The sequence below is a fragment of the Hibiscus syriacus genome, unplaced genomic scaffold (genome assembly GCF_006381635.1).
Source record: "Hibiscus syriacus cultivar Baekdansim isolate YM2019G1 unplaced genomic scaffold, ASM638163v2 tig00009942_pilon, whole genome shotgun sequence".
NCBI classification, from domain to species: Eukaryota; Viridiplantae; Streptophyta; class Magnoliopsida; order Malvales; family Malvaceae; genus Hibiscus; species Hibiscus syriacus.
Genome location: NW_024062205.1, coordinates 1,608,301 through 1,665,777, shown reverse-complemented (window position 1 = coordinate 1,665,777; position 57,477 = coordinate 1,608,301). Strand labels below are relative to the sequence as shown.

The following is a 57,477-nucleotide window of genomic DNA, read 5'->3' as shown; positions in this document are numbered from 1 at the left end:
TAATAATTTTTTAGATTCACCATTTAGATATAATTCAGTTACCTATCCAAGATTATTAATTTTTTGTTAAATTTTATTAACTTTATTATACATCTTACTAAAATATATAGAGGTCATAATTATTAAACTATTAAAACCTTTACTAACATAAGTAATATTATTTTTGTTCTTAGAGTCTATATGCATAGTATGCTTGTAATTTTTATCTTTAAACAAACTGTTTGTTTCTTCCATGATTTTAGCATCATTACCTAAAATCTTTCGTTATTTGTGAAAATCACAAGCTTTATAATAACAAAGCCTAAACTTCACTTTACCGGACTAAGAAAAAAGTAAAACAGAATAACATATATATGAATTTTAAGATAAAATAATAAAATAAACAGAGTATAAGATAAAGATATAATTTACAATAATACTTGTATATTGTTATTCCAAAGATCGAAAACACCAGGGTTGATACCAGTTAGAGGGATAAGGTACGGAAATGATTTTACACAAAATAGTAATTGGATGACTAAAATAAAACAAAAATGATAGTTGAGATACTAAACATATAGTTTACCCTAGTTTTAATAATATATAGGGTCTGACAACATTGCAAAAATCGGCCTTTTGTCAGAGAATTTGGAAGATTGTAACTAGAGGAAAAGACCGATTCCTCTTTCTCTGCCGCGGGAAAGAGAGATTGATAGAATGGCTGAAATTTCAAGGAGTAGATCGGTTCGTTTCCTACTGCTTTTCGCTTCCGTTTATCTACAATTCACTTCAGGTTTCTTTCTAGATTGCTTCTTTTTAACTCGCTTTTGTTTCTTTGCTGTTGTTTGAAAGAATTTTGTATTCTTTAATTGAAATATCATTCTATTTTGGTCCGCATTCGAATCATTGATTGCGTGAAAATCAAGTTTATTTGCATTGTCAATTCGTTCAGGTTACGTGTTCGAGAATCGAGATCGGAAGATTTTATGTATTGATTGCTTTTTAGTATTGCTTAGTATTATCTGTTTGGCTTCAAGGAAATTAACATAGAATGAACGTGAAAACTAAAGCATTTTGTACCCATCTTTTTGTTAGATTTGTGACAGGAAATTTTTATTTTAATTAAGTTTTACTTATTTATTTATTTATAAGAAAGGGAGGCATCGTAAAAAAAACCCTTAACCGTCGAAATACCAAAAAGTATCTCAATTTTTTGGTTGGTAATTTAATTAAGTTTTATAAATTGAGTTGTTATATTTTTTGAAATTTTGCTAGGAGAAATTTTACAAATAAAGTGTTGATTTTTTTTACTTCGAAGGTTGAATAGACACGTAATGTGATCCGAGTTCTTAACTGATTTTGTGAATCTCAAACTATATAATAAATCTGCTATGTAGCGGTTGTCGTAACCGGTTTTCGTCCGGGCACGAAATTTTAAATTTGGCGGGAAAATTGATGTGAATAAATAATTTTGAAAATAAATAATTTGGGAGTCGCCATCGGCCTTTTGGGTCAGGTAGGTCGAATACCTAAAAATTATTTTTTAAAAGAGTTTTAAGAAAACACTAATAAAAAATGAACTGATCTACGTTTTATAACCAAAAATTCATTCTTTTTAATAAAAAGGGATTCGTGGTCGGTTACGTTTAGGGAAGGATTAGCACCCCTACAACGCCCAAAATTGGTACTTTTTAATTATAAATTGTCTCTTATTATTAAAATTTAAAAATTCAAAAATATATTTAATTTATAATCTTATTATTTCAAAATTATATAAAAAAATATTTATTTATTTAAAAATATCAGAAAAGAACTTCTAGGTGCCTTAAGACAGCTCTTTTCTTTGATATTGATAAATAATATTGTTTTAATTTTTAATTTTAAAACATCAGAATAGGACATCCAGTTGTTTTGAGACTGTCCTTTTCTTCGATATTAAAATAAATATTTAAAAATTACTATTTATTATATATATATGAATATATAAAAATATTTATTCATATAATAAACATACTACTAAAACAATATATTTAAATAAAATAAATGCAAACATATAAAATAACTGACTAAATTACAGTAAAAATAAAATTAAAAATCTAATTCATAATTAACCAAAATTATAGAGATTAAATATGCTATTTTCTTATTTAATAATTTAGTGACTAAAATAAAATTATCTAAAATTCGGGTATTATAATAAAATAAATTAAAAATATAAACTAAGGATTAAAATATTATTTATTAAAATTGAGGGATTAAATCTGTTATTTATCCTAAATATATTATTTTAATAAAAAGGACTTAAATAAATAAAATTAAAATTCGAAGACTGAATTAAAATTATTATAAATTCAATTTAGTGACTAAAATGTAAAGTTTACAATTTCGGAGGACTGCGGACGGGGTTTAACTATTTTATAATTACGCGCATAGTCCTTCCCGAAACGACGTCGTTTGGGAAGGACTATATATGGTCCAAACCGGCTGGCCCGAAGGGCCAGCTATCTCATTTCTTTTTTTTCTTTTTTTCTTTCTCTCAAACAGAGAGAAGAATTCTCTGGCTTCTCTCTAAACTGAGAGAAGCCTTTCCGGTCAGCCACCGCTATCGGCTCTGACCACCGCTGCCGGCCACCGTTAATGGTGGCCGGAAATTACAAAAATCTACCAGAATATAGATCGGGACGGTCTAAAACCGTTTCCGGGGTTCTTTTTCCTTAAAAAGCTCCCAATCGGAGCAGATCTACAAATATACCTTCGGTTTTTGTTGTATCCGGCGACGGTTGGGGTTCTCCGATGATAGGGTAAGCTTCTTTCCTCTCTTCTCTCTTTTTTTTCTTGCTGCGTTGATGCTGACTGAGATCGTTGGTTTAGTTGTTTTTTTTTCTTTCTCTGTTTTTTTTCTTTCTCTCCGGTTCTGTGTGTCTTTTTTTTTTTCAGGTTGGGGTGGTGGTTTTTATAGCCACCACCGTTGTAGCCGTCAGACCGGTCCGAAGAATGCCCTTTGGTGAGTCACCGGACTCCCAGTGGTGACTCACCGTTTGGGGGAGACGTGTGCGGCTACGGCCGGCCTTCTGGATTCTTTGGTAGACGTGGTGGAGGCTGGAACGTTGGTGTGGCGGTGAAGGCTTCTGGAAGCAGCAGCGGCGGCGCTGGGACGTGTCCCTAGGGTATAGATACCCTAGGGTTTCCTCTGGCAAACTGTGGACCGTTGGATCAAACCAGATCCAACGGCTGGGATTGAAGATGGCGGCTGGTTTAGATTAGGGTTAGAAAACCCTAACTGGAAACCCAAATGTTTAGGGTTTCTGGTTTGATTTGGACCGGTTCTGGTTTGTTTGTAACTGGGCCGGTCCAGTTGTAATTGGTCTGTAATTATTATTTATATATATATGTTTAATATATATTTAATAATAATAATAATGATAATAATAATAATAATAATAATAATAATAATAATAATAATAATAATAATATGGGTAAAAAATTAGTATCTTCAGCTGCCCCTCTTTGTTCATTCTTGTGTTAACAAGAATAGAGCAAAGATGAAAAGATAATAAAATTTTTTATCCATTTGGCTTCACTTGATTATAATGGAAATATTGAATAAATTCTTCTCTCTCTCCAGATGAATTCTTCTCATTATGAACTTTCTGCTGGGGATGATGATGACCTCCTTTTTTCTGTGATAGAGTCATTCAAAAGGTTGAATAAGCTTTTGATGAGTTCTTCTCATTATGAACTTTCTCTTCTTTCTTCAGATGATTTCTTCTCATTATGAACTTTCTCTGAAAAAAATAACCCATCAAGTAATAGATTTGATCAAAAAGGTTGAACAAATTTTTCTCATTATGAACTTCTTCTTCCTTCTTCAGATGAGTTCTTCTCATTATGAACTTTCTCTGGCAAAAATAATCCATCAAGTGATGAATTCAGAAAAAAGGTTGAACAAATTCTTCTCATTATGAACTTCTTCATTCTTCAGATGATGAATTTAGACAAAAGGTTGAACAAATTCTTCTCATTATGAACTTCTTCTTCCTTCTTCAGATGAGTTCTTCTCATTATGAACTTTCTCTGGAAAAAATCATCCATCAAGTGATGAATTCAGACAAAAGGTTGAACAAATTCTTCTCATTATGAATTTCTTCTTCCTTCTTCAGATGATGAATTCAGACAAAAGGTTGAACAAATTCTTCTCATTATGAACTTCTTCTTCCTTCTTCAGATGAGTTCTTCTCATTATGAACTTTCTCTGGCAAAAATAATCCATCAAGTGATGAATTCAGACAAAAGGTTGAACAAATTCTTCTCATTATGAATTTCTTCTTCCTTCTTCAGATGATGAATTCAGACAAAAGGTTGAACAAATTCTTCTCATTATGAACTTCTTCTTCCTTCTTCAGATGAGTTCTTCTCATTATGAACCTTCTCTGGCAAAAATAATCCATCAAGTGATGAATTTAAACAAAAAGTTGAACAAGTTCTTCTCATTATGAACTTCTTCTTCCTTCTTCAGATGATGAATTCAGACAAAAGGTTGAACAAATTCTTCTCATTATGAACTTCTTCTTCCTTCTTCAGATGAGTTCTTCTCATTATGAACCTTCTCTGGCAAAAATAATCCATCAAGTGATGAATTCAAACAAAAAGTTGAACAAGTTCTTCTCATTATGAACTTCTTCTTCCTTCTTCAGATGAGTTCTTCTCATTATGAACTTCTCTGGCAATGTTGATCCATCAAATGATGAATTCAAACAAAAAGTTGAACAAGTTCTTCTCATTATGAACTTCTTCTTCCTTCTTCAGATGAGTTCTTCTCATTATGAACTTCTCTGGCAATGTTGATCCATCAAGTGATGGATTTGAATCTTTGCTAAAATCTTTGAAATTCCTGTTAAAAATTCAACATAGATGAAAATGAATGAAAATGCACCTATTTTTGTAAACACCTAAAATATGATGCATGAATGTTGAGTTATTTGATTTCAGATTGGTGAATTGAGTATTTCTTCAATTGTAAAAACCCAATAGATTTTTCTTCTTCAAATGAAAGAATCTATCATCTTTGACCAATGTAGATATAATGTCACAAAAATCTCTTGAGAATAAAACTCAATAGTATAGGCTCTTGAAAAGCTTGCATTCAGGCAACATGTTGATTCTGATAACAACTCATCTGATTATGAAGTGACCTTTCAAGATGATTTCACAGATATCGATAGTTCTTCTAATACCGAGAAATCTTGAATTCTGATTCTGATGAGGAGAATAAACTGTTATACTTGACAAAAATGGGATTCTCAGAGGCTGAAACTTCAAATAGACCTGGAGAAACGTGGTCCAGATTCATCAATTGCAGAATTGGCAAATTTTATATGTGCCGCTCAAATGACTAAGGCTGCTGATGCACTTCTTCTGGTAAAAAATAGGAAGTCATTATGCAATGATCCCAATTACAAGCAAAGGCAAAACTTGGGCTATGATTTTTGAAAAGGAAGAAGCAGAGGAAGCTTGAAAAGAAGCTTCTTAATGAAGATAATCATGCAGTTCATCTTTTAATTCCAACGATCGGTTCTGGTTCCTACTGAATCAGATCAGATAACTCAAAGAACACTTCCAGAAGATGCTATGAACACATTCATTTTCCGAATTCAATGATTGGTTCTGCCAAACCAGATCAGATAACTCAAAGAACACTTCCAGAAGATGCTATGAACACATCTATCTTCCAAATTCAATGATTGGTTCTGCCAAACCAGATCAGATAACTCAAAGAACACTTCCAGAAGATGCTATGAACACATTCATCTTCTAAATTCAATGATTGGTTCTGCCAAACCAGATCAGATAACTCAAAGAACACTTCCAGAAGATGCTATGAACACATTCATCTTCTAAATTCAATGATTGGTTCTGCCAAACCAGATCAGATAACTCAAAGAACACTTCCAGAAGATGCTATGAACACATTCATCTTCTAAATTCAATGATTGGTTCTGCCAAACCAGATCAGATAACTCAAAGAACACTTCCAGAAGATGCTATGAACACATTCATCTTCTAAATTCAATGCTTGATTCTGTCCAATCAGATCAGATAACTCAAAGAACACTTCCAGAAGATGCTATTGGCAAATTCATCTTCTAAACTCAATGATTGTTCTGCTAAACCAGGTCAGATAACTCAAAGAACACTTCCAGAAGATGCTATTGGCAAATTCATCTTCTAAACTCAATGCTTGATTCTGTCCAATCAGATCAGATAACTCAAAGAACACTTCCAGAAGATGCTATTGGCAAATTCATCTTCTAAACTCAATGATTGTTCTGTTAAACCAGGTCAGATAACTCAAAGAACACTTCCAGAAGATGCTATTGGCAAATTCATTTGTTCTATTTAATGTTTGGACTGGGATATCACAGTACTTATTCGATGTAAAGCCAGAATTTGTAGATTCAAAGCATTTCCATGCTGCTACACTAAAAAGGGCTATATTCTTAATTCTGCCAATTAAGAACAGATTTTCTCTTATTCTACTTCCTCCATGTGTTGATGCTTTTCCATTGACAAAGAAATGATGGCCTTCCTTTAAGTGTCCAGAAGTATTTTCTTGATGAGTGCTGAAAATGGAATCTAGTATGGGTTGGAAGGAATAAAGTTTCTCCACTTGAACCTAATGAGGTGGAAATGCTTCTATGTTTCCTTAAAAACTATACACAAGGATCTGTTTAGAGACATGTTTCCTAGTGATATCAATATCTTGTTTCTTTTTGCTATAATCAGTGCTGCAATGATCGCCTTCTACTGTCTTAGTATATATTTGAAAACAGATGTGCAAGAACTGAATGGTGATCGGTTGGAACAATTGATGAGTAAATTTGGCGAATTCGACCTTGTTGTTGGTAGCACCACTTGTAACAATCTTGATGTTCATGGCTTTAAGCTAGTGATGATTTGCCTACTTTGTATTCCATGTATTTAAAAGTATTAACATAAAGTGATATTCAGAAATCTTTAAATTATTTCAAAATTATGTTAATTCAATAGAAAAGAATAAATTGAATTTCCAAAAATAAATTGACTCTCAAATAAATTGAACTTGCAATAAATAGAATTGTATTCAAAATTTTGGCAAGCATAAGAATAATAAAAATTCAAATGTCTCAACAAATTATAAGCATAAGTATTTCTAAATTAATCAAGTTGATACAATTTAGAGAAATGATGTAAGCTTTTGTCTGGAAGATCTCAAACGTTGTCGAAATGCTTGTAGATGTGAAGTTTCTTCCAAACTGTCAAAATCTTAAGAGAGTTCAATTGCCAGATGCCTAATGTCAACCTGCATTTGAGCCGCCTTTTCAGGTTTTCAACTCAAATCCTTCCTTTGGTTACAAGATGCCCTTTGCGGGTTTTCACCTTGACCCCCTTTTTTTCTTTTTTTTTCTTTTTTTTTTCTTTTTTTTTCTCTTTTTTTTTTCTTTTCTCTTTTTTTTTCTTTTTCTTCAAGCATAATATTTCTTGACAGAATCCGAGTTTATTGGATTTCTCAGAATTTTTCCATCCATTTCTGCCAAGATCAACGCTCCTCCGGAAAAGGTCTTTTTTACAACATATGGCCCTTCCCAATTAGGCATCCATTTCCCACGGAAATCTTTATGTATAGGCAAGATCTTTTTTAGTACTAGATCACCCTCTTGGAATTCTCTTGGATGTACTTTTTTGTCATGAGACTTCATCATCCGTTTCTGATACATCTGTCCATGGCAAATAGCTTTCAATCTTTTCTCCTCAATAAGGTTCAATTGATCAACTCTAGCTTGGATCCATTCAGATTCATCCAATTTTGTTTCTCTCAATATTCGAAGCGATGGAATCTCAACTTCAATTGGTAAGACTTCTTCCATCCCGTAGACTAAAGAAAAAGGCGTTGCCCCAGTAGATGTTCGAACAGTAGTTCGGTATGCGTATAGAGCAAAAGGTAACTTCTCGTGCCAATCTTTGTAAGTTTCAGTGGTCTTTGTAATGATTCTCTTGATGTTCTTGTTTGCTGCTTCAACTGCCCCATTCATCTTTGGACGATATGCCACTGAATTTGAATGTTTGATCTTAAACTGTGCACAAAGTTCGGTCATCATTTTGTTGTTTAGGTTCAGAGCATTATCTGTAATGATCCTTTCTGGTAGGCCATACCGGCAAACTATCTCTTTCTTTATGAATTTACAGACTGTGGACCTCTTAATATTGGTATATGAAGCAGCTTCAACCCATTTGGTAAAATAATCAATTGCCACAAGGATGAAACAATGTCCATTCGATGCTTTTGGTGTGATTGCCCCAATGACATCTATTCCCCACATAGAAAATGGCCAGGGTGCTGTCATTACATGTAAAGGAGATGGGGGTACATGAATCTTGTCTGCATATATCTGGCATTTATGACATTTCCTTGCATAATCAATGCAATCTGTGTACATGGTAGCCCAATAGTATCCATATCTCATTATTTTTCTGGCCATGGAAAGACCATTTGCATGTGTTCCACATATTCCACTATGTACTTCTTCAATGACGTTTCGAGCTTCGCTGGTATTTAAACATCTCAATAGCATTTGATCATTGCTTCTTCTATACATAATCTCTCCATCAAGAAAATATCCAACATCCATTCTTCTCAAGGTTCTTTTATCAATTTCTGATGCATTTGGTGGGTAACTTTGATTTTTGATATATTGCAGAATATCATGATACCATGGTTTACCATCTACCTCTTCTTCCACACTATAACAATGTGCAGGAATTTCATATACTTGCATTTTGATTGGCATCATATCAACTTTCTGAGTTGCCTGAAACATAGCAGCTAATGTAGCCAAAGCATCTGCCATTTGATTTTCTTCTCGAGGGAGATAATTGAAGGTAACTCTCTCAAATTATTTCACTAATTCGAGGGTAAAATTTCGGTATTCCAACAATTTGGGATCTTTTGTTTCCCATTCTCCTCGTAATTGATACACCACCAAGGATGAATCTCCATATATCTTGAGAAATTTGATTTTTCTTTCTATAGCTGCTTTCAAGCCCATGACACAAGCTTCATATTCTGCCATGTTATTGGTGCAAAAGAACTCCAGTCTGCTCGTAAAGGGATAATAAATATTTTCTGGAGAAATTAACACTGCCCCAATTCCTCGTCCCAAAGCATTAGATGCTCCGTCAAAATAAAGCTTCCAAGTTGCAAATTCATCATTTGTTCTGACTTCTTCATTCATGGATATGCACAACAGATCTTCATCGGGAAAATTAAAGTTCAAAGGCTGATAATCATTTGATACACGACTGGCCAGAAAATCAGCTATGACACTTCCTTTTATCGCTTTTTGGTTGACATATACAATATCAAACTCAGATAATAACATCTGCCATCTAGCCATTCTGCCTGTCAAAGCTGGTGATTCCATTAAGAACTTTAAAGGATCAAGTTTGGATATCAACCAAGTAGTATGGTATAACATATATTGTCTGAGTCTTCGAGTAGTCCACACCAAGGCACAACATAATTTTTGTATTGGTGGATATCGAATTTCACAATCAGTAAATTTCTTGCTCAGATAATAAATAGCTTTTTCTTTTCTTCCAGATTCATCATGCTGTCCTAGTACACATCCCATCGAATTTTCGAAGACCGTCAAGTAGAGAATTAATGGTCTATCAGGCATTGGTGATACTAAAATGGGGGCATTGGATAAATATTTCTTAATAATATCCAAAGTTTCTTGACATTCTTCATTCCAGACTTCAGGATTGTTCTTTCGAAGTAATTTGAACACTGGATCACATTTGTCAGTTAATTGAGAAATGAACCGAGATATATAATTTAATCTTCCCAAAAAGCCTCGAACTTCTTTTTTTGTATTGGGTGGTGGAAGATCTTGAATTGCTTTGACTTTATCTGGATCAATCTCGATTCCTTTTTTGCTGACTACAAATCCCAAAAGTTTCCCAGAAGTTACCCCAAAAGTGCATTTAGCGGGGTTGAGCTTTAATTGATACTTCCTCAATCTCTGGAAAAGCTTCCTCAGATTTTGAATATGTTCTTCTTCAGTCATGGACTTAGCAATCATGTCATCTACATATACTTCAATCTCTTTGTGCATCATGTCATGAAACAAAGTTACCATGGCTCTTTGATATGTTGCCCCTGCATTTTTCAATCCAAATGGCATCACTTTATAACAGAATGTGCCCCACATGGTTATAAATGTTGTTTTTTCCATGTCTTCAGGATTCATTTTTATCTGATTATATCCTGAAAAACCATCCATAAATGAAAACCATGAATGTCATGTAGTATTGTCCACCAATGTGTCTATGTGGGGTAAGGGAAAACTATCTTTCGGACTAGCTTTGTTGAGATCTCTGTAATCCACACACATTCGAACTTTCCCATTTTTCTTTGGTACGGGAACAATGTTGGCTACCCATTCTGGATATTTAGATGCCTGTAGGAAACCTGCATTGATCTGTTTCATTACTTCTTCTTTGATTTGCAATAACATTTCTGGCCTCATTCTTCTGAGCTTTTGTTGGACCGGTTTATATTCTGGATTGATAGGAAGCTTATGTATCACTATATCTGTGCTTAAACCAGGCATATCTTGATAAGACCAGGCAAAGATATCTTTGAACTCTTGAAGGAGATTTATCAATTCTTACTTTATCTGGATGGTCAGAGTAGTACCAATTTTCACCTCTTTCATTTCTTCATCTGTTCCCAAATTCACAGTCTCAATCTCTTCTTTGTGGGGTAGAATTTGTTTATCTTCTTTTTCTACCAATCTTAATAGTTCAGTAGGAACATCACATTCCAGTTCATCCTCACAACCATTGATTTCTTCCAGACATATAGGTTGCTCTAAATTTATCACTGGATTAAATTTAGGAATACACATGCTATTAACACGGCGACACCTGCAAATTTAAGTCGGACATATTTCCGAAAGAATATAGTAAATTTATGAAATAAATAAATGTAAAAATGTAATAAAATGTAAAGAATGATTGCCATCTGAAAATTTTAAAGAAAATTTCTTATATTTAACATAATTTCTTTTACAAGATAACAAAAAGTTTTTCATATTTTTGAGCTAAACATAAAGATTAGTTCTGAATATTACTCTGCGTTAATATTAAAAACTATAGGAAGATCTTCAGTGGTCCAATTGGTAAGTGTTTCTCCAGGAAGACATGGGCGAATCTTATCCAAGTATTTGCCAATCTTGTTATCATTCATGATCATGTTGATAAATAATCCATTCATAGCTTCTTCAACTTTGTCTTGATCTTTCATCAACTTTTCTTCTTTAAAGGCTTCAACAAGCTGCTGTTCTACATTAATTGTTCCCCCTGATCTGAATATGGTCTTCAACTGTGGGAAAGACATGTGTTTCCAAAGGATTTCTCCCCCTTTCAATTTTGTCTTTCTGTCTTCACATCTTCTTTTCATCTCTTTGTTCTTTTGCTGAAGATTGGGCTTAAACCCTAGCCCAAAACGGTCTTTTTTCATCTTTATACAAATAGGAACTGAAATCCCTTGAAGATTCTTTCCTAGACCTCTCCCAGCTTTAGCTCCGATGCCTAAAGTTTGTTGTACCGTCATCTTGGTGCAATCAGACAATCTGGGATATGGAATTTTGCTTCCTTCTACAATAAAGGTTGTATTTACAAATTCAAGAGCTCGAAAAGAGCATTCAAGAGCCTCATCATTGGTGTCGATATATGGAACATCGCTTGTTACAGACGCAATGATTTCTTCTTCAGCACTGACGCATATTAGTTGTCCATCAACAACAAATTTCAATTTCTGATGTAATGAAGAAGGAACGGCTCCTGCTGAATGAATCCATGGCCTCCCTAATAGACAATTATATGTGGGGTGGATGTCCATCACCACAAAATCAATATTGTACACGACTGGGCCGATTAACAACGGTATTTCCATTTTCCCAAGCACTTCTTTTTGAGTACCATCAAATGCTCGTACCACATTATGATAACTCTTCATGTGTGATTGATCCAGAGGCATTCTTCGAAGTGTAACTAGAGGCATCAAGTTGAGAGCGGATCCATTGTCAATCAATACTCCTGGCAACACATGACCATGACAATGTGTCGTGATGTTCAAAGCTTTTACTGACCCCATTTCGCCTTCCGGTATTTCATCATCTGTGAACGTTATGTAATTGTCAGCGGCTATATGTCCCACAATTCTGTCAAGTTTATTGAGGGATATATCTTCGGGGATAAATGTTTGATTGAGGATTTTCATCAAAGCATTTCTATGTGCTTCTGAATTCATCAAGAGATCAAGAATAGAAATTCTCGCTTGTTGTTTGTGTAGTTGTTCAACCACACTATACTCACTATGTTTCAAGAATTTCAAAAATTCTTGAGCTTGTTTTTCTGTCACAGGCTCATTAAATGCTGGAAGGGATTCATCCTCAAATACCTTCTGAGGTATTGCCATGGCTTTTCCTTTTACTTTCACTTGTTCTGAAGTATTGGATGTTTCGGGAGAGTAACATCTCCCACTTCTCGTAAAGAAACCGACTTCGCTTATTGCTTCAGACGTCGATGTTGTACCCAAACTCTATTTTTTCTCTTCTGTTTTTTCTAGAGAAACAGATCCTCCTACCATTGAAACATTGGTAGTATAATTCCAAGGTACCCTGCGGGTATCTTTGTATGGAAATGGTAGAGGAGCGGTGATAACTACTTTCGGCTTTATTGGTGCAGGAATCATCGTAGATGATTTCACATTAATGATCACAGGATCATTTATTCTTTGACTCGGTTTAGAATCCTCTGATGAGCAAACATCATTTTCTTTTTTCCCTGGTTCTTCTTCAAAGAATTCTATTTCTCTGTTGTTCATCAATTTTTGCACCAAATCCCTAAATTCAGGACATAGTTGAATTTTATGCCCTTTCTCCTGATGATATTCACAATAATTCTTGCCTTCATTATGCTTTGGCCTGAATTGTTGTGGAATTATACCGGCTAAAGAGAGTTGTTGGAATACCCAAACAAACAGAGATTTAATTTCAGAAATGTCAGTTTTTGCTTTCTTTCTGTTCTCTTCCTGAATTGCATTCACGTTTTTGTCTCCATGATTTGGTAATGGATGATTTGATGCAGATGGTGTATTGAATTCCAACTTCCCAGTGTTGATCAAATTTTGAACCACCCTTTTGAATGCCAAACAGTTTTCAATAGAATGACCCGTGATTCCTTCATGATAAACACAGTGTGCCTTTGTATCATACCAAGGAGGGAATGGTGGTTGCATGGGAACCAAAGGATAGGGCCGTATGACATCTGCTTTTAACAGTGAATCATAGATCTCAGCATATGGTACTGGTAAAGGTGTAAAAGACAACCTTTCATTTTCCTTTCGAGATCCTCTGGAATCTGCTCGATTAGTGTTTGTTTCCTCTTTCTTAACCCTTGGCTGGGTTATTGTAACACTTTTCGATGAATCTTTGTTGTAAGAATTTGCATTGTTGACTTCATTCTCCCTTTTTCGGTACGTAGGTCTTTTGGAACTAGACCCATCATTTGATTCAATCTTGCCACTTTTTAAGACATTTTCAATGAGTTCTCCAGAAATGACCAAATCTGCAAAATTTCTGGTTGCATTTCCCATTAGATGGTTTAAATAAGGAGCCTTTAATGTATGGACAAACATTACTGTGGCCTCTTTTTCTGACAAAGGTGGTTGAACTTGGGCCGCAGTGTCACGCCATCTCTGGGCATACTGTCTGAATGTTTCATTATTCTTTTTCTCCAAATTTTGGAGAGTCCATCTATCAGGAACCATGTCTGTTACATGGCGATACTGCTCTAAAAATGCTTTAGCCAAATCTTTCCAGGATCTAATGTTAGCTTTGGTCAATTGAGTATACCATTTTAAAGCCGGTCCTGTCAAACTATCCTGGAAGCAGTGAATTAACAATTTCTCGTCCTTCACATATCCTGCCATTCTTCGACAAAACATAGTAATGTGGGATGAAGGGCATGTAGTACCATCATATTTATCAAATTCAGGAGCTTTGAACTTGATGGGAAGGATTAAGTCTGGAACCAAACTCAACTCACTAGCATCAAACCCATAGAACGATTCAGTTATTTCCACGGATTTCATTCGTTCTTCTAAGCTCTTGATCTGTCTGGTCAGTTCTTCATTTACTTTTTGTTTCTCATTCAGCTCATTCAAATCTGGGATCAAATGCTCAGTATTAAGATCCCCTATTTTCACATCGGATATAAGCGGATTTTTGCTTGAAGATGCAGGATCCACTTGTTGATCCTCATGTGGTTTGACTTCTTGTAACGCAGATGTACGAGCATTGATTTGTATAGGTGTAGTACCAGAATGATAAATTGGTTCTGGTGGAAAACCTAGAGGATACATAGACTCTTGATCAAAAGATACAGGATTTTCAGGCATTTTTCCAGTAATAGCCTGCCTTTTAAACATATCCTCTATTTTCTTCATCATATTGTCTTGTGAATTTGCAATACTGGCTTCAATTTTTTCCAACTTCATTCTCATTTCTTCTTGTTCTTTATGATGCTGTTCCTCAATACGCTGTATTTTATCCTCCATAATTCTCTTAGTAGCTTGTCTAGTACCGTAGTGATGTAGTATTTCTCTTTTGGCCAGAGTAACTGCGATTGAAAAATCTTTTAATATTATTTTTTCAAATTTTAATTAATGAATTTTAACTTAATAAATAAAATAATTCATAGTGAAAATTATGAAATGAATGATGAATGTATGCAAAATGCATGTATGAAAAAAACATTGATCCCAAAAAGTTAACTGTCATAGAACAACTTTCATCGGCATACAAAAGTTTCTTTATAATAGTTCAGAACTACAGATAAGGCGTAGCTTTCCTATTAAGCTCTATAATTTCTTTCATTAACCATGACACCTTCTTTCCGCACTTAGAAACTGGATCAACATGATGCTCAATTATTTTGGCTTCAACAGCTAGTTCCCCAACATATCTAGCAACTTCGCTCATTTGTACCATGGCCTCGAACACCATATTACTTCTTTCTTCACTTCTTTCAACATAAAACTCAGTTGACTTCTGCCATTGTTCATTTGTTCCTTCAAGAGTTTGCTCTAACTCAGTGATTCTGACTTGACAATTGTGCAGAATTTTTTCAAGATCTCTAATACGTCTTCGCAGTGAAGCATTTTCCTCATTACTTTCCTTGAGATCATTAAGTCCTAGACGAACCTTTTCTTGAAACAATGATTCTTCAAGTTGCAAAATGTAAGCATTAAACTCTGTGTTTTTGTTTCTAGACTGATCCAGATCTTCTTCCAGTTTTGTTCGTGCTTCTTGCGTTCTTTGATTAAGCTTCTGGATTTGAACATCTTTGTTTCTGCATCTTTGCATCCAATTGCTAGCCACCTCCTGCTCTACCTCAAGTCTGGTGTTGAAATTTTTTCTTTCTAGCTCCCATTTTTCTTTTTCAACATTGGATTCTTCCATCTTTTGGCCTCTGACTTCAAGTTCAGCAATCAAATGGTTCATTTCAGATTCAAATCCCTTGAACATGATATTTTTCTCACCTTCAAATTTATTAAAGATGTCATTCTTCATTTCTTCTAAATCTTTGGCTCTATCTCTTTCTCTTTGCATTTCATTCATGATCTCGCGATGCTCAGCCTTGTGTTTTATAATTCGCTCTCTTCTGTCGACCTCAAAATCTTCCATTTTTTGCTTTCCTTTTTCCAGGCTTTTGAGTAGACGGCTATTCTTTCCTTTCAGATCTTCAACTCGTCTTTTCTCAATGTTCAATTCTCTGGTCATCTGTACCGTCGATTGGCTGGGTCCTGATGCTTTTCGGGATTTATATAACTCCTGGTAATTTTTCTGTAAGGCTCTGTACTCATCCTCACCTTTTTCTTTATCTTTTCTCAACATTGCACATTGTGATGAATGAAAGTCAATGTCAACCCCCAACATAGCTTTATCTTGTCTCATTTGCTCTAACTCTTTCGACCAGCCATCTCTTTCTGCTTCAAACTCAGCTCTCAAGATTTCAATCTCTGATGGAACCACCTTAATGCGATCTTCCATAGAAATATCCTCATTTTGATCTGGTAGAGGAATATTTTCGTTTTTTCTGACAGATCTCCAATCTTCATAATCAGGAGTTAGCATTTATTTTGCTGCTTTAGCTCGGATACAAAAAGTTGTTTTCCAAGCTGTAACGGCTTCCATGATATTTCTTTTATAATTTTTGCTGTGGAATGCGAACTCAGATGACTGTAGTCCAGCAGTGACAGGTACAAATTGACGACCTTCATACTGTCTTATAACCAAAAGTGGTGCATATCCAATTCCTCCCCATAATCCGAGCAGCATTATCCAGTTGTAATCACCACACCTGTAAAAGAATTCCCTTTGTATTTGCCACGGGGCTCGCCAAACAACGTCATTGCTTTGCAGATTTCGAAAGGCATTAATCCACATATCTTTCTTAATTTCTTTCGGCCATTCCTGCTCCAGAAATTCTTTTAATGGTGAATAATCCGTATTAAAGCGTCGGTATGAAACCTTTTCTGTTCTCCAGAAATGACTACGGATCCAAACATATAACAACTGGGTACACCCTGAGAATCGTCCACCTCCTAGCCTTCTGCAAGCATTTAACGATCTGAAGGTCTCTGCTAGGATTGCAGAAACATGATTAATCTTCTTCGGTAGCTGTTCAAACAAGTCTACCACTGCAGCTTCAATATATCCCAATACTTTTGGGAAGATGACCATACCATATATACCCAGAGCAAATAGATCGAATCGTACTTTAATATCTGGATGGCTCTGAATAAGTTCTCTGATGTTGGTCCAAGCAATGCCTTCGCTTTCGCCTTTTTGTTTTGTACGGGATGCTACCCATTCTTCTCGTACCCCGACAATCTTTGCTAATTTAACTCGAAAGGGTTGAGTTTTAATTGACTTTGAATATATTCGATTCTCCAAAGCACCTTCAAGATGTAACAAAGTTGTATATTCTTCAATAGTAGGGACCAAGTCCTCCTTATTGAAAGTGAAGCAATTGTACCCTGGATTCCAGAATTGAACTAGGGCTCTGAGTAATTCATCATCAACTTCAACATAGAGCAAATATGGGATGTCTCCGTAAGTCTGATAAAACTACAATTTTTTGTTTGAATCCCAACTTTCCCAAATGCTTCGCAAATCTTGCATATCATTTCTTTTTAGTGAAACTGAAGCATAAATGGCCAAGTCAGATACATAATCATCCTGCAAACTGTCTCCTTCTTGTCTTTGTAAATCCTCAGCCCATTGTCTTACTTATGAGTTTAGAATTACTTGACTTGAACACTTTTTATCCATAGATAAAGGCTTTCCAATGAGACAATTAACACAAGGATCAATGTCTTTTATCCTTCATGATGCTATGCAAACAGAAAAATAAAGAACACACAAAAAGAAAATAAATTAGTTTACATAATAAAGAAATTTAATACTAACATTTACATAAATATTCTTTATTTAAACATGCTTTTCTGAATTTAAATAATTTAAATAAACATGTAATTTAAACAATAAATAAATTAACAGGAAAGACAGAATTCATTTCTCCTGTGTGTACACCTATTTTGGACAAAATTTTGGCATGACTTCGGATCGGAAGAGTTTCTAAGGTTTTTTATATGCAAGGTTTCAGATCTAAGAATAAAGGTACCCGAATTGTCCTTGTTAGTGCTCCCTTGGGTTGCTAACCCTCAATCCTAGTCCATTACAGACTAAAGTGGATCGAGTTCAATTCGAGGGGATACATTTCTCTATGCCTGACACGGAGAATAAATTCTCACGAAAACATAGAGTATATGAACCCCGAAAGTTACTTGCTAGGTCTGACACGGAGAATAAATTCTCACGAAGACGTCGCTTTCACTCCCACTTAAAAGGGACAACTCAATTATAGAGCTTTATGTTATGCAATGCAAGTGTTGTGTGTGAGGAGAAATGTTCAAACCTTTGACAGAAAAATAATGAAATAAAATACTTGCAAATAAAATAAAACATATAAATATTATAATAATAAATAAATAAAAATTTGAAAAGAAAGAATTAAATATAGAAATTTTTAATTTTTAATTAATAGAGACAATTTATAATTGATTTTTAAAAGTTTGACCAATCCCCAGCGGAGTCGCCAAGCTGTCGTAACCGGTTTTCGTCCGGGCACGAAATTTTAAATTTGGCGGGAAAATTGATGTGAATAAATAATTTTGAAAATAAATAATTTGGGAGTCGCCATCGGCCTTTTGGGTCAGGTAGGTCGAATACCTAAAAATTATTTTTTAAAAGAGTTTTAAGAAAACACTAATAAAAAATGAACTGATCTACGTTTTATAACCAAAAATTCATTCTTTTTAATAAAAAGGGATTCGTGGTCGGTTACGTTTAGGGAAGGATTAGCACCCCTACAACGCCCAAAATTGATACTTTTTAATTATAAATTGTCTCTTATTATTAAAATTTAAAAATTCAAAAATATATTTAATTTATAATCTTATTATTTCAAAATTATATAAAAAATATTTATTTATTTAAAAATATCAGAAAAGAACTTCTAGGTGCCTTAAGACAGCTCTTTTCTTTGATATTGATAAATAATATTGTTTTAATTTTTAATTTTAAAACATCAGAATAGGACATCCAGTTGTTTTGAGACTGTCCTTTTCTTCGATATTAAAATAAATATTTAAAAATTACTATTTTTATATATATGAATATATAAAAATATTTATTCATATAATAAACATACTACTAAAACAATATATTTAAATAAAATAAATGCAAACATATAAAATAACTGACTAAATTACAGTAAAAATAAAATTAAAAATCTAATTCATAATTAACCAAAATTATAGAGATTAAACATGCTATTTTCTTATTTAATAATTTAGTGACTAAAATAAAATTATCTAAAATTAGGGTATTATAATAAAATAAATTAAAAATATAAACTAAGGATTAAAATATTATTTATTAAAATTGAGGGATTAAATCTGTTATTTATCCTAAATATATTATTTTAATAAAAAGGACTTAAATAAATAAAATTAAAATTCGAAGACTGAATTAAAATTATTATAAATTCAATTTAGTGACTAAAATGTAAAGTTTACAATTTCGGAGGACTGCGGACGGGGTTTAACTATTTTATAATTACGCGCATAGTCCTTCCCGAAACGACGTCGTTTGGGAAGGACTATATATGGTCCAAACCGGCTGGCCCGAAGGGCCAGCTATCTCATTTCTTTTTTTTCTTTTTTTCTTTCTCTCAAACAGAGAGAAGAATTCTCTGGCTTCTCTCTAAACTGAGAGAAGCCTTTCCGGTCAGCCACCGCTATCGGCTCCGACCACCGCTGCCGGCCACCGTTAATGGTGGCCGAAAATTACAAAAATCTACCAGAATATAGATCGGGACGGTCTAAAACCGTTTCCGGGGTTCTTTTTCCTTAAAAAGCTCTCAATCGGAGCAGATCTACAAATATACCTTCGGTTTTTGTTGTATCCGGCGACGGTTGGGGTTCTCCAATGATAGGGTAAGCTTCTTTCCTCTCTTCTCTCTTTTTTTTCTTGCTGCGTTGATGCTGACTGAGATCGTTGGTTTAGTTGTTTTTTTTTTCTTTCTCTGTTTTTTTTCTTTCTCTCCGGTTTTGTGTGTCTTTTTTTTTTTCAGGTTGGGGTGGTGGTTTTTATAGCCACCACCGTTGTAGCCGTCGGACCGGTCCGAAGAATGCCCTTTGGTGAGTCACCGGACTCCCAGTGGTGACTCACCGTTTGGGGGAGACGTGTGCGGCTACGGCCGGCCTTCTGGATTCTTTGGTAGACGTGGTGGAGGCTGGAACGTTGGTGTGGCGGTGAAGGCTTCTGGAAGCAGCAGCGGCGGTGCTGGGACGTGTCCCTAGGGTATAGATACCCTAGGGTTTCCTCTGGCAAACTGTGGACCGTTGGATCAAACCAGATCCAACGGCTGGGATTGAAGATGGCGGCTGGTTTAGATTAGGGTTAGGAAACCCTAACTGGAAACCCAAATGTTTAGGGTTTCTGGTTTGATTTGGACCGGTTATGGTTTGTTTGTAACTGGGTCGGTCCAGTTGTAATTGGTCTGTAATTATTATTTATATATATATGTTTAATATATATTTAATAATAATAATAATAATAATAATAATAATAATAATAATAATAATATGGGTAAAAAATTAGTATCTTCAGCGGTAACAATAGCATGATTCAGATTAAGTTTTTGCTTCAAAGTTCTAACTTAACCCTCTTAAATCCAATTTCCATGAAATTTTGGGAAATTCTGGTATTAGATTGCAAGGATTCCACATGAAACTATTGTGTTAGACCTTTTTAGTCTTGCTTTTTAGTCTTCATTGAATTTTATTGGGATACTGGTTAAGTTACTGTAACGAAGATTAAAAGTAAAGATCATTCATATTGAATCTGTTAAACAATTTGCTTCGATTTGTTTCCTTTTTCAGGTTTTTCTGATGACTCCAAAAATTCAGACAACAGCTCAAAAACAAATAGTAATACCGCAGCCATAATAGTCATCGTATTGTGCAGGTTTGTTGCAGTAGGGTTGATTTCATTTTTCCTTTTCAAGTTGTGGCAAAGGAAGAAACGAGATGAACAATATGCCCGTCTTTTGAAGCTCTTTGAAGAAGATGATGAACTTGAGTTTGAACTTGGCCTTCGAGAGTGACAGCATCATTTGTAAATTGAGCTCGTCCTATTTGAGGTGTGTGAGTAAACTTTTTCGGTGGTCCTCAATTATTTTGATTCAGTTGCATCCCTTGTTTTGTTTGATGGGAGGAAATAGTTTCCCATTACCCATGTCTGTATTCTAGTAGTTGAATACCACGTAATGATTGAGTAAATGGTTAAGGAAGAACATTTTAATCCTTTCTACTGATATGGAACTTTGAGCTTCAGTATAATATGCACTCCTCATTCATGTTTAAAGCTTGAAACTCGAGTTATATCCATATGCGTCTGTCAGTCTGCTCTTTGAGTTCCTATCCATGCAGGAGGGTAGAGAATGTGCGTCTTTTGTTTGGGCTACTTTTGTTGATTCTGTTCATTGATTTTTGTTATCTGATTACATTTTCTGGTTTTGCACTTTATCCTCCCTTTATGTATCCTTTTTAGCTTTTGATATGCACTCCGAAATAGCATTGCTGGCTCGTGTTGTTTTAGAAAACTCGGTTTTCTAGTGGCCATATATCAAGATTCAAGCATACCCTGTGGTGAGGTAAGATAAAATTTCAACCATAAGCTGTACTATTTGTAATGATAGTTCACTTTTTTTAAAACTATATGCAACCACATTTTCAGAGGGGAGGTACCCTGATCCTATAATGGTCGAGTTTCCTTCATTGTCTGCCTCTGATTCAATTTAATAATAAAACATTTGCTTGTGACTTCAAGTGTGTACCATACCCTGATTCTAGGAGTTTTGAGTTTAGAGTTTCGTGTTTCCCGTAGAATCGAAGTTTTGAGTTTGACGATGGTATGAATAAGGTAATTGAATCTTTGAATTATTGTGATCATAAGGACTAGGGAGCGCGAGTTTCACGAGTTTTCATGCACATTTCTACTCTGTAATCCATTCATGCTTGGTTACAGATGAGAGTTCCTTTCATGCTGTCCATAACTGTAGAATTATGATATTAACTGAGTTTAAATCCGTTATTTAATGTTTTGGTTAATATTTTAATAAAAAAACTGTCTTTTTAAAAAAGTTTTAAAGCCCAAATTTAATAGTACTAAAAAGGAATAATTTGACAAAAGAGTATAAACATTGACTACTAAATTTACCAAATAATTTTTCTAAAATATGAACCAAAACGGATCCAGCCCCCTGGACACAAATTCCTTAAGTTGTTCTATTATGAACAGATGCATTACAAATACACACATCTCAGTTCAGTTGCAGGCAGAGACTACCAAAATAAACACAACAAAAGAAAATACTTATTATGAAGTAAAAAATACAATACAATGACTGACCACATTGTATCTTATAATCAAAGGCATGCATAAGTAGAAATATGCATGATAATATTGTGAGACTATCAGTGCAAAAGAATATTCGAGTACATTAGGCGTTACGAGACTCGGAAGCAGAAAAAACATGGCTAAAGTAATTACCGAAGAGGCTATCAGCGGTAACTAATGAAGCAATGTAGAGGGGATGAGAAGTGATAAAACAGGGGTTATCAGAGAAGGAAACCGAGATGGAGAACTATCGATGTGCAGAAACTGACAGGAGTTTAACTAGATAATTTCCTAATTCAACATCCCTAAGTTTAGGCAATAAGGTCATCTTCCTGTCTTGGCCCGTTTCATTCCGGTACTGCTAAAGGGCAACACACTTGTGCTCTCTTCCCGCAATGTACCGTTGAGTAAAGCCAACTCCCTAAGCTGTTGTTTCTGATAGTCATCCAAGGATTCATCCTGAAGATAAAAGGAAGGGATAGAACAAATAGAAAAAAGAAGGTTAACATAATATAGAAGAACACAAGTTGCTTTTGTTTGTACCATAGGCTTCAGAAGGTTTTCTAGTATGCCAACAGCATGGTCCAAGCGAGAATTTACCACATTCTCGTGAAATTCAGCCTCCACCAACAAGTGCAGTGGCTCGTTAAGATGTTCGTATCCGGGTTTATCTTTCAGTTTCTCTTCCTATCGAAAGGGAACCAACCAGTTGTAAGAATTTTAAATGAAGTACAAATGAATAACAACTGAAGCAAAGCAACGATGGAATCCCGATCTCGTACTTATGTTGAAGATTTAAAATTCCACTTCAACCTGCAGTTCGTTAAGCTAGTCGTTGGCTATCTTTAATTAAGTTGGAACTTGCTTATGCATGATTGTATATCTAGCAAGTAACTTCTTTCAGTAACTAAGCACAATAGTGAATAAAATAGACAGCACTTCCATTATAATCAGAATCTGAACAAATTACAGAGCAAGAAGAAGCTTAAGACTTGACGTATGACATACTTACGACTACACAGTGTTACCGAAATCACATGTTGGTACTAAAAGAATCCATACCTTCACGGAACCCTTGCCTCATATGTACACCCTACACTCGGTCAGGGCTTCAACTCTCTTGAGGGAGTTCCCTTGTGGTCCCAAAATTCAGCCAACAAAATTATACTGAAAAGCCGCCGAGTCGGAACTGTTAAAAGGTGGTGAACAAAAAAACTACCTTAAAAAATAACTCACATATTTATCCACAGGTACATCAAGTCTAACAACTCTCTTTACAATTGGTGTGGTAGGGACTCCTGGCAAACCAGGCCAACCCACTAATGCATCCTGAATCGAAGCAACTCGTAGCAGATGCTTGTTTTCCTGAAGCAGGAAAAATACATTAAAGAATTTTCATTTTCCTTTGATTCAACATTAATGAGAATGAAATCATTCAAGTTAAGAACAAATTTCTATACAATAATTAAACGGCGTTACCTCTGTTTGCATTACAGACCATCCATCTAAATCCATCTGCCTCGCATTAGGATGTTGACCCAATGACCTTAAAGGACTATTATGCTCAATTCTCTCATGATCTGCAAAACCAGGATTAAGACCGGAGACCCTTCTAATCTCTGCAACAATGTAAGAAAAAAAAACAAAAGTGAATCGATATGTTGTCCAAATCACATTTGGCTTTATGTTTGCTTACTTTAAAAGCACATAAAAGGGTGTAGAAGTATCTAGCTTAAGAATTCTTCAGCTTGCAATCACATTTGGTGGGCTGTGTTGTGGTGGACTTCTTGCTAGGTACAACCAGGATGTGCTGGTCTTGGAAAGTCATGATCTTCCTGGTGGTGCTGCCCATTCTTTTGAGATTAAAGGTTACAAATTTGATTCTGGTCCTTCTTTGTTCTCTGGGTTCCAGAGGTCTCCAGGCCAATCCTCTTGCACAGGTCTTCTCTCTATCTCTTATTCATTTTCAAGGTTTCTCTTCATCATGATTTCGTCTTGTCTATTCGTATAACATTTGTTTACGTTCATTTATTGAGATAAATAAACGACTCATTTAGTAGATGAACGGACGCGAACATAGATGACATTTATATCATGGACAAACTTCAAAGCTTGCACAGGTCTTCTCTCTATCTCTTATTCATTTTCAAGGTTTCTCTTCATCATGATTTCGTCTTGTCTATTCGTATAATATTTGTTTACGTTCATTTTTTTTGTTGGATAAATGAATAATTTTATTACCCAAAGAATCAAAGTTTGCTACAAAATAATTTCCAATCACTGAACACAGTTACTTAAATACAAAAAAAAAGTGATCGGTTAATAGATACCCCAAGAAGTACAAAGGTTGGAGTTTACATAGTCGAGCCTATTTATGTTTTTTCCACTTAGCTTAATGCCTACAAAGTCTCTAATGTTGTTGAGAAGTTCATCGGCAGTTCTGGAACATCCCTTGAAAATTCTTCGGTTACGTTCCTCCCACAAAACATAAATGTTAGCACACCAAGCAAGTTTAAGGATAGTAGAGATGAGAGATTTACCTTTCCATGTGTTACAAGTCCACGTTACCATGTCATCCCAAGATGAGAATGTTTTGTTAAGTCTGTTGAGGAGCAGAATTTTTCCTCGCAGAACAGAGGCAGTGGAACAATCAAAGAACAAATGATTTCGACTTTCTATCATTTCATTACACAGAACAAAAATCCCATTGGTATTAATCCCTATGCGAATAAGACGATCACGAGTGGGAAGTCTATCTAAAATCGCCATCCAAGCTATCAGACTATGCTTAGGAATGTGATGTGGGAACCAGATCAAGCTGTGCCAGGGAACTTTATTTTCCTTGTTATGGATCTCTAGCCAAATTTCCCTAATGGTGGAAGCTCCGCTCAAAAGGATAGGGAAAGCTGTAGTTCTGAGTTTGAGAATTCTATTAAAGCTCCAACTAAGGCTAGGGCCTCCATCCATGTTCCACAAATCCTTATCCTTGATAACATAAGCATTAATCCATGCAACCCAAAGAGAACCCTCGCCTGCAAGAATATTTTTAATGAGTTTGATTATGCAGGCTCTATTCCAAGACTTGAGGTCTTTCAATCCAAGTCCTCCTTCCGATTCAATCGGCAGATATTACCCCAGTAGACACGCACACCAGTAGCTGATTTATCTGCGCCTTTCCAAAAGAAACGGGAGCAGAGCTGTTCAATCTTTCTAACTACAAACTGGGGAAGCAGTAATTGTCGGCACTAGTAATTAGCAATGTTGTACAGAACAGCTCTTATGAGCTCAAGTCTGTCAGCGTAGCTCAAGAATTTACTAGACCAAAAGTTGAGTCTAGATTAAATACTATCAATCAGAGGACCACAATCGTTTTCAGAAAGTTTTCTTATTACTAAAGGAAGACCAAGGTATCTAACAGGCAAGCAACCGTGGTGGAAACCAGTAGCTCTTCTAATAAGATCAATGCTATTGTTCGAAATACCAGCAGTAAAGAAAACACATTTTCCAGCATTGAGGTTAAGACCCGACATTTCATAAAAACGATCAAGAACATAAATGATTCCTACAACAGAATCCACATTTCCTTTACAAAAGATTAATAAGTCATCAGCAAAGGATAAATGAGTTAGCCCAATTCTTTTGCATTTAGGATGGTAATTGAACAATCCTTTAGTAGCAACTAAGTTAAACAGGCTTGAAAGGATATTCATGGATAGAACAAAGAGGATAGGAGAAAGAGGATCACCTTGTCTAATGCCTCTAGCTCCCCTAAAATAACCTATCAAGTTTCCATTAAAAGAGATTGAGAATCTAGCTTCGGAGAAACAAGCCTCAATCCAATTGATAAATCTCTGAGGAAGCTTGAGAGCTTTGAGAACAATAGAAATAAAGTCCCAGTGAAGGGTATCAAAAGCCTTTTGGAGGTCAATTTTTAAAGAACATCTTGGTGAAATAGATTTCCTACCATAGCCTTTGACCAGTTCTTGAGCTAGAAGGGTATTATCAACTATACTCCTTCCTTTAATGAAAGTAGTTTGGTTGAGAGATACTTTTCTAGGAACGAGGCTTGTTAGTCTTTTAACAAGGATCTTAGTGATGGACTTATAAATAACAGAACAACAAGAGATAGGTATGAAGTCTTTGACTTTGCTGGGGTTGGGAATTTTGGGAATCAGAGCAATAGTGGTTGAATTAAAAGCATGGAGTAAGGTGGAGTGGTGAAAAAGGTATTTAACTGCTGTCGCAACGTTATCACCTACAATGGACCAAGCCCTTTTGAAAAAGAGAGGAGTAAACCCATCTGGGCCAGGGGCTTTGTCATTCCCTTGGCCGAAGATGGATTCTTTAATCTCTTCCGTGGTGACTTTTTTTACTAAGTTAGAGGCATATTCAGGAGGGAGAGAATAATTCAACAGGTCTTTTAAAAAATGGACATCAGTTCCTTTGACCTTAGGGTCAGCTGTCCCAATCAAGTTAGAATAATAAGCTATGACCACTTCAGTGGCCATAGAATCAAAAGATTCAAGTCTGTTACCCTGTTCATCAATGAGCATACGAATGGTCTCCCTCTTGTTTTTAACATTGACAGCAGAGTGGAAGAATTTGGTGCATTGGTCTCTGTCTTTGATCCAATGAATCTTGGCTTTCTGTTTCAGGAATAACAATTCAGCTTCTTCAAGATTGTTTAATTCTTGTTGCATATGGAGCTCCTTGTCGATAGAATCTTCACCTCTTAAAGAGAGAAGTTGTTGATGATCAAGGTCAATTCTCTTTTTTCCTTACTCGAGAAGAAATGTCACTATAACAAGAAGAGTTGAGATTCTTTAAGCAGGATTTAAGGTGCTTGAGTTTAAGGAATAGGATCTTCATAGGGTTACCTTGAAAAGAAACTTGCCAAGACTGCTCAACCTCTTTCAAGAAGCCAGGGTGCAATGTCCAGAAGTTGAAGAATTTAAAAGGCTTAGTCCTATTAGTGGGGTTATCTTTAAAAAGCCAAACTATTGCCATACAGTGGTCGGAAACCCCTGGAGAAAGGAATTCAACAAAGGAGCTATGGAATGTACTAACCCAATTAGGATTAATGAGCACTCTGTCAAATTTTCTTGCAAGGTAAGATCCAGATTGTTTATTGCTCCAAGTAAATAAGGGACTGAAATAGGGATGATCATGAAGGTCTAAAGCTTGTGTGACATCTTGGAACTCTTTCATTTCGGGAGTAGATGAAGGACTAAGGAGTTCGTAGTCTGAACTTTCATTGGGATGCAAGGTTATGTTAAAATCTCCTCCTAAGATCCAAGGAAGGTGTCCTATATTTCTTCCCAGTTCGAGCAGGTTTTGCCAAAGATGTCTACGGGTAATAGTGTCGTTACTGCCATAAATTACGGAAATAACAAAAGGAAATCCATTGTGCTTTCCTTTGACAGAAATGATCTGATCTAAAACTTGAAAAGTAGAGAGTTCAATATTTTTGTTCCAAATGATCCAAATTCTCCCGTTGATAGCAGAATCGTAGTTAGTGGTAACATACCAGTTCACAGAGAAAGAATCAAAGATGACATTGAATTTTTCAGTTTTTACTCTAGTCTCTAACAAACATAGTATATTAACATTGTATTGACAAGCTCTAAGAAGAACCTTTTTTTGTTTTAGAGGATTATTAAATCCTCTAACATTCCAAAAGCTGACAATCATTGAAGAATTGGTTCGAATGAGGTTCCTTCACCCTCAACATAGGAACTTTTTGTTTTATCCAATTTATATTCCTTTTTCTGTTTTAGATCTTTAACCAATTCGACAACTCCCTTTGAAGCAATTCGACTTTTCCTTTGAGGGCCAACTTGATTTGGTGTGGGTTCTTCTATTGAGTTAAATAAACGACTCATTTAGTAGATGAACGGACGCGAACATAGATGACATTTATATCATGGACAAACTCGTTTGAAAACTTGTTCATTTGATTGTTTATAAGCTTTTTCATCAACTAGTTTATCCAAATCTTGTTTTCCTTTTATTTTTCTTACATTTTAAATATTGATGAAGGCAGGGACTAAATTGAATATATGTTGTATTTTAGAGTTCGAATTGTGAAGTCTAAGGACTAACGACATAATTTCACCATTTTCTTTTGCTCTTAGATAAAAGAATACAAAGAGTGTGTTGGTTGTCGAATATGTTCGCAAACGTTAAACGAACCGAACATGAACATCTTCAAAAATAAACAAACGTACACTAACAAGATATGTACACAAAAAATAAACATAGACACATCATTGCTCGTTCAAACTCGGTTCGTTTAAACCCCTAATAGTATCATCAATTTGTGCTATGATTTCCCCGGATGATATTGGTTGGGAACAACATTCTTTCATTTTGATTATATGTATATATGTTTGAGTTGCAGGTCTTGGATGCATTGGGTGAGTCAATTCCGTGTGCAAAATATGACTCTTGGATGGTTTACATTCCTGAAGGTGAATTCTTATCACGCATAGGCCCAACTGAGTTTTACAAGGTGTGCCGCCATTGTTAACTTCGTTAGAAGTTATGCCCTTTCATATTACTCTGCATCCAAAGAAACCATTTGGCATGAACTAGAAGATTACCACATCTAAGTATTCAAGGGTTCATGCTTCTTATTTGTGTAGCCTTGAAACTTGTCACCGGAATGTTCACTATTCGATGTAATTCCCCGGTTTCGTACGCCGTATAAGTTCTCTTTGAAGATATTTCTGACATTGTTTCCTGATACATTTTGTTTTGAGAAGCAAATGTAACAGAAGCATCATGCAATGTTATCCTATGTCCAAAGGGGCATTATGCCGAGTATTTTGTTTTTCCAGGACCTTGAAAAGTATGCTAGTCAGAATGCAGTGCAAGAATGGAAAAAACTTCTTGTGAGTACTGATAATTTTACATATTACTGTCGATGTTCGAATTCAGATTGGTTATAGGGAGGTGAAACTGTTGTTTTGATCGGTTCATTTTCGTTTTAAGACATGGTAGTATTTCTCAAGTTCAGAATGCTTGGCTGCAGGATGCTATACTTCCATTATCAGCAGCTGCAATGGCTCTGCCTCCATTTTCAATCCGAGGAGATTTGGGCGTTCTTTCAACCGCTGCCACCAGATATGCGCCTTCTCTGTTGAAATCGTTTATCGGAATGGGACTGCAGGGGGCTCTCGGCGCACCTAAACTTCTGCAACCCTTCTCGGAAATCATGGATTCTTTGGAGCTGAAAGACCCTTTTGTTAGGAATTGGGTTGACCTTCTAGCTTTCTTGCTTGCTGGGGTGAAATCCAATGGTATACTCTCAGCAGAGATGGTAACTATAAGGATATCTGAGATTTTAGCTTTCCTTTCTAAAGATTTCAATCAATCTACTTTAGCATGCGACCGGTTCGAAATGACCATTTCGAATGATGTTTCAAGAATGTCATTGTGAATATTCTTTACTCGAATTACTTTTCTTTTTCGTGCTTAAAAGAGTGAAATGCTATGAATGTACATGCATTGTCTATGCAGATTTATATGTTTGTAGAATGGTACAAGCCCAGTTGTACTCTAGAGTATCCACTTAATGGCAGTGGGGCTGTTATCGACGCTCTTGTTCGAGGACTACAAAAGTTCGGAGGTCGGATATCTATAGGAAGTCATGCGGAAAAGATCATCGTCGAGAATGGTGAAGCTACTGGAGTTAAGCTGAAAGGGGGTCAGGTAAATATAGTTGGAACATAGAGGAAACTGACTTAAGCAATGTTCTCTGCTGAAAATAGTACTGACCGAGAAATGTCGATGCTGCAGTTTATACGTGCTAAAAAGGCTTTTGTCAGCAATGCGTCCATGTGGGACACTTTAAATCTGCTACCTAAGGATCAACTTCCGATGTCGTATGTCGATAGAGTTAAGACGACACCACAATGTGAATCGTTCATGCATCTACATATAGGCTTTGACGCAGAGGAATGGAAATATTAGTAACTGGCAACTCAGTTTTCTTATTAGCGTTTAACTACCTTATTCTGAACTTATTTCTGTTCAAATTCAACCCTGCATGATGATTTTGATACATTAGCATCTGTTATTAACCTTTTTAAGCATCATAATATCCAGGGTCTGCGTGAGGATCTCGGAATGTCATCATATCGTTGTTAATGAATGGGGACGAGGAGTTGATGCCGATCAGAATGTCGTTATAATCTCTGTACTTGGTCCGAATCTTGCACCACCAGGGAAGTATGTTCTTCATGCTTATACACCAGGAACTGAACCATTCGAATTGTGGGAAGGACTCGATCGTAGAAGCGAAGAATACAAAAAGCTTAAAGCCGAACGATCCGAGGTAAACAATGTGTGCTTTCTGATGCTAATAAGTTTATATTTCACTACTAGTTTCTGGCAAAACCATAGCTAAGAGAACTCAAAGCTCAAAACAAGTGAAAAATGTGCACGTTGTTGATGCTTTGTAAACCAGGTAATGTGGAGAGCAGTTGAATGTGCACTTGGCTCGGGCTTCAACCGCGACAAGTGTGAGGTGAAACTGGTCGAAACTCCATTGACACATCAAAGGAAGGAATAGAGGAACCTACGGACCGGCTATACAAGCCGGTCAAGGATCATATCCGGGACATCCGACACCCATTTCAAAGCTTTATTGTTGCGGAGATTCGACTTTTCCCGGCATCGGAGTCCCTGAGGTTGCTGCTAGTGGTGCCATTGTCGCCAACTCGTTAGTATCGGTTTCTCAACGCTCCCAACTTCTCGATGACATCGGAATCTAAACACTCCCGAAATCTTTCCAACTTTCAGCAGTTACACTAGTAATTTCCTTCTTGTTTCAAGCCCCGATTTTGTTCGAAGTTACAACTTTCAGCTATATCAACAATTAGAATCAATATACATCGAATAAATCATCACAAACATCGGACTATATGATCATGGAGCGTGATCTTCCCAACTACAAGTTTATATAAATCTTATGTAAAATATACTTCAATCTTGAACCAAATAACTTTCAATAGATTTTGATTCTAATAAAATTTATATTATAATAAATCTTGATTAAATTAATTATTAATTAATCTTAATCCGATACTGTGAAAGTTTATTTGCGAACGATTATATCAATCTAATTTATTTTATTTACAACACTAAAATTTAAATCTTTAATTTTATTTAAAAATATAATATTTTATCACATTAAGTCAATTTTTTTAGTACAAAAAAGTTTAGGTCAGGGGTGGTTCCCTCAGTCCAGGGCCAGACATACCTAAGACTCAATTGAGATTTAAATAGGAATTTACATATTGTCCACTAAGAATGAAAGTGGTAGGATTTGAACTTGACCTTACAAGCTCAGATTTTTTGATCTCAACCACTTTTGCCAACACTCGTTGGCATCACATTAAGTCAATAAACTTGTTAACTTTAACACTTCTAAATAATATAATATAGCACGAACCAAACAATCTTGATGGTAGAGAAATTATTGTTACTCCTTAAGATCTCGGGTTTAAACTCTAAGAATACTAAAAGGGTGAGCATTTAATGTTTGGTTTATTTTTCAGTTATATTATAGTTTGTTGTATATAAATTTTTATAAAAACATTATAAAAAATCATTTATTTAATAATAAAATTACTCGTAAAATTATAAATTTTAAAATTAATATAAATATTCATAATTTTAATCATATAAATATAGGGTAAATTACAATGTTCCTCACAAATTTTATTCTCTCTCCTATTCTGTTCAGCATATTTTCAATTTTTCTATTTTGCTCACTGAACTTTACGTATTGAATCATTTTGCTCACTCTGTTGTTATGTAATACATGACACAAGGAACAACCAGAGTGGCTAACCCAATTTTTTTTTCCTTTTAATTTGATAAATAAAATGACCATTTGAAAATCCATTTCGTATAAAGAAACTCATCCATAAAATATAAATAAATCTTACATCGGGGAGCTCCCAAAATAATATTTCAAAATATATAGACCAATTTTTTAAATAAAGTTACGACTCAATATATACAAGGGTCCATAAATATACATGTCCTCTAAAGAAGATGACTTGAGATGTGCTTTGCTCACACTCGATCTGGATCTCGTCTGCTCAAAAAGCTCCTCGAATGCTCCTACTAACATGCATAAATAAACAAATTCCAAACATTGAGTTCACTAGCCCAATGTCACACTGAAAACTAAACCATACTAAATGTGTTCATCAAATGCTCAAATTATCAAGTACGATGCAATAGTGAGTATACTTGTATACTTCACTCCTACTTATGGTAGACATCATGGTGTAGCTGAGGGTTTTGCATCTCGAATCTCACGTACCCCTCTATTCTACTGAGGATGAGGCCCAAAATCTTTACATCGAACGCAACACTCTTAACTAACCCACCCCTTGTGAGTATTGAGCCTCGACCCTAGTTAGTTTAAAGTGCCTCGCGCACTACCTAAGGATATTTGGATTGATTCTATTTCTCAACACTAGCATCATTTGCCAAAATGACTCGGTGTCCTGATCGTTTCCTAAGCATTGAATCAAGGCTAATTTTATGTCACCCTAGTCGATCTCATTTCTAGTTGTAGTTAAACATTATTATTGTTCTCACTTATAGTCTTATTTGAGAGTAAATATAGAGCTTTTAGGAAACCTCGTCTCTTTTTTTAAAGTCCCTTAAATTACATATCAAAAAATGTACACTAGTATCGATACCAAGCCTCTTGGTATCGATACTTCTCCTTGAGTATCGATACTCTACTGCTATATATTCTATTAAGATAATATGGGCAGTATCGATACTCTACTCTTGGTATCGATACCCCTTGAGTACCGATACCAAAAACGAACACTGAAATGGTCTCAATACCAACCCTTGGGTCTCGAAATTGGGGCCCTAGTATCGATACTCTTTCAAGGGGTATCGATACTGCCCTCATAAAACCCTTTGATTTTTGCTTATCATAAAAACAGTCTCGATACTGTTCTTTCAGTACCGATACTTGATAACTTCGTAAAAAGGTCATATTTGGGACCTTTTCACTTAAGTTATTGATTGTCTAAAAGCCCATTTAGGATCATATAAATGCATTTAGGAGCATATAGTTGCATGTGGTCAAATTTTGTTTGTCGCGGCATTTTATTTTGTAATCAGTGTTGCATTATGGGGAAGGTGTTTTGTTTAATGATGTGCAGGATTTGGGAGCAAGGAAAAGCAAAAGGGAAATACCATGACATAAGGAGACTACTGAGCAAAATGTGATTGCCGTGACATCTCGGACGACATTTCTGGGCAGAAAAAGTCAAAGAATATATTTTTAGTAAGAGTCATCTGTCATGGCATAAAAAGTGCTTTCTACAATCAGCATTAAAGGAGGGGCCAGTTACCATCTTTGCACCAACTCTCGCATAAAAGGAATGAACTTTAGGGTGTAAGGGTAATTTTAATACAAAACCCTAGGTTCATTCTCCCCTATAAATAGAAAAAGAAGCCTGACTTTTTGAGGATTTTTGGAGATTTTTAGACAACCACCAAGAGCCTAAAAATTCAGAGAAAAAGTTATCTCTTTTTCCCGTCAATCATTTTTGCCATGGCATTCCTCCGTTGACAGGCTATAGGGAGTGGCGAACTAGGCGTCCGAGAGGAGCTAGATTGCTGGGACTGTTCGTGGTGGCCGATGAAAGCTCTGACAATGCACGTCGAAGGCTTTTCCTCATTCCCTTTGCTCTTTGTTTTCGTTATTTATTATTTGGGTTGTAAGGAACAGATTAACTTCCTTTATGCTTGCTTATTTCGAACCCCACCATGAACTAATCCTATTTGGTGAGAGTTTATTTTGGATATTTAAGATTTGCTTTAATGATTGATTGTTTTTCTATGTTATAATCTGTTTTGCTTATGAATTTTAATGCCTTAAGGTTGTAGGAGCTATGAGAGTAGCCATTCCTTAAGTGATTATTTAGTGTTCGAGAGAATGCCTAAGTAGCATATCCTTAGTATTAGAGAGAAACTAAGGAGGAACCACATAAGCAAGGGGTTCTAGATAGTAACTAGGCCTAATCCACCTTAGAGATAAGGCTAGGATTTCATTCGACTAAAAGGAGTTGTGCATGAGCGATAGGTTAGATGTTAATGTTGCCACAAAAAGGTATTACCGAGACATATCCTGTTATCTGGACCAATAGGATCCCTGCAGTAGCTAACGTCAATCGGTTTTGCCAAGGCATCTTCAATCTGTCGAGTCCCTTAACTAGAGATAGCATATGGCACCCTTAGTAAACTCTGTCGGGCAGTTAATGCATAGAAGTAAAACCATTCTGAGAAGTGGACTTAGATTTTTCTAGGTAACTCCCATCACTCATTCCCATAGTAGCTTGTCGTGTGAGGAGTCTAAAGTTCTTATAAGCAAATCCAGTATTTACAGTTTATTTTACCTTTACATTTTTTTGATCGCACTACACACAATCCATTTTGCCACAACATATTCATCTGCTACCACATTGCCATCGTTCCATTTCCATATAATCCATTCATTTTGCCACAGCATCATCATTTGTATATATACCATCTCTAACTTTACTTAGGTGACAGAGTAAAGTGTCGTGACAAACTTATTTGATTTCCCCCAATCCCTGTGGAGAACGATACTCACTCATCACTTTATTACTTGTTTGATTGTGTATACTTGCACACATATCAACACCATTTATAGTACTCACAAACAGCGAACAAGTTTTTGACGCCGTTGCCGGGGATTGGCAACTGGAAGTTAAATTATTTTGTCATAGCATTATTATTTTACTTGTTTATTTATTTATTTAATTTTTTTAACTAGTTTTACTTTTTATTTTCCTTATCTTTTTCAGTTTTTTTTTTCCGGTGTATGACCAGAAGACATTTGGACGAGCCATTAGAACCGGTTGAACCTGAGATCGAGAGGCTCTTTAGAAGAAGAAGACGTGATCAACGTGCAAATATGTATCAAATCGGAAATCAAGGCATTGGTCATGAGGATGATCAGAATGTCGGGGCAATTCTAAATGCTGGGAATGCAGCCAGACCTCGTGCCATTCGTGATCACTTAAACCCGATCTTAGATGATTTAAATCCTGGAATTATGGCACCAGAAATTCAGGCAACCCACTTCGAGCTTAAACATGTCATGTTCAATATGCTGAACTTCATAGGGCAATTTGGGGGCATGCCAAATGAAGATGCCAGGCAACACATTCGTAACTTCTTGGAGGTTTGTGATTCCTTTCGCCAACAAGGAGTGCACGAAGATGTCTTGAAATTAAAGCTATTTCTGTATTCTCTGCGTGACCGATTAAGGTCTTGGTTGAGTGGCGTTCCAGCGGGTTCAATGGAGTCTTGGACTGATCTGTGCAAAAAAAAATTGTTGCGGTATAATCCTCCGAACATGAACACCCAATTGAGGAACGATATTGCTTCTTTTCGTCAGGCTGATGACGAATCAATGCATGAGTGCTGGGACCGATATAAAAGCTTGCTTCGTAAGTGTTCGAATCATGGTTTTCAAGATTGGACGCAAGTGGTGATGTTCTACAATGGAGTTAATGCACTCACAAGGATGATGCTAGATGCCTCGGCAAATGAGACGTTACTTGATAAATCACCAGGAGAGGCATTTGACATTCTGGATCGGATTGCCACCAACGATTATCAATTTCCATCAATAAGACTTGGACTTGGGCGAAAAACACATGGAGCTTTCGAGCTAGATTCTAAAGATACGGTGTCCGCCTAACTTGCTGCTATCACGAACATGTTGAAGAATTTGCAAAGGCCAAGTGAGGCGAGAGAAGTGAAGGCAACCCATTCAACATATTTATTATGCCACGACAATCACAATGAGAGTGACTGCCCGACCAATCAAGAATCCATCAACTTTGTAGGCAACTTCAACCGAGGTAACAACAACCCCTATTCCAACACATATAATCCTGGATGACATCAACATCCAAACTTTTCGTGGGGAAATCAAAGAACCAACACTGTTCATCAACAAGCTCGGCAACAGAATTTCAATGACTCCTAAGGATTTCAATCGAATATGCCATGGCATAATTCTCACAAAGGAGGGCCATCTTCATCAAACACCAGTTCTTTGGAGGCCACAATGTAAGAGTTTATTGCAACAACGAAGACAATGCTGCAAGATCATACGACCTCCATAAAAAATCAAGGAGCCCTGCTTCAGAGCCATAGTTCATCATTAAGGGCGCTGGAGAGTCAGGTTGGACAAATTACCACGGCATTACAAGAACGCAGACCATGACATCTACCGAGTAACACTGAAGTCACAAAACCTCATGGCAAAGAACAGTGCAGTGTGCTAACTCTCTGAAGTGGTACATAAATTAATGTCGAAGATAAGTTTGGGGGAAGATCGAAGGATGATTCACCCCCTGTAATCGTGCAAGTTGAGCAAGAAGTGCTGGAAGAAGCACCAGAAGAAGAGGATAAGGCTAAGGATTTGTCAAGTAAAGAAACTGAGGGGGCAAATAAAAATGCCAAGGCAATTTCTGTTCGTACCCCGTCAGTACAGGAAGCCCGACCCCCACCTCCTTTTCCGTAAAGACTGAAGAAGCATAACGAAGATATCCAGTTTAAGAAGTTCGTTGACATTCTTAGTCAACTTCAAATCAATGTTCCTTTTTTGGAAGCCATGGAACAAATGCCCACTTATGCTAAATTTCTTAAGGAGATTGTTACTAAGAAAAGAAAGGCTGAGCAGTACGAGACAATTGCCACGGCAAAAGAATTTTACTCTTTCTTAAGCAAGCTGCCACCGAAGAGACATGATCCGGGCAGTTTTATCATCCCATATTCGATAGGAGACAAATTTGTTGGGAAGACACTATGTGACCTTGGCTCGAGTATAAACTTGATACCTAAATCAATTTTCGTAAAGCTTGGGATAGGAAATGCGAGACCCACATCTGTCATTTTGCAATTAGCCGATCGTTCACATGTGCGTCCTGAAGGGCGAATTGAAGATGTCATCGTGCGGGTTGACAAATTCGTTTTTCCTGTCGATTTTCTAATTCTGGATTGTGAGGTTGACGCCACAACACTCATCATCTTGGGGAGACCCTTCCTAGCTACTGGTTGTATTCTCATCGACTGTGAGAGGGGCGAGCTGACCATGCGAGTGGCCGATCAACATGTCACTGTGAATGTCCTCCGATCTCTCAAGTACATGGATGATTCTGAAGAATGCCAGAGCATTTTAGAAGTGGATACAGTAATCACGAAAGAAGCATATCAATTTTTCCAGGACAATTTCATTCAGCTGGAACCTGATGAGGGGCTAATCGAAGACTTAAAGGTTGGAGAACCTAATGATTTTTTATCCAAGGAATATAAGGCTAGCTTTCTCAAAGCTAACCCAGGTACGCACTTTGAACCTCTTAATTTTGAAGAGTTTGTTCCTCCCAAGCCCTCATTACATCATGCTCTTACCCTAGAACTTAAGAATTTGCCACGGCATCTTAAATATGCTTATTTGGGTAGTAATGAAACTTTACCTGTGATTATTTCCTCTGCCCTTACTCCTAACCAAGAATCTAGTTTGCTAAGTGTTTTGTCACAGCATAAGCGAGTGTTAGGATGGACGATGACAGATCTGAAGGGAATAAGTCCAACAATCTGCATGCATAAAATCCTGTTGGAAGAATGTCACGGCAAATCCATAGAGCCACAACGCACACTAAATCCAATCATGAAGCAAGTTGTGATGAAAGAGATTCTCAAATGGCTTGACGCTGGCGTAATATACCCTATTTCTGATAGTTCTTGGGTGAGTCCCGTTAAATTTGTACCAAATAAGGGAGGTATGATCGTGGTGACGAGTGAAGACAACGAATTGATACCTACTCGCACGGTCACCAGGTGACGGATTTGCATGGACTACCGCAAGCTCAACAAGGCCACCAAGAAGGATTACTTCCCTTTGCCGTTCATCGATCAAATGCTGGATCGACTTGCTGGCAAGGCATTTTATTGTTTCTTGGACCGATACTCGGGGTATAATCAGATTGCCATCGCATCGGAGGACCAAGAGAAGACAACATTCACATGTCCTTATGGCACGTATGCTTTTCGAAGAATGTTTTTTGGACTCTGTAATGCCCCGACAACTTTTCAGCGATGTATGCAAGCCATATTTTCATACATGGTTGAGGACTTTCTGAAAATTTTTATGGATGATTTTTCAGTTTCTGGAGATGATTTTCAAAATTTCCTCGGTAATTTGACGAAGGTACTGAAGCGATGCGAGGAGGCCGATCTCGTGCTGAACTGGGACAAATGCCACTTCATGGTGACCGAGGGCATTGTTCTTGGCCATAAAATTTCTGCAAAGGGAATTGAGGTGGACAAAGCAAAGATCGAGGTGATCGAGAAGTTACCCCCACCAAATTCTGTCAAGGGCATTCGGAGTTTCCTTGGACATGCTGGATTTTATCGGAGATTCATCAAGGACTTCTCCACAATATCCAAGCCCTTGTGCACCCTGCTACAATAGAACCAGCCATTCGTGTTCGAACAGAAATTCCATGGCGCATTCAAAGAGCTGAAGTAAAGACTTACCTCTGCACCGATCGTGGTTCCCCTAGATTGGACAACACCATTCGAATTTATGTGTGATGCAAGTGATTTTGTCGTGGGAGCTGTACTTGGGCAACGTAGAGGGTCCATCCAAATTTCAACCGTACCAGCATCAAATCATGAACAATCCAGTTCCACACAATTTCAAAAACGCACACGTCGTACGACCGCCGCACCACCACAAGCTTAAAGTCAAGGTACCTTGCATTGCATTGCATGTCATAACATGTAGTTTAATTTTTAATAGTTTTTTTAAGCATTGAGGACAATACTTCTCTCAAGTTTGGTGGAGGTAGGGTTCTTAAATCATTGCATGATAGTATTAGTAGAATGAATATGTCATGACATTAGTAAGTGGTTGAATGGGTTTTCTGGAATAAATTAATGATGGCCGATGATGATGAACTCTTGATGGATAGGATTGAATGTACATGACTGTTGAGGATGATAGAACCAACTCTAGGACTTGATTCTTTGAAACCTTTGAATACACGATTGTATATTTTTCATGCTTAAGAAACTTGAATTTTTTTATAAGAGAACTCTTGTATGTCTTGGCATAAACAATGAAAACCCCACTTTGTAAAAAAAAAAAGAAAAAATGAAGCTGTGAATAAATGCTTCGGCATATCGATAGAGGGACACTCCGCTATGCCATGGCATTTCCTATAAACTACAAATAAATAAATGGCAGCTATGAGTGAATGAAAGTAGTAACAAGATGACTCTACCTGACTAGCTCGGGGGTGGAAGGTATGCTCCCTTTCACCTAGAGTGTGGGATGGTAGGTGTGATGGGCTGACTCCCCTCGTAGCATTGTTAAAAAAAGCAAAAAGGAAAAGAAAACAATGTGGGAGTAAAAATTGTAAATGTCGTGGCAAAACAAGAAAACTTGCGTAGAAAATTTTTAGGTTTGTTAAGCATAGACTGGATACAAACACGCACACACCCACACAAAGAATCTTGCCCTAGGGGACAATACTTGATTTTTCAAACTAGTCTAACATGTTGAAGCCAAATGTTCTGAGGGCTGAAATTATATACCATATAACTATTCTGCTTCTGAACTTGCCAGAGTATTTTTATTTTGCTTAATACTATCCATTGCTTGAGGACAAGCAATAGCTTAAGTTTGGGGGTGTGATAACTTCGTAAAAAGGTCATATTTGAGACCTTTTCACTTAAGTTATTGATTGTCTAAAAGCCCATTTAGGATCATATAGATGCATTTAGGAGCATATAATTGTATGTGGTGAAATTTTGTTTTGTTGCGACATTTTATTTTGTAATCAGTGCTGCATTATGGGGAAGGTGTTTTGTTTAATGATGTGTAGGATTTGGGAGCAAGGAAAAGCAAAAGGGAAATTCCATGACATAAGGAGACTACTGAGCAAAATGTGATTGACGCGACATCTCGAACAGTATTTCTGGGCAGAAAAAGTCAAAGAATATATTTTTAGTAAGTGTCATCTGTCATGACATAAAAAGTGCTTTCTGCAATCAGCATTAAAGGAGGGGCCAGTTACCATCTTTGCACCAACTCTCGCATAAAAGGAATGAACTTTAGGGTGTAAGGGTAATTTTAACACAAAACCCTAGGTTCATTCTCCCTATAAATAGAAGAAGAAGCCTGACTTTTTGAGGATTTTTGGAGATTTTTAAACAGCCGCCAAGAGCCTAAAAATTCAGAGAAAAAGTTATCTCTTTTTCCCGTCAATCGTTTTTGCCGTGGTATTCCTCCGTTGACAGGCTATAGGGAGTGGCGAACTAGGCGTACGAGAGGAGCTAGATCGCTGGGACTATTCGTGGTGGCCAAGGGAAGCTCCAGCAGTGCACGTCGAAGGCTTTTCCTCATTCCCTTTGCTCTTTGCTTTCGTTATTTTATTATTTGGGTTGTAAGGAACGGATTAACTTGCTTTGTGCTTGCTTATTTCAAACCCCATCATGAACTAATCCTATTTGGTGGGAGTTTATTTTGGATATTTAAGATTTGCTTTAATGAATGATTGTTTTTCTATGTTATAATCTGTTTTGCTTATGAATTTTAATGCCTTAAGGTTGTAGGAGCTATGAGAGTAGCCATTCCTTAAGTAATTATTTAGTGTTCGAGAGAATGCCTAAGTAGCATATCCTTAGTATTCGAGAGAAACTAAGGAGGAACCACATAAGCAAGGGGTTCTAGATAGTAACTAGGCCTAATCCACCTTAAAGATAAGGCTAGGATTTCATTCGACTAAAAGGAGTTGTGCATGAGCGATAGGTTAGATGTTAATGCTACCGCAAAAAGGTATTGCCAAGACATATCCTGTTATCTGGACCAATAGGATCCCTGCAGTAGCTAACGCCAATCAGTTTTGCCAAGGCATCTTCAATCTGTCGAGTCCCTTAACTAGAGATAGCATAGGGAACCCTTAGTAAACTCTGTCGGGCAGTTAAGGCATAGAAGTAAAACCATTCTGAGAAGTGGACTTAGATTTTCCTAGGTAACTCCCATCACTCATTCTCATAGTAGCTTGTCGTGTGTGGAGTCTAAAGTTCTTATAAGCAAATCCAATATTTACAGTTTATTTTGCCTTTACATTTTTATTTGATCGCACTACACACAATCCATTTTGCCACAACATATTCATCTGGTACCACATTGTCATCGCTCCATTTCCATATCATCCATTCATTTTGCCACAGCATCATCATTTGTATATATACCATCTCTAACTTTACTTAGGTGACAGAGTAAAGTGACGTGACAAACTTATTTGATTTCCCCCAATCCCTGTGTAGAACGATACTCACTCATCACTTTATTACTTGTTCGATTGTGTATACTTGAACACATATCCGCACCATTTATAGTACTCACAAACAGAGGACAATACTCCCACTCGATAATGCCCTATTTGGGCTCAAATTCAATACTCAAACTCACCCAAACTGTCCTATTGAGGTTCCTAATCCTTATTAATGTTTTATGTAGTATAAAAAAGTCATAAAAAGGCTTTAAACATACTAATAGCCTCCAATCTACTATGAATGCTCCACAACTCAACTCTATACTTAAAATGCATCTCTAAATGTCTCACAAGTAATATGAAGAAGTCGTGACTATGTTACCTTGCTTCATTTGCTGCTAAAATCTCCCTCAATCAACCAAGGTTCACTTTTTCTGTCCCTTAACTTTAGAACTCATTCCCATTTCTTTCACTAAACAAGATAAGAAATGAATTACTAATTAAACTAGATGCTTGGATGTAAAATAAAGCACTTTGTATAGCTTGAATCCACTAGAAATTGACTTGAATCACTTGGTTCCTTTAAAATTCCCTAAAATCCATTTTATGAACCCAAAACCAAAACTTGAGATATGGAGCTTAATTAGAGCTTGAAGGGTGATGATTAATATTTGTACGTTGGTTTAACCAAACTAAACTTCAAATTCTTAAAGTCTTCACCTTTGATTACCTTGGAAAGGAAGAATAAGAGAGAAAATATAAAAGGAAGAGGAAGAGTCTTTGGTGAGTAATAGGGGTTAGTTCATGTGAATTATAATAAATTACGATAAACAAAAGGGATCTTCATCTTTTGATTTAAAGAATGGGTAAATTACACTTTTGGTCCCTCTTTTTTTTCTTAAAAACTTATCCCACAACTCTATCCCGTTGGCCCAACCCAATCCCAAAGCCAATATAACTAGGTCCAAACTATTCTAATAAGTCTATTGTGCTCAAATTATGGGGTTCGAGTTGATTCGAACTACCAACCCAAAATTCAGAGTGTTACACGTTAACTCTTTAACTGTGTGATGACATGTCGATTATTATTATTATTATATAAACGTCAATTACACTATTTCTCACAGAACTTTACTCTTTCTCATATTTTGCTCACCCAACAATAAAATAAAATCAAAAGGTGATCGGATGCCACCGTCGACCACCGTCGACCGTTATTGATGATGGTCGTTCGGTCTCAAAATTCATGGGTCGATTTGTCTTGACCCCCTGAGTCTAAATATGGTGATTGTTTCACCAAAAAATATATCAAAACCCGTGAATATTGACTGAAATATTTCAACTTCATCACTTTCAATCTCCGACTCGAGAACTTCGGAGCTAGTTTTGATAAAATATAGGTTGGATTCAGACTCGATGTGTCGAGGCGAAGCGACCCATGAAATTTGGGTACGAACGACCACCATCTACAGCGGTGGCATCCGACCACTTTTTGTTTTTATTTTATAGTTAGGTGAGCAAAATAGGAGAAAGGGTAAAATTCAATGAGGAACGATATAATTTTTTCAATGAGGAACGATATAATTTTACTCTTTATATTTTCAATTATTTTATATAATAATAAAAGAATAACACGTCATCACGCCGTTAAAGAGTTAACGGTAAAGTGAACAAAATGATTCAAATCTATAAAGTTCAATGTGCAAAACAGAAAAATCAAAAGTACAGTGAGCAAAATAAGAGATAGAGTAAACTTCAATAAGGAAAAATGTAATTTATCCTCAAATATATTTACCTAAAATAAAAAAATAAAAAATAAAAAACTGAAATTCATAGGCAATTATAGATTTGACCAAGGCTGGCAATAAAACAAATTTGATGAGCAGAGCAGGTAGACAGTCAATTATTGAATTAAAAAAACTTTGACAATTTTCTCTTCCCTGCAATCATTAATTTATTATATATATATATATATATTAAAATATTATGTTTTATCATTACAATTATTCTTAAGGAAATTTCTATAAATAATATTTAAATATTTTATTGAAAAAAGTTTGAAGATGCATGAACTAAATTGTTTATACGTAAGATCAGTTATAAATGTTAATAAAATAATTTAGATGTATATTTAAAAAGATTTAGAAGTTTAAATTATTTAAAAAATTAAAATTTAATAAGTATTTTTTTAAAACTAAGAAATCATATATTAATTTTTTAAAATTTTAGAAGCTAATCTTCTTCTAATCTATTATTGTTTATCTATGCGTAAAACAAAACAAAAAGTAAATAAACAGAAAATTATTGGCCTCTAGCAATCTAAATATGTAATATTTGTGTTAATGTTATATTGAATTAAAATAAAATGTTTAATAAAGAATATTAAAATATATTATAATAAAAATAATAAAAAGTAAGTTTGATTGGATATGAAGAAACCCAAATATAAAATTCAATTGCTTTATTGTATTTATTTAATATTATACGGTCCCTGTACATTATAATAGTAAAACCTTGATCTTTTTTAATTATTGTCTGATAAGCTAAGAACTTAAATTTTAGAAAAATAAAAGGGTTTAATTCTGTGTTCAGTCCCTATACTCTCTCTTAATTCATCTCAAAGATTTTGAGTGTCCAATTTCATGTATAAAAAATAAATATCATGTATGAGATTTTTCCATATATATATTATGGGTTATCCTCGTTATATGTAAAACCTTGTTCATTTTGTATATGCAGTGTTGGATTTAAAAATATTTTTTAAGGTGAATACATATATATTAATCACTTAAAATTTTTATATAGCATAATTAAAATTGAAAGGTGTACACAACTATTAAAAATATATAATTATCTGAAGAATTTAAATTTTAGGGTAATCACGTGCCTACCCTAGATCCTTAATGGCTTAGCCACTTCGTATATGTAAAACAAAACAACTTCCGTTAAAATGTATTGTGTGATTTTTTTAGAAGTTACTCATAAAATCGATTTTAAGTATAAGAATATTATTTTCTTTAAAGATATGAATTCGAGTAGCTGTATCTATAGGGTGTATATACTTTGTTAATGACTAAAAATGTTTTAAACATTTTTTTTTAGTTTTGAATATTGAAGATGATTTTATTATGATGAATAAACATGAATTTTGAATATGGATCATAAAATAGATATAAAAAAATATAAAAAACAATACCCTTCAAGTTCACTACACAATGTTAGGGGGAACAACTCTAAACATAAACCATAAAATGAACGTAGAGAATATAAAAATCAACTTGTAAGTTTGCAAAGTAAGTAGTGACTGATAGCACAATTAAACCAAAATACAATAATGTTTTTGAATAATAAGATGTAAAGATGAGTAATTTCATTTAGTATATATTCCCCAGAAAAGAAAATTCCATAAACTCGAACACTCCCTTCCTCTCACCCAGAACCGGTCTCAACTCAAAATATAGGGAAAATTACTAGAAATATTAGAAAATCTTGAAAATAGCAATTTTGATCAGATCAGAAGCAGCTTGTAGCTGTATGCCTCAAGTGATTTTTTGTTTGGAAGAAAAAGAATCTGATTAGAGTTTTGTAATCGAATTCAGAGGATAAAGAAATGCGCTTGATCTGCTTTCGGTTTCGTTCCGAACACTTCCTAGTAAGTATTCGAACGGGAATCATTTTTTTGTTCTTTTTGAAGTGAAATAGTTTGGGTTTAATTTTCGACGAAAATTGCTTTCTTTTAACTGCTATGAAAAGGTTTATTTTTAGGGTTCTTTTCATTAATTCATGTTTTGAGTGAAAATTTTCGTGGTTTCTGGTGTTTTTGATTGGTTAGATTAGGGTTAGATCTGATCTATGCTCCGTGTAAGATTAACAAATAATTTCTCGCTGTATTTTTTTTTACTATTTGTTCCTCTTTATTTCTTTTATTAATAGATCCCACTTATGGTTTTAGCAATGGAAAAATCAACATTTTTTGGGAACAAGTAGGATAAAATAAGCTTTAGTCCAATAGAAAGAAAACTCATTTACAAAGGTATAGTAATGAAATTACGATTTAAACAAACAAATGAATTTTTGGGTATGTTTCAGAGAATCTGACATTGGATTTTAAATGTTCGAAGGCAACATAATTTATGTAGCTGATCTCACTTGTTTGAACATGAAGTTAAGCGGTTAAGCCTTGGACTATTTGTCTTAACGGGTTGTTTCTTAACTGAAAATCTCTTTCTTGTTTCCTTGTTACACATATACATTGCTTTTTTCTGACGCTCATATTCTGCAATGGTTTATATTCTGTATGATGTATCCTATCAAAAAAAAAAAAATATTCTGTATGCTGTATGAAGAAGTAATTGTTAACATTTGATTCCCCTATGTTTTCGATCTCCTGGAGCTTATAGTTATTTTTTCTGACCCTTTTCTATATGTTTTTCTTCTTCTTTGGGAATCAATTAGGAAGGTAAGCGCTTGGATGAGATGGGCAGCTGGACTACGGAGTGTTTAGTGGATAGCCAATACTAGTTTCTATAAGGTTTACCTGGCTGAACTATGGCATCTGCAAGCCTAAGAAATGGAGGAGTGGGTAGTTCCAGGTCCATCAATGGTTTCAAAAGTTCGTCTAGTTCTGTTGATTGGCTGGGGAGAGAAATGCTTGAAATGAGACTGAGAGACAAGGTGGAAAATGATGAAGACAGAGTAAGAAGCTCAATCTATAGTTCCTTAGTATTTTACTTTTGGATTTAACTTGTCAAAATTTTTTCTCAAGTAGCTTTACAATGGCCATTGGGAATAATAGTATTCTGATACTGAAACCTTGAACATAGTTTTACAATCTTTGCAAGATGCTTCTCTATTTGTAGATGATCCTTTATGTTTTATCCATGCAGGATAGTGAGCCAGATATAGTTGATGGAGTGGGTGCTGAAACAGGACATGAGATAAGAACAACCATTGGCGGTCAAAATGGTCAATCAAGACAGGTTGAAAGAAATTAAATTAGCGTGCAAAATTTTGCTTCCAAGATTCTATTTTTGTTTGGATTATTCTCAATCTACATCAATTTTTGGTTGGATTGACAGAATGTTAGTTATATTGCTGAACATGCAGTTGGAACCGGTTCTTTCGGTGTTGTTTTCCAAGTAAGAAGTTCTATAATGTTCTTGATCATAAATATTTTATTGACTATGCTAAGTTGATTATAATCTTGAATGACATGACCGTTTCCTGAAGGCAAAATGTCGTGAAACTGGAGAAATTGTTGCCATCAAGAAGGTTCTTCAAGATAAGCGCTACAAAAATAGGGAGTTGCAGATTATGCAAATGCTGGATCATCCAAATGTTGTTGCTCTTAAGCATTATTTTTTCTCAAAAACAGACAAGGAAGAGCTCTACCTCAATCTTGTTCTTGAGTATGTACCTGAAACTGTTCATCGAACAGCCAGAAGCTACAGCAGGATGAACACACGAATGCCTTTAATATACGTTAAACTCTATACTTATCAGGTGCTTCTCTGTCCTATTAAGCATATTTTTATAGTTAAATTGATATATGGAAAGATGGTGTTGGATTATGTTTCTCTCGCAATAGCCTTTTACTGAGTAATTGAGTGGTCCAGAATTGTTTCACATACGATATGTTGTCGTGATTTATTTGGTCTTGCTGCTATATTATATGGTAATGGAATGAGAAGTCATTGTTCAATTTCTGGTTTGAGCTATTACTAGATAGGTCAAATATTTCAGATTTTCTAGAGATAAACTTACTTTTCTTTTCCGTTTCTTCAGTTTGAACTCTCAAAAGTTAGTATATTGGATACATTTGTAGCTAATTGTTTTCTTCTGGATTGCAGATATGCAGAGCACTTGCCTATATACACAACTGCATTGGTATATGTCACCGTGACATCAAACCTCAGAATTTACTTGTAAGACACCTTTTCTAAAGAATCAAACGTTTGTTACAAAGTACATTTTTGTCATGTAGTAGCGTACACCTGCATGTAACTGTATTGTTTGTTGTTGTAGCTGATCAAGTCTCTTGACTATATTGGGTATAACCTGAGATTTATTGACTACTTTTACATGTTAATTATTTTTTGTTTTCTCCATGTGAGAAAGATGCTATCTGGTTTAAGATTTTATGTGTGGAGTCCTTGGTTTGGAGAAAACTCAACTTCTATGGTTTCTATCCAGGTGAATCCACATACGCATCAGTTGAAAATTTGTGATTTTGGGAGTGCAAAAGTGCTTGTAAGTTTTCATGAAATGGTAATTGTTTTGTTGTTGTCGGATCTTGTTTCCTCGCCTGAGTTTGCATGCATTATCTGTTTCAGGTGAAGGGAGAACCCAATGTTTCCTACATCTGCTCGAGATATTATCGTGCTCCAGAACTCATATTTGGTGCTACTGAATATACAACAGCTATAGATATATGGTCTAGTGGTTGTGTGATGGCTGAGTTGCTTCTTGGACAGGTAATTTTAGACTAATTTGTTTAATAATGTTCTCTTCATTAATCGTGTTTCTGATTGCTACCTTACAATGCAGCCACTGTTTCCTGGTGAAAGTGGGGTCGACCAACTTGTTGAAATCATTAAGGTGATTCCTTGTATAATTTTTTGAGTACTTGCTCTTAATGCATGATTAATCTATTAGTTACTTTTCACATTTGTTGACATTTGGAAAATCAATTGAAGTTTATTATATCTCAACAGTAAACCATAGGTTTTTGATAATTATTAGACTTTTTCTTAAAACTCGGTTATGTTGAGAACTAAATTAAATGTACTCGGGGTGCTTTGATAAACATTCTAGATAACTTTACATTTTCTGATATCCAAATGAGTTTTATACAGTGTTGCTTAATTTAATATTTTTTTTCAATTATTCCTTTTCATAAATAGAAGAAAATTCAAGCCAAAAGTTTTAGGATTCGAGTATTTCATTTGCTGCAGAATGCAGTCTGTGTCAGAACAATTTCTTTGGCACCCCATGCCGACCTTCTGTCCAATGTTTTTGACAAAATGTATGGAAACATGTACATCGAAGTTTCCCGAAGGATTTGATCGATAAGGTGTCTATGATTTTGAATGGTTTGTTTAGGTTTTGGGGACTCCAACCAGGGAGGAGATCAAGTGCATGAATCCAAACTACACTGAATTCAAGTTTCCCCAGATAAAGCCCCATCCATGGCACAAGGTATGTGTGCTCTTTTCTCTTTTTCATAATCTGTGCTCTCCTTATCATAAGCTTTCCTATCAAACTCCATAATGCATTTTCTCGCAACAGGTCTTCCAAAAGCGTTTGCCTCCGGAAGCAGTGGACCTTGTCTGTAGGTTTTTCCAGTACTCTCCCAATTTGCGATGCACGGCTGTAAGTTATGATATTCTTGTTTATGCTGCATTGAGTGGTAAATTCAAAAATTATCATTCGGTAACCGGCTTTTTTATTTATCTTCTGAGCAGTTGGAGGCTTGCTCTCACCCATTCTTTGATGAACTGAGGGACCCGAACACTCGACTTCCCAATGGCCGTCCTCTCCCACCACTCTTCAATTTTAAGCCGCAAGGTGAGTTTTACACTTAAAAATACTTGAAAAGCAAATTATGCTATCAAGATACACAGCCGCACTGAGAAATCAGATTTCTCGCTACATGTATGAATGCAATATCTTGAATACAATACGAATAGCACAAAAGCAAAACTCTATTTAACATACATGGTTGAATTCCTCTACTCTTTGTTCCCACTGAAATTGGCAGAGCTCGCCGGCGTCCCCCCTGACGTTGTGAAGAAACTTATTCCGGAGCATGCTCGTAAGCAGAATTTATTCATGGCGCTGCATACTTAGTAGCCTTTCCGAGTTTATACGAGCCAGTATCCGTGCCACGCCATTTTCTCTTGTATCATCATATATGTAATCATGATGTAAAAAGAAGAAAAATGCCCCATACCCGTATCATCTTCGTTCATCCGTGGCTTTGATTGCTGAAGAACCTGGTTTTTTATTTTTTGTTCTTGTTAATTTCTGAAGACTTTTTAATTTCTAGAACCTTCTATACATATTTGTTTTGCTACGTTCATCTCACTGTCTCTATAAAATGGCATTCTATAAATCTAGAATTAAAATTTATATATTTTTTTGGTTTAATTTGATAATACCTAAACGAATATTTTGTGCAATATATATATAGGTTAAGATCTAATCATATAGTATAAAATTAAAAAGTTTTATACCTTTTTAATAACATTAGATAAGTGAAAATTAAAAAAAATAAAGGTTTTATAAATATATTCATGCTTTATAGATATTCATGCTTTATAAAAATAAGAAAAATGTAATTTAATCTCTCTATAAAAGACAAAAAAAATGATTTAGTAGAATTTGTTGGAAATCAGGGGGTTATTTTAGGTAAAAATATCTCTTAGTCCGATTAGTTTTGAAAATGAGTAATTACGGATAATTAATCATAGATTTAATGTTTGGCATTAATTTTATATAATTTTAATTCCTTCAATAATAAATTTAATCTTTTATGCTTACAAATTATATATATGTAATTTTAAAAAATATAGGCTTAAGGGGTCACCTTCATCCTTGTAGTAGATTAAGTTTATCATTTTCGTCCTTATCGAATTTTTACATCAATTTAACCCTTAAAATTATTTAATTGCATATACTTTTTTTCTAACTTAAAACCTTAAATTATAAACAAGTTAATATTTAGAGGTCATAGGGTTATAGTTTAGGGTTTAAGAAGCATCGTTAATTGCCCCTGTGGATGGCGAAAATGTCATACCGCTCGAGTCTGCACAAGACCATAAACGGGTTGGAGACGGTGACACCGGTCCGAAAACTGGTGGGATGGGGGCATACATACTCCCCTGCACCAGTCTTAACCAAAGAACTTCAATCTGTGGTCATGTAATCTATTATTCTCCCTACGGTGAAGGGCATGTCAATGGAGGGATGCAAATTCGTCGGGGTTTTATACGCCGGACTGATGATCGAGAAGAGGTCCGGCTTACCTAAACTAATTGAGTATAATGTTCGGTTTGGAGATCCGAAAGTTTACACTTGTTCCGGTGCATGCTGGTAAATCAGAATTTATTCATGGCCCTCGTTAGTTTGGTATTGCTTTTGGAAAAATGTTTTCAAAATTCTGTGCTCTTAGTACTTCCTTAATACTGAACATTTAATTATTTAATTTAAACACTTTCAAAACAATATTTTTTTTAGCTTTAATCTCTTTAAAATTATAACTTTATCTCAATTTCTCTTGTACTAAATTCAAACTTCATCCTTGCTTACATCAAATGAGAAATGAAAGTAATATTAAAGACGGGTAATATTGAAGTTAAGGGTTTAAGGTTGCATTAAGTCTTTAATTTTTTTCTCTAGTCAATTAAATTTCTGAACTTTTATTACACCTGAAGAATTTTGGGTAAATTGCATATTTAGTGATATAAATTATCAGTTTTGATCCATTTTAGTATTTAAACTTTCAAAATCTTCAAAATCATACTTAAGATTTAGTTTTTGTTTCATTTTAGTACTCCACGGGTAAAAACTTAACATTTTTTATACCTAAAGTATCAGTTTTGATCCTTTTTAGTACATGAAATTTCAAATTTTATTCAAAACTTAATGTTGAATTTTGAACAGGTACTGACATGAAATAAAAACTAAACTTTATATATGATTTTAAAAAAATTGAAAGACTAGATACTAAAACGGATCAAAACTGATAGTTTAAGTACTAAATGCATAATTATCCAATAATATTTTTATTATATCTAATCAAGTCATCTCAGTCAAAAGAATTCATTCTTTCAACTGTCGGTTCTTTGGATATATGTATCATATAATGTACATATTTTTTTCCACAAATCTATAGATCTTGTCTTCAACTTGGCAATTTATATGAACCAAGTTTTCGAAACCAAGGATAAATGGAAAAAGAAAACTCACACAACAGATATGTATAGAGGAAGGAAATAAAAGATCCTTCTTTACCGTCTTACCCTTCTTTGGGTAGCAAACAACCTATGAAGTAAAAAGATTATGTACCTATCTTTCAGTTCTTCAGTCCGATGATCAATATGCTACTTGATTGATTCCGCTGCTTTATTCCGGCATATGGTTCTTGTGACCCGGACTATCCGGTTTATCGAGCCTTCCACTTGTAGAAGGGCTACCTCTCCTACAAGGCCCTCCACTTGCATAAGCCACGCAATCATCGCAGCAGCAAGAACATCCTTGGTATCCATTCCCCATGTTATGTCTGCCTACTGGATAGACTCGGTTTACCGGAACATGACCGTGCCCCATAGCGTTCCTCATGAAGTCATGTGGCCCTGGGGGCTTTTCAGCCCAATGATCTGGGGATGTTCTTGGAGATTGGATGCCATAGGGTTGTGGTTGGTGGTGGTTTTGATGATAATGATGATGTGGCTGGTAAACTTGGTGATTATTACTTTGCAGGTGGAGGTTGTAAAGGCTAGGAGAACTGCGGACTTTAGTCATGGGGGGTTTATTATGTTGGTTTGAACTTAAAACTGATGGCTCCATGGGGTAAGAGCTAGCCATAGCATCCAGAGAAGCTGCTCTACGGGAAGTGCAAGCAGAGGTGCTGAAATTGGAGCGGTTTGGGTTGACGGGTTTGTCTTCCACTAGTGTTATTTGAACTCGGACGATGTATGCCATTGATGGCTTCTATGTAACGCTGCTCAATGGCATAGGGATCAACAGGATTCATCTGGTTCTCGACTACGATCGGGTTCGAAGGGAACATGTAAACACGTAGTTTCGGAGTTCCTTCACTTTCGAGACGACGATACTCGTCGACCATATGTTTGACATCCTCGTATGATTTTACAGTTACCAAGGCATCAAGTTCTTCAGGGTTAATCGGGAATTTTAGAATCACGACGTCTTCAACCATACCGTTCACCTTATTCTTCAATTCTGTCACGTACAGAGAAACTGTCACTTTAAAAATGGATTTTCCAAAAACAGATTGATGATTTCTTTAGCTTTTAAGATTTTCACATGTTGCTATGTTTCTTTTTCCTTCAAACGATTACTAAGAATTGAACTTTGGCCAAAATGCCAACATAAAGCATCTCTTAACACTAACTATGGTTTTGTTGACTACAGTTTAGAAAAACAAGTGATCAATCCAAAATATGATAGCTTAAACACTGGAAAAATGATTAGACAGCAATTTTTGAATTCTAAATCAATCTAAAGTATGAAAAAGTCAAGTACTAATAGTTATAGTATCAAAAAGCCGAAGTACTAATAGTTATTTCAAAAAGAAAATGAGAGTGAAGCAAATATTGGTAAAAAATATAAATGGCAATGACCAAATTACCATTGGAATAAGTCGAATTGGCATAAAACTTAACTAGGTTGAAACGAGGGTAAACCTGAAAATTTGATATCCCCCGGGACCGCCACCACTCGAGTCTCTCCACCAACGTACTTGAGTTTACCGTCGCTTGATCGGGGCAATATTTTCCCGCCATAGCTGCAAAGAAACTTTACCCTATTCTTTGGCGATGAAGGATTCATCGGAGACGAAGGATTTATCGGTATTGAAACCAACCCTTAATCGGTACCAACGGTTTCGCTCACCGTCATTTGAGTCGCCTCTCCAAGTGATTCAACTCGTGGATCCGTTGCTTCTCAATGTTGTATCCGATCCCCAAATCTATTTCTTTCAGCGTTTTCCTCCTTAATCTGGGATTTTTAAAGAAAAACAATTTTATTGAAACTGATTACAATATGATTCAATATAAAGAAATAAAGGCATATTAATCAATAGAATAAACTACAACCGAAAATTCACAAAGCTTCGGAAACGATAGAAAATTCATATTTCAAAATGAATCCGCGGTTGGAACAATTAGACGATTTAAATTGAGATGAGAAATCAGAGATGTTCCGTAATTTCAATACAGAGAATAATATTAATTTAAACAAATATTTTTAATTAACTGAAAATTAACGTTTCCAATTCTGTTATGAAAACCTCTCCGCTAACACCAGAAAGTTGATTGAATCGAATTAAAACTCACCGATTCCAGTTCAGGCCGCTTCGATCTACCGGTTTACTTAATTATAGCAATTGCCTCCTTCAAAATCTGTTGAAATAAGTTGCATCAAGTTAATATATGCTATTGCAATCAAATTAATAAGTGTATATATTTTGAGCGGATAATATCACAGAGAATCTTCCTTTACATTTCCAGAAAAAAGAAGTCAGTTTAAGCAAGCATTTCCAAAATTAAAAAGATATTAAATTAAATTTAGCAAATCTAAATAAAGAAGTTATAGAACTGAATGAAATTACTGTTTGGATGGGGAGAACTGAGTCTGAATTGTAGCAGAGAAAAAACGATATATTTTCCTTTTAGAGAAAATGATGAATAACAGAATTCTGTTCTTTTTTTACTCAATGAAATTATAATGGGTAAATTACACGCTTACTCACTGAACTGTACTCTCTCATATTTCACTTACTATATTTTCAATTTTTTCAACTTGTTCAGTGAACTTCAGACATTGAACTTTTTCGGTCACTCAACCGTTTACTTAATAACGAGGTGTTTACGTGGTTTATTTTAATAATAAAACATGCCACATGTTTACTCACTAAAATTTACCATCTCTCCTATTTCACTCACTATACTTTTAATTTTTTCAATTTTAATTTAGGAATGTCATAACGCCATTAGAAATTTAACGGTCGAGTGATAAAAAAAAGTTCAATATCTAAAGTTTAGTGAGCAAATTGAAAACATTAAAAGTACGGTGAGTGAAATAGAGAGAGTAAAGTTTAGTGAGTAAGAATATAATTTACCCGTTATAATGTGATTGGAAAATAGGTTGGCGGGAAACCAAAATAGTAAATTAAAGGCTTAATATCTAAAATGGCCCCTCTAATTTAGTGAAAATTTTCACTTTAGTTCTTTTACTATTTGTTCGATTACTTTAATCCTTCAACTTTCAATATATTATCGTTCTAGCTCTTTTGACATTATCTAGGAGTATAAACGAATCGGACTTGAACGAATAAGAATGTGTTCATGTTGTTTATTCATCTTTTAAGATGATCACGTTCATTTGTTTGTTTTTGAAGATTTTCGTAGTTGGCTCATTTAGTGTTGTTGAACATGTTCATTTAATGTTCACGAACTTGTTCCTTTATACGGATCGAGTTTCCTCAGGAACCAACACTCTCTTTTACCCATTTCTAAGGATTATAATTTCTTTCGAACATTATAGGAGGATTACACGATATTATTTACATAAAATTTTCTTAACTTGTTGACAATATACATACACACTCTATAAACTTACATCTTAAAAATAACATTCTTCTTTATTATTAAAATCACTCAATAATTTTTAAAGAACACAATTAAATTCCAATTCAAGAAGAGCAAAAACTTTTACAAAATTCAATGTCCCAAAATTACCACCATCACCACAACCACCAAGGAACTGGTGTCTTCAATCTCTCAAATGGCTTCGAGAGATCAACGGCCATAAGCCACCGAGAACAACAACTTCACGTAACACAATAGATCTAAAGAAATAAACTGAGGGTTCGAGGTTCGGTGGAAGATTTAGAAATTAAAAAATAAGAATCCAAAAATTTAATATTTTAATTTTTAAAGAAATTGAGTATGCAAAATTGAGTATGTTTTAAAGGAGAATGACTTGTGGCTCGAGGTGCTAACCTCAGCTGGAGCTTCAACCGAATCCTTAAATTAAGAACATAAGCATTACCAGCCCTTTTGAATAGAGCTCTTAATATAAGGAACATATGGAAAGAGATTAGGATGAAGGGGGACAAAGTCTCTTGGCATTTCTTGATATGGTTTCTTCTTCACATTCCTAAACATAGTATGATTGCATGGATGGCTCTTTTAGACAGACTCCCTACTCGTGATCAGCTTCAACGAATGGGGATTGTTGCTATTGGGAATTATGATCTTTGTAATGAAGCGATGGAAACTCAGAACCATTTGTTCTTTGAATGCTCCTTGGCTTCTTATTTATGGGAGGCCATATTGCTCCTAAACGGGTTAAAGAAATCCACCTTGTCTTGGGAGGATATGTTAGTTTGGGTATGTGACACTTAGAAAGGCAATTCTCTTCTTAGTACTATTTTAAAGCTTGCTTGGTGCGCTCGTATCTATGTTTTGTGGGAGGAACAAAATTGAAGAATTTTCCAAGGATGCTCCAAATATGCTGAAGATATCTTTAATATTATTAAGGAGTTTGTAGGTATCAAACTAAGAGGAAAGAACATCAATAGACTAGATAGTGTTAATACTAATCTTTGTAATTAGGGTATAGTTTAAATCGATCTTCTGTTTTGTAAGTAGGTTGTACATAAGGTTTTTGTGATCGGTGATTGGTTTTGTAACAGTCTCTGCTTCTTTGGGTAATAAAATGAATTATTCAAAAAATTCTTTTTTCTTTAATTTATTAAATTAAATTTAATATTTTTCTCAAAATAATAGGTACACAATCACTCCTTACATAACTATATACATTCGTCACTATTGAGGCTTTGAGCCACCATTATCTTAGAAAGATGATTAAATTTAATATAATATATTAAAGAAAATTAAAAAAAATTACATACCCATTCATTTGAAGAAAATAGTATTGAAATTTTCGACCTCATTTTTAAATTTCTAGATTCGTTATTTCAAGGTAATACCAACGAGTGGTACAACAATATGCAAGGTATTGTTTGCGTAGTAAATATTTTGTTTTCTTTGAAAAATTAGCTGACCCTTTTTCCCATATGTAATGGGGTAAGAGGAGGTATGATAATAGGCTGCCCCCAACGCCAGGTTGAGAGCAATTTCCGTGGGAGACCTCCGAATTATGAAATGACCTCCGTGGGACTCGATCCCACGATCACAAGGTTAAGAGCCTTGTGCTCTACCAACTAAGCTGGACGAGCATTTCGTTTTCTTTGAAACTTGAGTCCAAATAAAACAAGAGCATCCTGTGCTCAAGATTTACACGAAAATGCTGCGAAATTTTGGACTTTATAATAAAACTGAATTCCTTCTTATGTGTCTAAATAGATTTCACATGTTATTCAATGGCCTTGTCTTGTCCATTTGATTCTCGTTTGCATTCTATGTTTCTTTTAATAAAATAAAAACGATAAAATCATCTTTCAATCACTTACACCACAGTATAATGAGATCTAAATATATATTTTCCAATAAATTATAGATAAATACTTGTATGCTATGAAAATTTTCACTTTTATCTAATTGTATTTTCTTTGAAATAAAATATCAATAATATGTATATTATTAGGATAAATGACAATGAAATTGATATCAATATATGTCTGAATAGTCACATGAGAACTAATTTGTTATTTTTTTTTACTTTAAGGGTGTGTTTGGTTCACGGAATGTAAGATTACCGGTGGGAATATGATTATTGAGAATGTTTTATTTTGTGTTTGATTCGTTTAGCATAAATGTAAGATTACAGTGTTTGGTTAAAGGAATAAAATATTATTGGAATGTATATTTTATCAAATTGTCATTATTATATATTTGTTTTTTAACAAGTTGAATTCTACTATAATATTACTATAATTAATTTATATATTTTCTTTAAAAAAATTAAATTCATAAAATGTATATAATTTTTTTTTACAAAATTGAAAAGATAAATAGGTTTAATGAAAGGGTAAAATTTTATTTTAACCCCTGAACTTCTTATAAAATTTTAATTATAGATTTTTTTTGTAAATCTAAAATAGTTTAAGGATAAATTTATAATTTAACCTTCATAGATTTTTTTTATTCAATGACAAAATAAATATATTTTTGAGGGAAAAAAATTAAGGGCATTTTAGTTCAAAACATCTGTAATCCAACAATACCTAAGGAAAGGGAGTAATCACATTCCCGGTAATATACTCACAAAATACTACT

The 57,477-nt window shown here is 35.2% G+C and overlaps 3 protein-coding genes and 2 pseudogenes across 3 annotated transcripts; 3 read left to right on the top strand and 2 right to left on the bottom strand.

Moving 5' to 3' along the window:
• The first annotated feature begins 627 nt into the window (after positions 1 to 627).
• LOC120203510 lies at positions 628 to 21,192 on the top strand. The gene is made up of 2 exons (XM_039203792.1): positions 628 to 772; positions 20,600 to 21,192. Exons 1-2 carry the CDS (start codon positions 697 to 699, stop codon positions 20,821 to 20,823), a joined length of 300 nt encoding a protein of 99 aa, XP_039059723.1. The 5' UTR covers positions 628 to 696; the 3' UTR covers positions 20,824 to 21,192.
• Positions 21,193 to 22,442: 1,250 nt separating this feature from the next.
• Positions 22,443 to 23,781, bottom strand: LOC120203391 (annotated as a pseudogene).
• Positions 23,782 to 23,802: 21 nt separating this feature from the next.
• On the top strand, positions 23,803 to 30,910 carry LOC120203562 (annotated as a pseudogene).
• Positions 30,911 to 44,918: 14,008 nt separating this feature from the next.
• LOC120203505 (shaggy-related protein kinase kappa-like) lies at positions 44,919 to 49,498 on the top strand. The gene is made up of 13 exons (XM_039203785.1): positions 44,919 to 45,140; positions 45,944 to 46,183; positions 46,375 to 46,467; positions 46,567 to 46,626; positions 46,718 to 46,990; positions 47,338 to 47,412; positions 47,681 to 47,737; positions 47,821 to 47,961; positions 48,035 to 48,085; positions 48,590 to 48,685; positions 48,776 to 48,859; positions 48,952 to 49,054; positions 49,248 to 49,498. Exons 2-13 carry the CDS (start codon positions 46,037 to 46,039, stop codon positions 49,334 to 49,336), a joined length of 1,269 nt encoding a protein of 422 aa, XP_039059716.1. The 5' UTR covers positions 44,919 to 45,140; positions 45,944 to 46,036; the 3' UTR covers positions 49,337 to 49,498.
• A 1,973-nt stretch (positions 49,499 to 51,471) lies between these two features.
• LOC120203389 lies at positions 51,472 to 52,394 on the bottom strand. The gene is made up of 2 exons (XM_039203695.1): positions 52,074 to 52,394; positions 51,472 to 52,037 (listed from the first exon to the last, which is right to left on the bottom strand). Exons 1-2 carry the CDS (start codon positions 52,190 to 52,192, stop codon positions 51,614 to 51,616), a joined length of 543 nt encoding a protein of 180 aa, XP_039059626.1. The 5' UTR covers positions 52,193 to 52,394; the 3' UTR covers positions 51,472 to 51,613.
• Positions 52,395 to 57,477: the final 5,083 nt, after the last annotated feature.

Coding starts and splice junctions, on each gene's coding strand:
- LOC120203510 (XM_039203792.1), top strand. CDS start 697: ATGGCTGAAATTTCAAGGAGTAGATCGGTTCGTTTCCTACTGCTTTTC. Junction 773..20,599: donor TTATCTACAATTCACTTCAG/GTTTCTTTCTAG, acceptor TTCCTTTTTCAG/GTTTTTCTGATGACTCCAAA.
- LOC120203505 (XM_039203785.1), top strand. CDS start 46,037: ATGGCATCTGCAAGCCTAAGAAATGGAGGAGTGGGTAGTTCCAGGTCC. Junction 46,184..46,374: donor TGGAAAATGATGAAGACAGA/GTAAGAAGCTCA, acceptor TTATCCATGCAG/GATAGTGAGCCAGATATAGT. Junction 49,055..49,247: donor CTTCAATTTTAAGCCGCAAG/GTGAGTTTTACA, acceptor TGAAATTGGCAG/AGCTCGCCGGCGTCCCCCCT.
- LOC120203389 (XM_039203695.1), bottom strand. CDS start 52,192: ATGGCATACATCGTCCGAGTTCAAATAACACTAGTGGAAGACAAACCC. Junction 52,038..52,073: donor GCAGCTTCTCTGGATGCTAT/GGCTAGCTCTTA, acceptor ATCAGTTTTAAG/TTCAAACCAACATAATAAAC.